The following is a 52,876-nucleotide window of genomic DNA, read 5'->3' on the forward strand; positions in this document are numbered from 1 at the left end:
AACAGGCTTCCTAGAGAGGTGGTTGATGCCCTTTGACTGTCAGTGTTGAAGAGGCATTTGGACAACGCCCTGTTAATGTTATTAACATGCTTTAAATTTTGGTCAGCACTGAAGCAGCCAGGCTGTTGGGCTAAATGGTCATTGTAGGTCCCTTCCAACTAGAACTATCTCTTCTATTCTAATTTAAAAAGGTTGGACTTGATGATCTTAAAGGTCCTTTCCAACTTTAATGATTCTGTGATTCAGTTCTGAAGTTTTTTTTGCAGTCAGCACCATAGGCCTTTATTACCATTAACTAAAACAATGTAAGTGGAAATAAAACCATTTGAATGGGTTTAAAGGAAGTATATTCTTACATAGAAACTCTTCAAAATGCAGGCATGAAGTATTTATCATACACCCTAAGCCTGTATTTGTTCTCCGGGAGTGTCCAGTAGGAGGTGCTTCAAAGCAAGAACTAAGAACCTTGGGATAATCAAACACGGGATAATGCATATCTAACACAGAACTAATTCTGAATGCCAATAGATATTGGCTTAAGTACATCTTAAATATTTCTTCTAAGTTCTTGGAACTCTCAATATTACTGATTCACCTAAATACTCATTTCTCTCTAAAATAACATTAACTCCTTGGACTCAATACTTTCCAATAGTGGTGATTCCACTGTTGAAATACACATTGTAAAAATAGGGATTCTATTATTGATTCTGAATTTTCCAACTTTTAATTTTAATATGCTCTTGTTCCGGGAGAACAGCAATTGGCATTCAGTGTCTGAATGTTGGTTGTTTTCTATACTTTTGTCACACCACCTCTGATTTTTTAGGACAAAAAGTAGAGCTGGGTGAATCTACATTAAAACACTTTTACACTTGACGTTACATATGGAAGCATTTTACTTTATTTGCTGCTTTCTTATTGTCCGGTATTTGTCTATAAAATTGTCAGGCTTGTGTCTGGTCATGATGTGTCTGTAGGAGGTCCCTTCCATCACTTTGATGGAGATGGAAGGGTCCTGATCCCTCCAGGGAATTCATCCTGCCATCACATGGCTTGCAGTATAATTGCGTTCTTGTATTTTTCTGGAAATCTATGGGATGATCTAAACCGTGTTGCCATTCAAAGCAGATAGAATCTCATTCATTAGATTGAATTCTAAGGGTGTGTTTTTTGAGGGTAGTATCCCAGTAACAGTTTATGAGCCATTATTTCCTAAGGAATTTCAAGGAAGTTTATGTTAATCTAAAAAATCTTATATGCTAGGATAATAGATCACTAAAAATATGTAATAAGATGATGAAGCATTTGCACTGTGCATTAGAAAGGAAAGCTAGACAATATACTCTGCATTTCTTTATTAATGTAGGGAGTACAGCGTGCAGCAGTTCATCCCAATGATACTTGCTGGGATCGTGTAAATAGGCTTATTCTGGTTTGCACTCTCTCCTGCTTATTTATCACAGATACTTAGAAACTATTTTAAACTTGAAGAATTATGGACTCTTGTAAGTGCCTGGGGGAACCTTTTCCCAATGCATTTCATGTTTCCTAATCCTTAGATGTGTTTTTTTTTTCTCTGTTTAAGTAAATATTCCTTATTTAATGTGATTGTAGCATTTTCCTTTTCATGAATGGGTTTTCCACCTATGACAACACCTGACATCTTACTTTCTTTGGATCTCTTTTCCTCAGGATTTCATTTTATCTATTCCATAGATTTCTCACTGTAGATTGATTCTTTCTTAAAACATTTAGTGGCATAGTTTTAATCAGGCAAGCTACTGGAGGACACAAATAACTTTAAATGTGGGCTTAATTCTGACTACTTGTGAGCTCAAAATCAGGCATATTTAATTCAGCCTGGTGAGTCAGCCCCTTAGCTGGTTATTCTCCATAGATACTTTCTAGGATTCAGAATCAAGTTTAATTTGGGGAGGATATGAGTTGCTTCTTCCCCACAATGAAGCAGAGCCACGAGATGATCCTATTCCAGTTATAACTTTGCAGCTTTTGTGATTTTAAATGCTGTTTAAAATAGTCTACATGTTCAAGGCAGGGCAAAGGGAATGTTTTCTCTGCTATTGCACTTCTGGTTACCAGGTGGCAGCATTGTTGTAAAAGTAAACTTTTTTCTAGCATTTTCTACATTTTATTTATTTATTTATTTATTTATTTATGTGGTCACTTTTAATAACAAAACTGCTATGCAAATGAAATATATGATAGCAATGGCTATACTGGCCCAAAATAGAGGTGTAGTGGACTGTGATAACTATTTACCAGTGCACCGCAACACTTGACAATTTTTTAGAAAGTGTGTGAAGTTTCATCTTATATTCAAATGAAACTGATGTACAAGCATAGTGAACACATAGCAAGTGTCTCTGGGGCTTTGCCAAAGAAAGGAATGAGAGGAAAAAGGGTGTCCTTCCTTGTCAGAGGAATTATTTTGCAAGCCTGAAATTATTGTTGTGTGCCTCAGACACTGGCTTTCATCACGTAGTTGAAAGTCAAGTTAAACAATGACAGAAATATGTGGCCTGCAGTGGCAGGCTGTGTGATGTATCTTCCTAATTTTGGATAGTTGCAGCATGGCTTATGCAGAGAAACACGAGGTTGTTTATTACTATTATTATTATCATCATCATCATCATCATTATTACTACTACTACTACTACTACTACTACTACAAATTAAACAACTACTACTGCTACTACTAATAGACAAAGTTAGCAGCACCTCCTTCTAATAAGACTATCCAACTTCCTATTAAAAGGCTATGTTTTTAGATGGTGACAACTTTGCCCACATGTAGTTATCCAGGCGGAAAACCTATATACTACTTTTCTCCTTTGGGCTTTTTTTGCTTTTAGTTTCTGCCGTGCCATTTGCTCTCTTGTCTCTACCTCTCCCTATTTGTCTCTCTGCCTCTTAGTTTTGTTTTGTGAAAATATCAGCTCCGCCGTGGCTCAGCAGTTTCCGAGGACAAGGCTGTATAGCTAAGTCTCGGTGCCGGGGGCCGCAGAGTTACGGGCGCGCGTGGCGGGGTAGCTGGACTGGCTCAGCGCGGAGCGCAGCTCCCGCAGGAGTCACTCACCAAAGGGAGTGACTTTCGCACCCCACGAAACCAGGCATCCCGTTTCCTTTGTGCTTTTGAAACATGGCGCTCTGGGGCGTAGGGTGCAAAGGCACTTGGCCTCGCTGGCAGAATTTGAGTTTACAAGGGCTTGGGAGATCTGGGTAATGCTGATCCTGCTTATTTGAGCTTCCCTCTGCACAAACATTTTGTATCCCTACACTTTACACCCCATATTTGGGATCTTTCCGGACGTTTGACAGGTAATTTTCTTTAGTTTCTGGGACGTACTTTCAACTGGCTTCATGATAACCAACCCGAGTTGCTCCATGTTCTAAACTAGAGAAAAAAATGCAGTCTACGTATGCTCAGTGAGAACTTTCTAGATTTTATCCTCTGGAGAAGTTTTGACTGTGTCAGTTAGGTCCAGTGTAGTAGTCAGCAGGATTTTCTCCGCATTTGTCTCTGGGCCACTGTGGGGCTTGGGCTGACTCCACACGCTTGAGCCAAGAGCAAATGGCATGTATGTCCCGTGTCCCAACTAGCATCTCCCTCAGGTGCATACAAAAGGGAGAGGGGAGCTGTGGGGGGCAAAGAACTGGACCTTCAGGGAGAGAAGGGAACACACCAAGTAGAGTGGGACAAGGAAATAAAAATATGTGATTTGAAGGGTACGGGTGGGGAGAAGAAAATTGAAGCTAGAGGTTGTGTGAGGGGTTTTGAAATAATATTGAATGGGGAGTGGGGTACAAGTGGGAGTGAGGGAAGAGAACTGGGAGTCAGTAGGTGATAAGACTGAAACTGTAAGAGGATGTGGGATGGGAAAACTACAAGTGGCTGAATAAATGTGTTGGAACTGAGAACCATTCGCATAAAGAGAAGCTGACTGGTGGCACATGTGAGAAACGTTGGTCTGAGAGGAAGAAATAAGACTAGCCTGGCAAAGGTTGAAACCTGACATTGAGAATAAAGCAACTGGGATCTACTAAATACAGAGGCGTCTGGTGGCTGAGTCGAGAGATGGATAAAACCTGAATGAAGAGCTGGGGCGGGCTGAGAAAGGAACAGAGTACAGAACGTTGGTGGGTGGGAAAAAGTGGAAGAGGGAATGTCTAAAGAAGAATTCTGGAATTATGTTTCTAAAAGCAAACACTCAAAACTCAGAAAATTAGTTATTTAAATCTAAAAGAAACCCACACTGATTTGTATATGCAAATGCCCAGCTCAGCACCCAAACATTCTTCATTTTGCATAAGGCAGAGGCGTCGGAGCATTCTGCACAAAGGCATCAGTGGTCAAATGACTTCTCATACAAAGAGCACTGCTGCTCTGCTGCTCTGCTGCTGGGGAGTTAAAACAAAAGCTCAGAGGGAGCCCTTAAAGCACAGAAACTGCATTCCTTCCTACCACAAAGCCGCTTCCCCAATCCTTTGCATAACCTTCGTCTCCCCAACACCTCCTCCCACCCTTCCTTCTCCTCCACCACCTCCTGCTAAACCTTATCTGCTCTACCACATCCTCATTCTCCTCCTGTCCATAGGCTGCTCTGCTCATTCTCACGTACTGCTTTGACTCCCCAATAGTAAAAAGTAACACTGTGGGGAACTGAAGGCATGAAGAAGGGGGTTGTGGCTGTATGAGTGGAGAGAACGGAAAGAAACAGAGAATGGAAAGAAAGTTGCCCTGAGAAACCCAATCTAACTGGCCTGGTTTGAGTAGGGGGTTGGATGAGGTGACCTCCAGAGGTCCAACCTAAGTTACTCTGTGACCCTGTGTAGTGATGTGAGGTGTTGTGAGAGAAATAAATGGGGCTAAGGCAGCCACAAATGAGTTATGACTGAGAAAATGAGAAAGAATATCTGCAGCCTACTGCTGTTTTCAAGTTCAATTCCCCAGCTCTTGGAATGGGACTCTGATGCCTTGGATTATGTACAGACCCCCCTAATGCCACAGGCTCAACTGAACCTACTGAATTGCAACATGCAAATTTGTTAGAGAGGAAAGGTGAAACTTGGTGAAGTTTCAACTACATTACAGTTGCTTCAAAGAGCAAAGCCCTTTGTCTACTTGACTGTAGCATGAGATTAGTGGGTTCATTACAGCAGCTTTGTAGTTTATTACAGGCTTTACATTTTTAGAGCTTTATGTATGTGGGTATGTGAAATTATGTAAATCTGGTTTGAGTATTGCTTAGAACAAAGAACGGTGGTGAGATAGCAAGTTAACACACAAAATTAATTAGAAATAAATGCAAATTCTTGGAAATGGTACCCACAGAGTGCTGTAGTCTGTGTCATATCGTAGTTTTTTCTACCAGCAATGCATACATTTTAAATACACAACAGTGGGATTCCCATGGAGAAGATACTGTTCTGGGCTTTGTCAAATAAAAAATACTTGTTGTATTGTTATCGGTGATAAAGTCTCTGCTACGAATTTACAATGTGCAGTTAGAGTATAAGCAAAATTAGAGCAATAGAGTAAATAAACTGAATTGAACTGTAATGTGATATATGTACTTGTTATGACGTTGGCACTGTAAGTTTGAATTAAGCTTGATGATTATGAAGTGACTTTAGTTGTGCAGCTATTTGAATGAGGGAGAAAAAAAATAGAAAGTAATGGAAGAAAGAAAAAGCAATTAAGGGATGCAAATATAAAAAAGAAACTGAGGCAGAAGGTTTGCTGACCAAAAAAACCCTGGCAAAGGACAGAGCACAAGGCCTGTTGTAATCGAAAATGAAGACAAATACAGATTATAAGACTCTGTCAGTGTATGGATCTCAAAATGAGGCTATGGAGATAAAATTTAATGAAGGAGGAGACAAAGAAACAGTAAATGTATTAGGATATGTATATATGTATTTTTCAGGAAGTTTTGGGGGGTTTGTGGACTGTTAGGCAAAAGCAAATGATAGCACTTTTAACTGCAGTTCTGTCTGATGTAGGTGAGTAGCAGCTCAGATATAGAAATGTCTAAAACTCTCTTTGACTGGGTAGAATTAAAAAATATATGCTACCTTTGTAAATTATTATAAACAGGTTACCCCTCCGTACAGCTAGTGCAATTTTTCTACCTTCTACACCTCTGCTGTACGGCTGGAGGGAGTCTAAAATATTGTAGAAAGTTCAGGATTTTGGATTTAGCTCAGAAACAGCTTTCTGAATAATATCTTTCAACGAGAATTGATTAGGAACCAGTCAGCAGCTAATAAAGGCCGTTGTTTTTTTTAAAGCAGGCTGTAAAGGCCATATGTAATTTGAATATCCAGCTGTAGTATGAATGCTTGCTTTGAAAGAGGATTGATGATCTCTAACAGCAGTGGGCCATGAAATGTTCCAATAAAGTTGTGGTAATCATGGGTCATCTCTCCAAATAATGACCTGACCTACCTTCTTCCAACACGTCTGCCTGTCTGGTACTTGGACGCTTTCAGAGAAAACAGAATGCTGGCTTCTCTGTAATTTTCCTGAACCAGTGATATTGTCACATTAATTTTGGTATCTTTCTCTAAAACAGCCAAAGAGCCTCTGCTTGCACGTGCAACTGAATGGCGATAATTTAGCTTGTTTAGGCAGCCTACTATCCAGACCAGTTTGACTGGGTGAGATACAAACGGTACCGTGGCGGAGAAGCATCATCGTTTGGTCTCCTTCACAGCTGCAACACATGATTATTCAGACTCTTTATGCCACAGATGAAAAACCTAACCAGAAACAGATGGGGAGTGAATATTTTTAGAAACAGTATTTCAAAGCATTAACAAGAGGAAGAGAAAAAGTTTTAAACTTTGGAGATAAAGAAAATTTTAAACCTGTTTGTTAAGGTATATTCAATAGTATCTTTAAAAAAGTTTTAATTATAAATAATACTGTCCCCAGAAATATTTTTCCTCAGATTCTTCCACTTCCATTTCCATGTTATTTGTGGCCAAAACCAGGGCAAAATGCAAATTCTTCAATGCAGGTACAGGTAGTTGCTCTAAAATAATATTTTATAGTAATGCACAGTGCTCAAATCACTCATTTAAAGGTTCTTGTTGGTTTTGTTTGAATGTTTATTTTAATTCTGTATTATTTCTCCAGCCTCTAATTATTGTCTGTGCAAGGAAAACCAGGAAAATGGAAAACTAGGTCTCTGGGATCTAAGAAGGCTTTTTGACAAGCTTGAAATGGCTTTTGTGATACCCTAAACATCTCCACAATTAGCTCACCAGTTAGCTCTTTTCAGTCATCATAGTTTTCCTGCAAGAGGAAATGATCCTTCTCCTCCAAATTATAGTGTCAGAGAATGATCAGTTCTGCTTTTCAAGCTGTGTTTGTGATAAAAGATATTTTTATGAAGAGAGGAATTAATCCTCTAGTTTTCTTGAATATCAAGTCTGCAAGTCTGATGAGGGCAAGTGTCTTTTATCTCTTTCTAGTAGCAAGTCAGTGGTGGAGAGTCCTCATCAGTACCAAGAAAAGTCCTGAGTTTCTAGTTTAGCATTGAAAAAACCCTAATTATGTCAGTGTTGAGTGTTCTCCTAGTCTTCTGAGAGCTACCTTCAGTGTCTTCAGCTTCTGTCCTACATCCATATTCTGCAATATGGATGCAGATGGAGTTTATGTGAGTCTAATTTAGTGAGTATTACATTGTGTCCTAGATGAAGTAAATTATTACAATACAATTTTAGAAATAAAATATCTTCTTAAATTGTTTTATAGCTTTGACATATCCTAACCCTAATTGAATAAAAAGTATACATGATCCTTAAAGAATAGTAACTAAAAGTTGGGTTGCAAGACTTTTGTAAGACTAAAAGATAATTTCTATTCATCGTTCTTGTCTTGGATAGAGGAAGTTCTGAAGCCCTCGCCTGCTTTTAACTCTCAGTTGATTTCTGGCATTGACTGATGTATTTATCATGTTAATGAGCTGGGAAGAAGAATTGGGAAGTACTACATTGTGATTTTTTTTAAGGAGGAGCTGTGTTCTGTTTGGCTCCAAGGACATGCTATAGCCCAGTGATGTCACCAGACTTTTCACTTCCACAGTGAGATTGTTAGTGTAGATAAAACTGGCTACATTTAGATATAATTTTGAGAACTGAGGTCTGTAAGAAGCTCATCACTTTCAGCTATTTCTGGTTTCAGTGAGCAGCAAGCTCTGCAAAACTTCAAGTTAGTTAGTTACATTACTTAGATACAACTTCCAAATTGTCATATTTGCCATGTTCTACTACATTTTAATATTGTTAAACAAAACCCAACTCTTCGTTCTAGATATATGTCATTTCACCTCATCTATTTGGAAGAGTCATGATGATATTTCCTGATTTTTGAGTGCTTGAACACAATTGGGATATGTTAAATAATGTTAAAAGTTAAAATGCTAAATTTCTTAGTGTTGGTTGACTTTGATTTTCTTTTCTGTGTTTAGATGTACTGGGTAACTTTACCATTGTATCTCAGGTGTTGAATTATCTTTTATTTTGCATTTTGAGTGTAATCTATACAATGCAGTTGTTATTAGTTACAGTAGGGATTAAAATCCACAGTTAAAAGTTTGAAAACCTTTTGTACTAGAATTCTGCAAAGACATAATTAAATGCAACTTATTTCCCAGAAAGCTTCATAAGCTAAAATCAAGATATCACCGTGGAGGTAACCAAGCAAAAGGAAAGAACAGGAGCAGGAAAATGAGTGAAACCACAGAACATGGTTAATTGTTGTGTTCTAAACCAGATGGAGCTATAAATGCCGTTCTTGGTATAAGTCAATAGAAATTATTCAACTGGCAGCACTTAGTTTGCATGGGAAAAAGTAATGGCAGATATATATAGGTTTAAAAATAGACTTCAGTACTACAGTCTCTTTCACAGTAATGTATCTCACCTATTATCTTTGTTACTTAGTTTGACAGGATTGATGATGTTTCTAAGTAAATTAAAAAGTAGTGACAGATGGGTAAGTCCCTATAACCCAGTGTGCATTTTGTTCAGGTGCCACACGTGAGCTGCATCTGCATAATTAAATGCATGTGAGATTTTTTTTTGTGAAGTAATCATTTATTATGCAAACACCAGAACTTCATTATATCAAATTTTATTAAATATATACACGTTATTACTATTTAAAAGAACGAGTATCATTCCAAGATCTGCAAACTTCTCTCTAGCTTTGAGAGCTGCGGCAGAGCCTGTATTAATGCTAGTTTGAAAGCTGTAAGCTAATGCAGTGTCACTGTGAATGACACAGCACCACCTTTGAAGGCAAAACTTCATCAGCCATATTCTTTATTACAATACAATCAAAAAAATCTTTCCTGACAATAATATATTTGTACATTGTTTAAATTTCCCAACTCTGTCCAACTTGTAGGATGGAAGCAAAGAATTCTGTCACGTTTAGGATTCTCAGATGCTGAAGAAGGGAATTCGTACCAGAAACACCTGACGGTAAAGGCCCTTTAAAGGCAGAGAAGGGGGCACAGGAAGCAAAGAGAAAGATGCGTCCGTCTCCTTTGCTGGTATCCAGCCAGGAGGTCTTAATATTTTTCTTGCTTAGGGTCCCATGGCCTCAATGAGGATAATGCTTCCTATCGGCGACCCCCCTTCCCATCACCTCTCCACTAAACTGGTAGGTCAGCTTCTTCTTGACTTTCTTGACCTCCCCTGTCTTGCCGTAGTTTCTCAAAGCCCGTGCCATCTTCTGGTAGGTCATTTTCTTGCGGTTGCCTTTCTGGATGCCCCAGCGATGCGCCAGTGCTTCTTTGTGTTTGGAGGAGAACTGGAAAGTACCTTTTTCCTTGTCCACCCACCAGATGCTGTCCTTCATGTCTCCACTGCGAAGAAGGTCCAGAAGGAACTGATACAGACGTATCTTCTTCTTGCTGCCTGTGTGAGAGTCAGAGAAGAAAGGCAGCGGAGCATTAGTTACTAACATGTAGTTCCTGCTAATATTCATAATAATTCATTGTCAGTCACAAAACTTCTTCAGTTTGCAGCATCTATAACAACAGGCAGGGTTGTACTCTGAGGACATAGTGTGGATTGATGTACCAAGAAGAAAAAACAAGAATAAGGAATCCCAAAGGCCAAACTCTTGCTTTGAAATTAATTTGCTAATTCAAAACTAACCGAAAAACTGCTGATTTGAAACTAATCTGAAACTTATAAGGTTATATGGAACTTGACTGTCAGGTACTGAGCAAACAGAGCTAAATATTTTTAAAAATCAGTTCATTGAACTTCTTTCCTTGGTTTTCCCATCTGTTAATGGAAATCGGAGTAGAGGAGGTAGAAGCCAGGAAGCCTGAATAGGCAAGGCAGAAGGAGGAGGTGGGAGTACGGGAAGAAATGAGATTTGAGATATAGGCATGGTTACGGTCATAAAAGATGCAGAGGACAGGAGAGTGCAAGGAGTCAGGGAATGTGAAGCTTTGGCAGTGGGATAAAATACCAGCGGAGCATTTCTACAGTTGTATTCATTATCATCATGGTAATGTAACAGCTGCTCAGCACACAGCTTGACGAAGTCCCTCTGTCTTCACTCACCTGTTTCTCCATGCATAATTCCAGGCCCAGGGTCCACACCATCAGTCTCACCATCCGATACCTCCAGTGGGGGGCTCTGCCTCTCTATGTCCTCCTCATCAGAACTGGGCTGCTGTGGAGAAGGGTACTGTAGGCACATCCGGGGCAAATAGGACACCTTTGGGAGAAAAGAGTAGTAGAGGGAGGAGGTCGTGATAGAGAGTGGGGCATTGAGATGAAAAAAATGGAAACGTCACAGAGAGAGTTACAGAGGAAAGGGGGGGGAGAAATTAAAAGGTATATGAGATTATTTAGGGTAATACTGAGTGACTTAGTTGTTGACATTTATAATAAATGCTATGAAACTGAGAAACACTTCCAGCTAAGAGTCAACACTTACACATGTACAAAGACGCAGCTTTACAAGAGGGAAGGAAGAATAAGGTTGCGAAAGTCAGAACTTTCTCATATGTTATATCCGAATGCAAGCGATATTGCCCCTCTTCCCCCATACCTCCCCTAAGCTAGCATTCTTCCTGATGAGTTTCTGATTCCTTTTGCCTGTCCCCCGTGTAAAACTACGTTTGAGAATAACCTTTTTTTCTAACACAGGCCTTCTGGAACTACTCTTTTAAATTTGAAAGAGCTGAACAGTTCTGCCGTGGCATGGCTGCTTGGACTGGCTTTGGCTCTGTTGTCAGAGCCAAAGTACCTTCTGACAGCACTGAATCCCTGCAGGACTGCATCCAGCTCTGGAGGTGGGGTTACACAGGTCTGTCACCTTCCTGTCCTGAATTTCCCAGTAAGGAGGGGAATAGCCTTAGCACTAAGATAAAGGATACATCATATTGGCTCGCATTCTTTTTTCCTAAGTGGCTATCTGAAAACTCCCCATCAATGGGGATTTCTCATCTGCAAAGCCAGCAAGCCAGTTTTTGTGCTAAATTCTCCTGCCCTTATACAGCGGTCTTGCCAGGAGCAGTGTGGAATATACCTCAGCTCTGTGGAAAAACAGCCTGCCTCTGCAGCCTGTTAGGGATCACGACCAGTTGCTATAAATTATTGCAGCTTCTTACTTAAGAACGAGAAACAGATCAGTCTGAGGGGCAGGGAGTAAGAACCCAATTCCCACATTAAAAAAACCCAACCAACATCCCCCAAACCCAGCAGCAGATAGAATGTGGTTTGCATGAAACGGGCCAGATCGCTAGTCCGGGAAGGTGAGCTCCTTTCGAACTGCTCTGCCTTCCCTCCACCGAAGAAGGACGTCTTGAGCCTGATTCCCTTCCCACGGGACCTTGGGCACGGCAGCGGGGAGTGGGTGCGCACTTCATGAGTCACACCACCCACCCCACACGCCGGGCTTTGCCCGGTGGTGCTTCTCAGATGAGTTTGGGACCGGCTTAGAACGTCCCGGTAAGGAGCGTGCAGAGGGCTGGCTCTGGGGTGCAGCAGCTGGCGGTTAATGAGTCGGCAGAGCGGCTGGAGCTGATCCGGCAGGAAGGCCAGGATTGGGTAAGAGCGTGTGTAAGCTTCCTGTCAGATCCCCAAGAGCGAAACTTCAGCCCTCACCACAGAGTCACCTTTAGCTTTTTACAGTTAAGCAAGCTGCGGCCTCAGGGGTAGGAAGGAAGGGAGAGACAGCGCCATGGGGGAAGGGGAGTGAGAAGGTGGGACAGCGTCTGACAGGGAAGGGGGACAGAGGTCGGTGCCCCTGCAGAGAAAAAGGTCGTGGAAACCTGGAGAGCGTCGCCGGGTGGTGCGGGAGTGAGGAACCCGCTCCTCGGGGCTGGAGCGGGAGGGTGGGAGGGTGCTGTGGAGGAGGGAGGGGGAAGGGTGTCTCACAAGCAAAGGCAGTTGCAGAGGCCAACCTGGGGCGTTGAGTAAGCTTCCCCCACACCGTCCCCCCTTTCCCTATCATCTGCTGTATTTTTGCTTACACTTACTGGGTGCCTGAAATTCAGCGTAGGTCAATACATACAGTGCCACGCGGTTGTGTTACACGGAGTCGCAGAGGACCTGCTCGTGTGTTTGGAAGAGCCAGGCTGCTAATACAGTTCTGGAGAGAGGAAGCTCAAGGCGCCGCTAGCTACCTTCCATATTCTGATGCTGTCTCAGGCTCTGTGGCACCCATTTGTGATTTTCCTCTTTCTAAAGCTCTTCACAGGTTTCCAGCCTTTTCCTTCATTCTCCCTTCAGAATGACTATTCTTTGCTTAATATATTATTCGTGGGACCACCTGCCGGCAGGCTAACAAAGCTTTTTAAAGAAACCTTGTCCAAGAACGGCTTGAGCCTCAAATTTGGTTTCGCAAAATAATGTGATCTCAACAGAAAATTAGAGAAATATCTTGGCACGTTCTTTCCTTTATTTGCAAACTGTAACTCTGATATTGCACGACAAGCATGGGTGCAGTCAGTAACTGGCAAATTCAGCACAGGATTAAAGCTTGCTTCCTGCTTCTGTTTCTTTGAAAGTGCCTGGAATATGTTGCTTAGGCCTTGTGGCTGAGACACACCAGCGCCTGAACCTCAGAGCAGGCCAAGTACCACTTGCATGACCTGCTGTAGGTTAAAGAAAAAAGCCAGAGATCCCCAGCTGGTAAGGAAGAGGAAGGCAGTGGTGAATTCTACCTGCTAATGTCTTCTGGAGCTTGGTATGGAGAGGGGCAGAGAGAGCACAGTGCTCTTTATCGAAATTAAACAAAATTAATTCTCTGCCTTTCGTCTTGAAATGAAAGACGGTAACTGAGTGGAATGAAGTGGGATAAGCAGAAGCACCCTCTCGTTTTTTGGTGGTGCTTCCAAACACATCCATAAAGAGGCTAATTTTTATTCTTTGCCTTTGGTTGGAGGTAACGGTCGGTCATTATGTATTAGCAGTTGCAGCGAGCAACTGAAACAACTTGAAGCTTCCCACAGACTGCTTGTTCCATGAAGCACATTTTATATTTGTAACTTTCTGTTCCTAATTCTTTGTTTGTATCTACATCTTATATTCTATTCCTGATTTTTTTTCTGAGTAGTAGGTGAGAAGTTTGATGGTTTGAAGTCAGTCAGTTTCCTGTTGACAATGTTAGCTTATTCACTCCGTTTTTTTTCTTTTTTTTTTTTATTAATACGGTATTTGTATACAATTTCAGTTTGCTTTGAACAAAGAAGCCCAAAATGACAATTCCATGCATGCAGTTTCTCTCACAAAACTTCAGCAATGGCACCATTATATGCAGCACTGTAATCAGCAATGACTTTTTTCTCTGACCTCAGCTCTACTCTGTCTTGTATTGAGCACATCATATGTCACTTGCCTGCCTTGGGAAAATCCTTAGCCCAAGGTCACTCAACTTTCTTATTGCTCCCAGTAATGACTTTGGGCATATTCTTGTAGGATCAAGAGTTAAAAGTGATCTCCACACCCACTTTGCTTAGTACCTTTGCAGTAGGATGGAACTCCTTATAATTTCAGCTGTAGTGAGAATTCACTGGCACTTTGGTGACTATATTTACTGCACAATGGAGTATCTTTTTTTACAGGGAGATGGCTGGCTTCATGTAAAATCTGAGCAGAGACAAGACAGTGTGTTTTGGCTCCTGGCTTATTTACTTTCAGGTAAAAACACAAATAGGTTTTCCTTAGCCTGTTTCACTGTGGTAAAATTACCAGCGACTTGTCTTTGTTAACATCTCTTGTACAGATCATGTAAAATTGTCAGGGTTGCTTGGAAATATTTAAAACTTTCCTACTACTTTGAGACTCAGAATACTTCCCAGTAGTCATGGAAACCCTTGCTATGGCAATGCATAGCTTCTCAGGTCCAGTTCCTCTGCGGAATTTCAAAACAGTTGATTTACATTCCAAATTAAACTGAATTTTGAAATTTCAAAAACCTCCACAAAATGCAATTGTCTTTTTAGGCACAGTTTGAGGAACATGCCTCCTCATTATCCAGATAAAAATAATGCTTAAACCACATTTGTCCTGAGAATGAAGAGTTTTATATGAAGTACTTGTGCCGTAAGAGCTTGTGGTAATTCATTTCAGCATTCTCTTTCCCATAAGACTATGCATTCCCTGATGCATTATTTTCCTTACCCTTAACTATCATCCTAAGTTCCGAGTAACAGTTGGTAACCATACCTGATGGTTGAGTCCAATGTGTGTGGTTGGGATTGCAGAATCCAAGACATGCATTTGTTCAATCTCCATGTGCCTGTACAGCTGCTGCAGCTGGGGAGGCTGTACACTCTGCAGTTCTGTGAAGTGATTGTCTCCAAAGGTCTCAAACTCACTGTGCATGTGGTGTGGATGATACTCCCAGTAATGATCTAAAGAAAACAAAAATAGGTTGTCATTGCAACCTTAAGAAACACGGCATCTACCTGTCTGTCTTTGGTTCCTACTCCTGTCACCGTTCTTTCCACCCTCTCCACACCATCCCTGTTGACCTGTCTGTCTCTGGTGACAATCTATGTAGATCCCTGTAAAGTTTCTTTTCCTAATCTCATAAATGCCTGTGTCTGGGAAGTAGTACTTAGGCCATTTTAACTAGGAGAATACTCTCAGATGGAGAGATGGATTTCAATGATAATTTAGCACAAGATGCAAAAGACATTAAAGCTGGCACCTTTTTCAAGAAGAGACCACAATAATCTTACATTTTCGTTCTTGAGGCAACAAATTCTACTGATTTACATATCGTCATAGTCTCATTTCACTCTTCCTCATGACATGGAAATGAGGAGATGGAGAAAATTTACAGATTATTCTGCAATTATCTTCAGTCTTTATTTTACTCTACTAGCAAAATTTCAGTAACGCTGCAGAAAAGGCACAGCACTTTGCTAGATGTTTCCTGTAATCATGTGTTGGTATGTCACATATTTTTCAGTACCAATAGTAGAGAATAAAAGGATAAACTATTGTGGCAGTCTGGTGTACCCTGTTTACTGTGAAGCTCAATTCTGATGCAGACTCTTTCTCTACCTTTTTTATCTCTTTAGTATGTTCGAAATTTCTGTGATAATTTGGATTTTTTTCAAAAACATAAAAAAAGAAACAGATAACCACTATCCTGTTTCCTGATTTATTTACTTTTGAAATTAAATGATTCCATATCATTCTCGGATTTAGATTTCTGGTTTATTTAGTTCCATATAAGCCTCCACAATTTTTAGAATTTTATACTTTCTGCACAAAATTTAAAATGTGATAGAGCACATGTGAAGCACTGCAAATTCTATCTCTCTCACATACAGTAGCTGCATGCATAATTATGCACATATTTGTGTGCACTTTTTTTTTTAAATCAAAGTCAACTTCACATCCTCTGCTCTGACTAAGCTAGGAATCGAGATCTCCCATAGTTTTACTTTTCATGCATCATTTTATGTATGGCTGAAAATGCTTTATGATATTCAGTGTAACAGTGCTAATTTATATTTTACTATTCCGAGTTTTCTTCTCTTGCATTATTAGAAATAATTTCTGTCCTACCCTTCACATGTTTTCAGGTAGCTATCATGTACCCTTAAAATCTACTCCTAATTGTCACTTAACCCAGCTGCATGTATTTAGCTCTCAGTCCTTCAGTATAAATCAGTATATTCACTCCTCTAATCATACTTGTGTACTTCTTCAAGCTCCCTCCCAGCTGTTGACATCCTTCTGATAATGCGATGGACAGAATTGAACTGAACACGTTGTTCCAAGTGTAGTTGTATTGAATTTATAAAGGAGCAATTTTCCCATCCTGCAATATGATGTCATTGTGTATGACATTGTCTGGATACTAATGTGCTATGAATTTTTTTTCTTAAATACCAGTTTCAGTCTTTCTCTCAGCTTCTATCTCCTCATCCTTCCCCACTTATGTTTCAAAGAATTAGGTCTAATCTTACTGAGGATTTGAAATCCAGGATAATGACTCTGAATGTGGCTTCCTTTAGAGGGAACTCAGTGATATGTTCATACCAAACATAGTTGTACCTGAGAAGTTGTAAGCTTTCAGCTGCCTTTACTGTTCAGGCCTGTAGAAATTTTTTTGGAGGCTCTATCAGACCATTTATCATACCAGTGCTTACTTTTTTGTCCTTCCTGAATTTCTGATTCATGGATAAACCATATCACTGCATGAGAAAGGGATGGAGAGGTGCTTGTAAAAGCACCCAGGGAGCTGCTGCATTCCTTTGTAATTTCTTTGCGTTGTTGTATAGCGCTTTCTGTGGGCTATGTATGGCCAAGGTTATAGTTACAATACACAGTAGCACTTCTTCATATTGTAGTGCTAGAGAAAAAAATTTGCTTTCTCTGGCAAAAAAAGTGGGTTTTATGGGTGCAAAGTACCCAGGTACTTTTACCTTCGCATCTGCTCCAACCCAGGAAATGGCAGAGCATGTGTGTTTGAATCCATGGGTCATCTAAGGCTGTGTACTCGTAGGAGAATTTGGGCACTTTCAATCTGAAACTTTTTGTTTATTTGGAAGACTGAGTCACACTAACTCATGCTTTTACTGGGTTAAATTACCGCAGATTTCTCTAAGTAGAGCCAACTGTTGAGGCCCCATATGCCATGGGGGGCATGTTGATGATAAAGTGTTGAGAATACATTGCAGGAGTAATCTATACTCTTGTTCCTTAGGATGATCTGGCTCTGCTCCTTGTGCAGAAAGTCCTGTCAGATGGCAATGTATATTCTCAGAGACCCCTTGCCTTTGATAATCTACTATAGCAAATGAGATCGGTGCATATTTGTGAGGATGACAAAGCAAAAGTCTCTGAAGCTCTCAATGGCGGGTCTTCAGCTGCAGAATGTCTTACTAACAGCAAGTATGGTGGTCAAGAGAGAACACAGTACATTTCCAGCATGCATGGTCCACTTTTGATTCTTCTCAAATATTTTTTTATCAGTCATGTTTTTATACTTCAAGGTACCTCTTAGTTTTTTGGAGCCTATGACAAGGTTCCTGCTGCCTCCAGAACTGTTCTTTTAAACTCTTTCTTGGCAAATAAATTAACCTGTGGAACACCATTTATGCATATTCATGTTACTCACTATGTAATATTTAGCCTAGTCATTACTGAAATCCTTTTTTATGGAATTAGGTGCTATACTATAATAGAATAGTACTAATAGCACAGGATTTAGGAACTTACAGTGACCACATAATACTAATACATTATAAAATAAATCTATGTCAGAAATTACTTCAACACAAACTTATATCCAAATATTCAAGTTGTGACAGGAGGAAAAGTCCTTATTTCTTTCTAAATTATCTGTAATTTCACAGTGATGACTAGGAAAAACAATATTGTTTTAGTTACATTAAAAGAGAAATTCTGAATTCTGTCTCCACAAGCCCCTCTGCAGTTAACCATCCTGGCTGAGTTATTGCACATGAAAATATTAAAAAATTCTAAATATCTGTGTCTGCAGTTATTAGAGTTATCATCAGCTTTTTACTTCTATGTTCTTTGTTAGCATGACATCAGTAATGCATAGCAATTCTGTTCTTTTCTCAAAAGCATAAAGGTGGAAGGAAGAAAAAAGAAAGGAGAAAAAAATTCTAGAAATGGAAAGTGTCTATTCTTTGGGTAAAGGAAAATGTCATTAAAAGCCAAGCTAGAGCTACATAATGGAGTCATTATGAGAAATTTCATGTGAAGTGAAAGAGGATGTGAAAAAAATTCTCTTAGAGACATGGAGATCGTGTTTGTTTTGGTCTTGTATGTAGTGAAAGGTTAGAGGAAGGACAATCATCAATTCTGAACTCCCTCCCATGACAGAGAGGATGTTAGGCTGTTGGGAAGCAATAGCGGACCTAAAGGCATTGTGTTAATATTCACCATGGAGGTAGATTCTCACTCTGCGAGTGAGAAAACATGACTGGACTTTCTCAGTCGTCTTCTGACCAATGTGAATTGCTTTGCTCCTGTTTTAATAGACGAATAATATCAGAACCAGCAGTTAGAATAGGAAATAGGCTTAAGGCAGGCATTTACAATAAAAGTGGAGTAACAAGCTAAATCTGCATCACACAGTGCAAAACCAGGCAGAACTTCATGAGCCAGCTCTTGCACCGGAAACGTGACAGCTCTGTCAGCACAGCGCTCTGCCCGGTCTAAGGAGACGGCTGCGTTGACATGGCTGCGCTTGTGTCTCAGAGTGGTTCTGCTCCGGGCTGTGCAGGTTTTCCGACCCGTTTTGAGCTAGGAGAAGGTTTCGCACACGGTGCCACATTGCACAGCTTAGGTGTTAGCACTGTGTTTTCGCTCACCTGAAAAAACCCACAGAGGAAACAGCAAAAATATTGAAGGGTGCTGGAAAACGAATGTCTTGGTTCCCTACAGAACTGCTCTCAGTTCACTGAACTGCTGTGCTCCTAGGCAGTACAGCAGTCTTACCTATAAAGACAGTAGGATCTCAGTAGCTCTCACTTTACAAACTTCATGATTTTCATAATCCCAAATGTTCAATAATCTATGGGTCAGGCCCCAGCAAATCATCATAATGGCTGTGAAGTGAGGGGATTTTTTAATGAAGTTTGGAGTTCTTTCTGTTTTCCATATAGAATTTAAGACTAAGGTTCACATGTTTGGACTTTCCTCCACTTCTGTGTGGGCTAAAATCCTAACAAAATCAAAGCTGAGCTTCTTAAATCATCATATTACTCCAGGAGGTGCGATGAAAATAAAATTCCAAATCACAAAATCTAGCAAGTTCCATGAGGCTAGCGACAAGGCGAACAAGGGTCAGCATTCAGCTTCATACAAAAAGTGATTTTTACTAAACCAATAATGTTAAGTAATAACTTAGAGACAAAGCTGCAGTGGAATTTTGTAATTACTAAGATTGCATTAGTGTTACAAAATATGCTGTATTACATTTACAGACTTACTAGCATACAGGCTCAGGGTAGGGTGATGGACTAATACATGATCACTTGAAGTGAAGCTTCTGTCCTGCATGACTGTGTCTCTGTGTTTATTACAGTATTTACAAAATAGTTAAACTACAGTATAAAAAATAAATGCAAACAACGCACGTTGAGATGAACATATGGATATTTTTATGGTGTGTTTTTGCTTCTTAAATTTAGTGTTCACTTATTGGCAATGATCTCCTACATATTAAATTAGAGACACACTGTTGTGTGTACTTTACTGCCTACTCATGCAAACATGCAGTAAGAGTTGCCGTCAGAATTATGTACTAGAAAAGTGACAGTAATGCATGTAGCACAGATCTACAGATGAAGATATTGCCATCCCCCTTTCACAAAATTAATTTGTTAGCAGTGAGAGAGAGGTAGTCTGACGCTTGACCAAGACCTTCTATTTCTTTAGCAACCCCTTATCAGAAAAGTCAGAAATAATATTCTGTCTTGTAGTAGCTATTTACGTTATCTAGTAGCTTTTCTTGGAGGTCCATAGCAATATTGAGTAGACCTGCAAAATTATTTTCTATGTATTGCCAGTGATCCCACTGTACCCCAAGCTGAACTCCTCCCTCATAATTCTGTCCTACTTATTTCTTCTTTTTCCTGTCTAATCATGTTCTCAGCTCTTTCACTTCACTGCTATCACTGCAGCACCTTATTTATTCTTTTTGCTGGTCATTTTTCAATCCTTGTGTTTTTATCCACATCGTTCTGAACACTTCGTACATATTTCTAAAAGTAGTTTGTGGTGTCCCTTTCCTGCTCTTCTGCACGGCTCTCCTCAAGACTCACTACTTCTGTCATGTTAACAAAATGAAAGCCAAAGTCGGGTTTGTCAATATTTATAGGGAAGAAGCAAAATGTGTTAATTAGAGTTTTTTACTTCCCTTTGTATTCTTTGGTTGTTCATTGCTCTTTTAGACTGTGAGCAATTCAGGAAATCATAGGGCATATTAGATATTTAAACACAACCAACTACACTACAGGTGCTTTCATAAATAAAAAAGTAATTGAAATGTGCAGGCTGGGATTAAGTTTCCTCTTCCATAACCACTTACTGTAGGAGTTAAACCATTAAGCAATTTTTGGGGGGGTCTTTAGGACAAGTGCAACACAAGTTTTGCAAGAGACAAATTTCTGTTCAAAGTGGGTGTTTAGGTACTGCTTAAGCCAAAACTCACACAGGTGACATTCAAATTTTTGTTGTGTTTGTTATGATGAGCAAAAATGTGTTAATGATCTGAGCAGTGTAGCTTAGGAACAGCTTTCCAACAGAAAAATGGGCAGTAAACCAGATGGGATGATAAGATTATGAAAGATAAAGCAATGTTGTTGCTTGAGATAGCCTAGATTTAATGACAGCGAAGTTATTTCCCAGTGCTTTTTCCTACATGGCATCTTTTACGTTTATTGTTTAATTGACACAATTGCCTTTTGATATAATAAATGTTATCCTCATTTTATGGGCGTGTAAACAGGTACAGGTTATACTGTAAAAACCCTGAATTTCCATGTGGAATTTGCTGGGTTTGATTAATGTGACTTGACAGATGCCATGAGCTAACTTATAAAAAATGAATTCTTTGTTTCCAGGAGTTAAGAATATCATAGGTGTTTTTTGAATACAATGTAGAGAACAAATTTAGGTAGGAATCTTTTTCAGTTAAATGCTCAGAACAATCCTATTCTGTAACTTGCTGTCCCTTAAGGTAGCTTCTGTTGCCGCAGATAAAAGAGTGCTATGGTGTGAAGTTTTTAATGTCTTAAATTAAGCAGTGATGGGTCTAGTTGCTATATCAGTGGGAGTCTTTTAGGGAAACTCCAGGATCTGAAGGGACTGCCACGAGTGATACAATAGAACGGTGCTTTTCCTTCCTGAGTCAATATTGACTCTGATATTTCCAGGGGGGTGTTGCTGGGCCATTGTATTGCACAGGAGACAAAATTCACAAAGCAAGCCTCTCCCTTCTGCATTGATTTAGAGTCCAGTGCCCAGACGACGTGAAAATATAAAGACACCAAAGCTTTGAAATCACATACATAAATGGAAGCAATAAATAATCATACAGTAATTTTATGTTGAGCTAGGTTTACGTACAAACAGCTACAAGGAACTTTTACATAGATTTAGAGAGAGGAAGGAACTTGGGTGTACTGAAGGAAGAGTGAAAGTAAAAGCTAGGTGCAGCAGCATGCAAAAGAGATCAAAAGAAAGAGAGAAATATATGGAGCTGAAAAAGGCCAAATACCAAAGAAACATAACAGAGCACCTAGGATGTAAGTCAAACAGGAATTGGAGATGGGAACACAAGAAGAGAAATACAGTATTGCAAATCGACGTCCTCAAGGAGTTCTGAAACAAGCCAAGTGCTTTTGATCTGAAAGTGAAAACACTGAGAATAATGAAGGATAGAGATCATGAGATCCCACCTTCCTGGCAATACACTGAATGTCCTGGAAGTTCCTTGCATCATTCAGTGTTTTCTAAAATTCTGTGTCAGAGAAACCATGTTGCCGTTGCTGGGTTGGAACAGTGCCATTAAGCAGAATAAAACATTGTTGGTTTCTGATTTGAAAGTATGTGCCTATACATTATAGATCACAGCAACGTGTTTGTTCTTTTCCCTGAATGTCCTAAACCTCTTTCCTGTGGTATCCCATGAGACTTTAGGCTCCAGAGAGATATTTTTTAACTTACCACCATGACTGTCTCCATCACTGTTGAGGTATTGGTAATAGTCATGGGGCTGTCGGTAGAGGTCTGACTCATAGGGTACCATATCTTCAGAGGGCTGTAAAGAGAAGAGGAATTTTTAGAACTGTAAACTTACACAAATCCCTTCAAAATTATTCATGTAGTTAGTGAAGGAGAGTTGTAAACACATTTTATATTGCCTAGGGAAAAAAGCCCTCCTGTGAACGAAAATGCATCCTCAGGTGAAGTGTGATAAAAAAAAAAAAAAAAAAAAAAAAAAAAAATCTCCTTAGACCCACTCTGTGTAGCAGAAGTCCTGTGGTATTACACAAGTATTACACAAGTTCTTGATATCCTGCCCTCCAACTTAGAGAGCTGTCTTGGACATCAGGCCCAAGCCAAGATGTGATCACACCAGGACGGCAGGGAAACCTTTTCTTTGGTAGTGACAGACATTCTTAATATTCCTCCTGTACACAAAAGAGAAAGCAGAAATTTGTCTTGCCTAAGCACGTTATTCTGAGTGTTTCTAGGAGGTCTCACTAAATGGTGTCAGTTTGTAAGATGGTAATGATGTTGACAGAGGGCATAAAAACATTTTCTTTCTCAGTTTTTATCCAAGATGAACTGTAAATGTTTGCTGGTTCAAATCAGCTGCACAGAGCTGTTACGTATGCACAGAGAAGACTTAAAAAGTCCAAATGTGGGGCAGGCATTGAGTCATGACCTACTGGATGCTTAGTTGTGGAATTAAAGTCATCTCTATCTTCTTAAAACAGGTGACATAGGGTAACTGTCCCACTTGTTTTCCTCCCCACGCCTAGTACTCCAATGTTAATACTGTTTAACGTCACACGTTTTTTCATTAGGTGGTTTGTTTATTATTAGTTACGCACAATTCGGTTGCTTGATTTAACGTTTAGTTTTGCCTTTTTCCAGATTGAAGAGCTAGAGAAGGGCACTGTCCTTCACAGAGCTTTGCTACACTTTTGTCCAATTAAGTCTGTTACAATGTTTTCTTCCAATCTGAACAAATTCCTATGGTGTCAACAGCGATGTAGAACTTCCTTTTTGTTCTGAAAGGAAATTATTTGTAGTAGGTACCAATAGAGACATCTTTGTTCTGTTAATGACTTCAGTTAATGACTAATTTTTCTTTAAAGAAAGACAAATATTTAAAGCAACATGATAACTTACATGATGGACATATTTTTTATGTTCATATGTTTATATGTTCACATGCCTGTCTGTATGTCCCAAACCCTTATCTCCCTCCATACGTCTGTCTTATTTTTGGAACACCAGCAATTTGTAAGCTCAGGCTATGGTGACAGCATGCCAGAAATGCAGGCGAGCTTCTCTTTTTCTTCCTCCTCTAGACTGCTTGAGAACCTGAAACCTAAGGCAGCAGCTGCCCTTAAAATCCAGATGGAGGTGGTAGATAAGCAGCTGGCAAAAGGAAAAGATTTTTTTTCTGGTGAAAACTACATCAAAACTACATTGCTCATTACCTCTGCTCTTTAATTCCAGTTAACTCCTTCAGTTCATTCTGTTAGAATTTGGGGATTTAAAGCTTTTCCACGGATGTGATTTTTATGATGACATTTAAGAAATTACATTGAGAAAAAGAGAGACTTATTCCCAGAGGATTAAGATGTTAGAACACAAAAAAATAGAAAATACTTTTAGAAATTGGACCTTGGTAGATCCTTAGTAGCAGCTGTGTGCAGTATTAGCATATCATATTAAAATGCACTGGTAAGATTGTCTAAAATGCCATGACTTCCAGAATACACACTAACTGGGCATCAGATCCATGGAATATTCAAAGCCTCAGGAACAAATCCATTGCCTGGTTGTCAGCTCCCAATATGATCTGTGGTGGTGGATAATTGTTTTGGGGAATATTGAGAAGATGGTAACCCACAATAAAGACAATCTAAGAGGAAGACTAAGTAAAAGGAGTAAATCATCATTTAATGGTATCCACAGCAGGGATACCAGTTGAAGGGACTCCTCGTATTTCTGGTTTCCAAAGGACACAGGTGCAGTATCCCTTTCCAAGTCAATGTAATTCCAACAGAATTGCCCTTCATCTACACAGAGATTTAATGGGTTATTTAAAAATAACTTATTTTCCAGATTTCAGAGGGGTGGTCAAAAGAGACAGCACGCATGGATTCTCTCTGATGCTTCTAGTTTTCCTCTACGAATTTTTTTTTGTGTTCTCTCTAGCCCTAACTGGTTATATGCATTCACACATCCCCATTCCTTAGACCAGTGGTGTACTCTCATCTCTGACAAGAAAAAGTAATGAGACTGTGTTTTGCTTTCTTCAGGATGAAGTTCTGAATGAAATTTCTACTTTTCATTATCTTTGCAAATGAATTCACCTGACTCCTCCATTTCCTTTCATAAATATATGCTTCCTGCTAAATCAGGAAGTCGACCTGAAGAATGTATGAAGTTTCTGCCTTCATCTTCAGAATTGTTAGTTTGTCATAACTCAAAGGAAAGCATTCATGTTCTGTGAAAGGAGACACCTCAACATCCAAATGGAAAATGCCCACCATACTAGTTGGGAGAAATGGAGGTTAAGAAAATCACATAAATGTATGTAGTTTAAAAGAAAAATCTTTGTTTCCTTTCAACTAAAATACTAGAAACAGACTGAAATGATAAAATTTTCCGTATCTAAGTGCATCAAAGTTTGTAGCTCTGATAAATATTTAGCCAAAAGTAAACAAAGTTCCAAAGAAATTAGTGTCCTGTCAATCTAGGATTAATTTGCTATGTATAAAATTTCCACAGCTACAACAAAAACTCTATCACTCATATCTTTACAGAACTATAGTGTCAGTTCAAAAAGTAGATAAACAATACATATTTTAGGCATGGGAAAGAACATTTGACTTTTCCTAGTTGTGTTTTTCCTTTGTTGTCTCTTCTTCCCTAAGATTTTCCAAACTCCCCCATTTCAGTCCAATATACTGTAACAGGCGATAGTGTCTCACAGTCTGAGAGCTGAGAATGAAGTATATCTACCATTCATACAAGTTCAGACGTGTGTTCAATGACTAGAGCTAAAGGAAGGTGTGTTAAATAGACTCTGAAAAACGTGATTCCCTTAATATTTACAGATCTGGTTTACTGCAGAGTGAGTGGCAGCTATTCAACATCTAAAAACCAGTCTGCTTTTACATAGATCACTGTCTTTTTACATACTCTGTTTTGAAAGTCTGGGACTTAAAATGTCGTTATTATGTATTGTGGGAATTTTCTTCCTTGCATTTGTTTTCTGCTCAGTGATCCATCTGATAAAATATGTATGTGTATATCCTTGTTAACTCATGCAACCTGGACCAATCCATCCCCACAAAGGACTTGAACTGGCACCACTTTCCTTCTTGATGTCTGATCTTCAAGGGTACAGTAACTAATAGGGGAAAACGTATATTAAATATTTAAAAGTTTATGTATCATAAACTTAATCAGATGGTGGCAAAGGAGACAGCACAGCATGGATTCTCTCTGATTATCTTTATGTTATGGGAAAGTGGGATATTTTCCTCTATTCATTGGAGACACTATTTCCAAGAACCTGTTTCTAATCTCACTCTGTTTTTCTTTTACGTTTTATTAAAAGCTTTTTCTCTAGGTAGAGAGAAGAGGTTTCACCATGTGCTGCTGTCGCCTCTTGTACCAATCTTTACCCACTTGCCCCATCCTTCTCTGGAACCTCCCCACCCACACACCCATTTCATCATCTTTCTTACTAATAGCACTTCCATGACACTGAACTGTTTTGTTTCTCCTGACAAAAAGCAAAGAATGGCTCATGTTACTATTTAATATTTAACTGATGTCAATGGCCATTTGTTCTATCAATTGTTTTCATGTAAAAGAGTGACAGAAAGCTTTGTTAGCAACTCATAGCTGTGGTCTGAAGTTGATATCTCCTTTCCTACATGCCATAAGTGCAGTATACTATCTAAAACCATATTCCACCCTCAAGGAAGAGGTCAACAAACAATACTTTATCTGTCACAGGTGTTGATAAATAGAGAGTTGCCTCCATCTTCCTTCTTTGCCCTGAAAATCAAGGGAAAGCCACAAAACTACCTGGAGAAAGCTTGGTTGGCATTGGTTAAGAGAGATACAGGGGACTCAACTGAACAGCAATCTGAAAATTCTTGTTATTCACCAGGACTTTGTCAGATGATTTCAGATGATTGTAAATTCACTAAATGCTGATCTTTTTTTGCTATCCTCACATAACTATTCACTGGCATGTGATTCAGAAATACTCCACACAGTTTCCAATGATGTGCTGCTGAGACAAGTCTTCAGGCCAAGATTAACCTTATTTCCTTGGAAAAAAAATTACAGTATAACTATTTTAGAAAATATGAGTAAAAATATTAACATGATCACTCATTGGGCCAGCCTCACTGGACTGTGCTGGCAATGCAGTTAGGTGGAAGAGAGTGCATCTGTGGGGCATTTTGCTCTCATATATATATAATTCCATTCAAAGCTGTGATTTCTACAGGTGGCTACTTAGGAATTCACCTACAACTGGAGCCCTCTTTAGGCAAAGGTCTTTGACTTAATAATTTTTTGCCCTGTAGCACAACTAGATTCTATCATGCACTGGAAGATACGGGCCCAGTTTGCAGAACTTTTCCATACAAAATTCCTAATCTTCAGAGAAAGATGCAGTACTCCTAAATCATTTCAGCATCGTTTTCCAAATGAAGGGTAAGAGTTTCCTAGCGTAGTCAAGAGGAAAGCAGTTACTGATCCACCCTCAACTGAAAGGGGAGGGGCAGAGGAGGGAAGTATTGCTTCACAGAAACCCCTGTCTAGAAACAGGCTTACGTCTCCCCTCTGAAAAAGTCCCAGGAGGCACAGACATTTATAACCATGTCATGTGGGGCTCTAACGGGTAGTGCTCAAAGTACATTTAAAACAATTTTGAAAGTCCAAAACACAAAATTATTAATTTTTGGACATTTTAATCACAAAAATAAAAACCAAGTTGCCCTGTCCAAGTGCTCCTGTAAAATGTAATTGTATTTTCACTACCTGTTGTGTCATTCATCTGAACAGAGTTCAGCCAGAATATTAACTACAACACAAATTAGAAAACTTAGACCAGACTCTGTTAGATTTTCACTCCATTTATTCAATGTATGCACTGGAATTCAATACTGAAAAAGGGTCCAGAAAACTTGGCTATGAGTGAATGAGTGGAGGGAAAAGTAACAATTATATATTTCTTTAAAATGGAGATGCTGATTTCTGGGGTAGCTGAGGACAAGGTTTGGGTTTCTTTTTAATTTTTTTTTAAGCCCAAGAAGTAACATATTGAGAAAACTCTGTGTACTTTTTTCATTTTCTCAGTTTCTTTTCAGATTTCTATCTGAAATGTGTCTATCCTGATGCATTTAGGGTAGATCCACTGGGCAACTCGCTGTATTTAAGAAAAAGAAAAAAGATTTTTAGTGTCTTCTCACCCTTTGGGTAGATAGGGGATTTCAGGGGCACTCCTGATGAACTGGTAGAATAAAGAGTCTCACAGAAAGAAGACATATTTTTTCAGTCAACATGGATACCAAACATGAAAGGAATTCAAAGGGCCATCTTTCTGGGTGGAAGACAAGGAAATATGTCTTTAGCCTTCATTAGATGGGACAAGACAAAAAGAAAACTTGATACAAGTTTTGTTAAAGGGACTCTTGGATCTGCATTGTCTCTTTCTGTTTTCTGAACAAATACAGTAATTACCGTAAGTCATCTGCCACATAAAAAGCCAAGTAAAACACATTATCTGACATCTCTTCAGCTTCTACATACTTAATAAAATCTAGTTAGGGCCTCTTTTACCCATTCTAGTTAGGGATTTCCCATTAAGGTTTGTTTCTGAACAACAGGCTATTGACATTACATTCTTCATAAATAATAATTCCTGAACTCACCGTGTGATAAATTATAGCAGTGTTATATGCTTCAGAGTTAAAGAAAGGATAGAAACAGTCTCATAAGCATACAGAAAAATTTGTACCTTAGAGAAAACACTGAAAGACCCAATTAAAGGCTGTGGGGTTTTTCCCCTCATTGACCAATTGCTTTTTCATAGCAAGTGAACTAAAGAGAATTCAGTTCAAGAGACGCTGCAGTTAGAAACTAAAATGCCATCCTAAAACCTGCAATACATAAAATCAGCATTCAGCAACCATTCTTTCACAGATTGGTAGACAGTTAGATACATAAACTATGTCAGAGACTCCAGATTATTAAGAATTACAACCTGAAGAAAGACTCGGCCTCATATCACAAAGCCAGCACTGAAGAAAAAAATTTACTGACTTGCTATACGCATACTGTACAAAAATGCCATACATTTAATCTGTGAAAACAAATGGAGATCAAAATCAGATACAACTTTAGGGAGGAAATGTTAATTTCCCATTCATTGCAATGTTGTCACTAGCTTTATATATCAACCTAAGACCAACTTCCTGGCATTACAAATACAGACCAAAACAAAGATATTCGCAAATAATAAAACCTGGTTTATTTTGCCTTTTGCTACTGATCCCAATGATCCATATTAGGAATAAACCCCATATACTCACAGGGGGAATGAGGGGAAATCCTTCCATTTTGCAAGCTTGCAACATTCAGCCAACTTCTGAGTGAATTTTTCTTAATTCAGTTTTCAAACATCCAGAATAACTGACTTGAAAAAATCACATGAAACAAAACAAAACAAAAAAAAAAAAAAAAAGGGGGTGGGGGGGGAAAAGTGAGATCCTCGGACTCCGTGAAGTCCCTTTGCAGTGATGGATCTCAGGATAGGAGAAGGACCCTAACAAGTTTTCATAGTTTGCCCTAATAGGTTCTGAGGTGAACTTCTTCCCGAGTTGTATGTGAAGTTCCTGATTTTATCAAATGTCTGTAGAAGGGAGATAGCCCTTGGGTCTATCAGTGCGCTGTGACATCACAGCTCTTAGCCAGTTTGCATAAATCTCATTTCAGGGAGCTGTGGCGCTGCAACAGGAAGTCTGCCCTGAGCCAGATCTGCCATGGGCAGGTGCTTACGGTATAATCAGCAACCCAAAGCCCGGGCCTGCTACCAATAAACAAATATGTGGGTGCAGAGCTCTGTGGAAGACTATGTGCTTCCCACTGCAGATGAACCGTAACGATAGTGCTGCGCTCTGCTTTAACGATGGATCACAGAGACACGGTCCTGACAACTTCTGTGAGGACAGTGCAGTGGTGTGGACCCGCTTTAATAATAATCCTGTGTTGGAATTAGGTGGCAATACGTAGCAGAAGGGAAAAAAAGAGCATGCAGTTTCAAATATACAGTCTTCGGTTTCTACAAAACACTGAAGTTAAGCCCATGAGACTTTCTTCATCAAGTTTGGAATCGAGCAAAAACGATTCAGTGGAAGTTACTTAGTCCTCTTACTTGTTTCTTGTGATTTGTTTTCTTTTACAGCTCGTTCAAGGAGGAAGCAAGTGGGGAAAAGGAGAAAGTATTCCATGTCCTGTGCAATTACTTGAGTTCTCTCAGATCCTGAGTGCCTATAACAGTGAGCAGAGAACAAGATTCGTAGGTTTGTATTTAAACAGTCAGGTGCTGAAATCTCTTGTAGAGATTTTGCTTCACACGTTCTTCTCCCCTCTCTTTATCCCACTGTGTTTACTTGCATTTGGCTCCACCGAACACATGCCCTTCGTTCTGAGGTCCTGGCAGGGGCAGGGGTGAGTCGGCCATGGGGCAGGATGTAGAGGGTGGGGCCTTGCTACAAAGGGAGAACGGCCTCATTCTGCAAAATGCCTTCTTGCTTTGCACTTAATTACTAACGTCTTGGAAAAGTGAAGTTTCTTTGTCTGGGTTGTTCCCTTTCAATCTATGCCCGTGTGCCACAGGTTCTGCTTTTGAAAGTAGCCTGTTCACCACTCACCTGGATCTATGTTGAGGGGGAATTTCAGCCACTACAGACTTCCTCCCTCGTACACTGGTAAAACCAGAGGCCACTCACAAGTTCCTCTCACTCCCCACCCGAAGGAACTCAACAAGCAAACCATATTACCAATGGGATAAGATCAAGAACGTGGTGGGAGATTAACTCTTGAAGCCCCAAACTGAATTTCACAAGCATCGGCTCATACATCATCATTTCATTCTTATTTTATTCGTACCATGAAATCTTGACTTCAACCTAGAAATAAGGAAGCTGCTAAACAGTCCACTTCTGTCTCTGAGATGGTTCTCAAGTCTCCCCTTGGGTACCGGCCTGGAAGTGATCAGAACCACCTGGGGGAAAAGGAGAGAAGCAAAGTACAGTCCCGATGACAACATTCAGTGCAAACAGAGGAGAAGGGAGCATACACAAATCTTAAAGTGGATAATTGGATAAGAGGTGATAAAAGTAACCGTGGAAATTGCGGGTCTACTAAAAAGGCTATTCAGAACAAGGAAGAGATGCCATCTGGTTCATCAAACACTGAAGGATAGCTTAAGCAGCTATTGGAAGGTTTAAAAATGTAGTGTTTTACACAAAGAGGCTTCTATTAAAGTGGAATGCAACTATGTTTCATACGCTGGAGGATATTTCTGCGCTGTCTCTTAGCACAGGAAATTACCTAATAAGGATAGATATTGTGCACCAACCTTACTGCACTCAGGGAATGCCAGATTAACAACATCAACCATATTTAGCATATGAATAATCATAAATGTGCCAAGGTTATCAATATAAATAATGAAATATATTCTCTGTATGATGAACTAGGACCAAATAATATGCCATAAAGCTTGAGGACCAGCAGAAAGTCCAGAAGTTGAATAAGCTCCCTAGGACGGAGAGTATCTCCATAAATGGAGATGCTAAAAGCAAAATAAAATGCTTGATTACACTATAATATTTGTCTAGGAACATCACTAGTAAAAATGTTACTAAGATTCAACGTAAATTACTTTCTCACAGTTGCATGTAACTGGTAGTGTAATCACAGAATCTTCTCACTCCTGAAAGGAAGGTCTACTAGAGATGGTGCTTTTGGCCCAGATCCTTGCAGTCAGTACCTTATTAGATGACACACAAAACAGATGAAGTGAAAAAACTATTGTATAGTAGAGAACTGTTTTCCAGAGGCATATGATGTGAACTCACAGAATGTAATATGACCTTCGAAAAGGCTTTTGAAGCAGGGTAGGGATCCTTCTCCATGATGGAGATTTGGAGAACTAAAGAAAAAGCTGCTGAGTTGAAAGATTAAGTTTCTGAAAGCATTTAACATTCATATTAATCTGAGAGATTTGCCCTCCAAGCATCACCTCAGTATGCAGTTTTTTGAAAGAGTTCTTCCCCTACCTCTACCCATTTATTCTTCAAGCTATTTCCAACCACAAGCTACCAAAGCAAAAGGGTTTCCACTTGCAGCCACATCACAGAGAAGTCCCGTTACCTCAAACCTTGTTTGGTGCTTGGAAGGTAATTTTTCTGCCTACTAAAACCACACACAACATCACTCATCCTGAAGTCTTTTAATCAGAAACAGGTGTTTATATAGATTCTGCGACTGAGTTTTTGCTTAACAGTAAGACAAGACCTCTAAGCAAGGGATTCCCTTGTATGTTCCATATTCTTCCCAGAGCTATGTTTTCCATTGATCTTGTTATCTAGAGGTAATATGGCTTGTGGATCTTGTATATCACCCTTTAAGACTGAATATCCATTCAGATGTCGGGGGGGGGGGCTGCCCTCTTCTCTTAAGAGAGTCTGTGGGTCTCTCTGACTGTGGAACCTGTGGCATCTGGAGCTCTAGAGAACAATCCTCTGCATTTAACTTTTTGTTACATATACTCCTACTGAGTTGAAGATCTGATTTGGAATATCTTTGTTGCCTTTTTCCTTGAGAGAGTAGGAGCCAGAAAATGGCTGCTGCAAGTTACCGGCTGAGAAGAATTTGTTACCACTTCTTCTCCTGCGGAGCTTCACCTTAGGATCCTTAAGCAGTCTGAATGTAGACTCCACTGAAATATGTGCTGCCCTTTCCGCTGTGATAGGTCATCACTCACTGACGTTCCCTTGTGATACTCACAGGTTTATTGCCATGGCTACATTTGAACAAAGACTTTTCCTTGCTATGTGGGCATCCCCTCTCAGAGTTGATGCAGTTCCTAGTGGAAATAAAAGTGCTTTTGACAGTTCAGCTTTCATGAGTTCCTGAGTTTTATGTAACAGCATGTACAAGGACTTTTGCCAGCAGGACATGTCATAAAAACGTCATTAAAATATCACAGTCTCAACTAACTTCACTATGTTGGCAAAGATTTTCAAGCATAGACTAGACTAAATCCATATCAGAATGAAGATAACCATTTTCAATGGGAGGAAGAGGAGTAATTTAAGTCAGTAGTAATCTAGAAAGCCTCATGGATTTTTTAAGAACCATTATGATATGATATGCAATCACTTAGAGAAATTAAAAGCACTTCATTTCTCATTGTGTTAGTAACTTTTAAACTGTCCATAAAGCAGAATTCAGCAAAGAAGAAGATCTCCCTTTGGCAATTTATATGGCTACAAGAACTGTTTACATCTCAGCTACATTTATTATTTACTGTATTTGGAAAAGATTGTTTTGGCTTTAAGGTGTGTTCAAATAGCTATAAGATTTGATGTCAGTTTTTCATGATCTTCTGCATTCTGCAGGCAAGAGATTTTCGATTTACACATTCCTTCTCATTTATAGTCCTCTAATCTCTCAAAACTTCTGTATCATTTCAATCAACTAACATGGAAGAATGCTGTAATACCATCCACTCAAAGTCTACATCCAGTCCACATATTACATGCAGTCAGTAGCACCAGTGAGACGCAAACAGTATTGCCTAACATCCCTTCAGAGAGCTGTGCCTATAACCTACAGTCCAAATGAGGTTCCCCCTTCAAATCAGATACTTTAATAGTCAAAATTAAACTATAAGGATGAGGTGCATCTGAGATATGACTCAATAAGAGCATATCTGTAAGAGAAAAAAGTTGTTGTTGCTGAAGGGTCAACAACCACCCTGTATTTCCTTTGAGGGTGTGTCACTTCAGACTGGCTGTAGTCTGGTGCCATGGATTGAATTCCCATTTGCAGCTGGAGTCCTGAGCCACATCTTCAGCTTCATCTGAAAAGAATCAGGTTTATGTGCTCTAATACTGCTATGTGGTACAAATTAAAGCAGAGTAAGCAGGGATGATCAGGAGATTAATTTTAGAAGTGCACTTATGATTTAAACTAAATTGCTGATCTACACCCACCATTAGAGAGGACTCTTCCCCTGTGTCCATAGTGAACCTTCGCCAAGCTGTGTCAGAAATAACTCTGCTGTATGGAGTTTGATCTGGATATTTAGGCAGCAGTTCTTTCTTGAGAGTGCAGCTGTATCTAGGAAGAAGTCTTGCTCTCCTAATGTAAATAATATTTTCCAGACTTGCATCTTATTGGGACTATATCTCTTAGTAATCTCTCAGAATTCTACAGGGAAAAACACTATTCACAAATAAACATGTCTTTAGGTATCCGGTGGGTTTACAACTGTGCTTCCTGTTCTCTGCCACGACTTTCACAAGGACTTTGTGTCTGGAATTTTGCATAAACAGAGGAACTGAAGTACTAGAAGCCAGTGGTCTTTATACATCCTCACAGTAGGCGTTTGGCTGTGTAAGAGGTGAAGCATGCATGCATGCAAGCCGCATGTCACAGCTTTATGTGTGCGGATAGGACAGGTGTGTATGACTTGTGCATGACACACCCTGTATTATATTATCTACAGAAACTTTTTTCTTATGGAATTAGTTACTGATAAAGAAAAATTGTCTTTGAATTAATTACTTTTCATTCTTTTGTAACCTTAGACCATCTTTACTATATGTCACATGCAGTTAGATTCTTTAGTCTTCATTTTTGCTTTCTTGCCTGTGGGTTTTTTCAGGTGCCTTGAAATCTGTAGGGTTTGGTAAAAAGCTGATATCTTTCACTAACCTTCTGGTAGAAAAAGTTAACAGTCTAAAGATAAGTAGCTCCATCTTAAGCTGTTCAGTTTTTTAGAAGCACAGTTTGTTTACCGCTTTGACAAATGCTACATCAGCCAGGTAAAGACTGCAGGCCTGTTGAAAGAGTTGATAATTTTTTTGTTTGGTTGCAGTTGTTTTGCTCTGTATTTTGGTACTATATTTTTGTAAAGTTGTTCTGCTAACAGTATATAGGTTGATACTTTATTTGTTCCCTCCTGTTGTTCTCACGACTGTGGTTATTGGTCTTCTAATTTCGCAGTATTTTTTTTTAATACAAGCAATTTTCTGTACTTACAGTCCAGTATTTTACTGTACTGAACTGTATTCAACTCTTCTTCGTGTGCCAGAAGTACTACATCAAACATTAAACAATTACATTTTTGTATTATATTATACGTTAAACAATCAAAGACTAGGAAGGACCAGTTGTGTGAAGGGTCTTAAAAGGACTTCAAAAATTGTTTTTGATGTGGTAATCAAGAGGAATATAGGGGAGAAATGCAAAAGAGAGCATTCAAACAGTATTTTAATCCCCCCTTACACTGGAGAAAGGAGAGAAAATGAAGAGTCTGAAGCCAGGAAGGCCAGAGAAGAGAAGACTGCCATAGTTCAGGCCATTGGTGGGTAAGAGTTTAGGCAATGAAGGTGAAAAAATTTGATCTTACAGGTGTCCTGCAAGAGGAAGCTGCACATCCTTGATAAAGCCTGTTTGTGTAAATTGGCATAGTGTCAGAGACAACACCCAAGTGATAGCGAGAATAAGAAGAATAGCTTTGCTAAAAGAAAGAGGTAGAAGGAAAACAGAAAGGCTTTGTTTTGACCATGCTAAGTAGCATTCAGTGGTAGCAGTGAAACATTTTAAAGACTGTTACAAAAAAATAAGCTAAGAGGTATATATATGTCTCAGAAAATGAGAAAAATGAAATTATCTTCCCATTTTAGGAGAAGCGACCTCCACAAATCTGACCCAATTAACAGTGTGGAGAGCCTAAGGCCTCATGACCAAGATTTCACTGCAGTGACAGAGGGGTGCAGAGGAGCGCAGAGGAGCAGTATGCTTTGGATACTAAGTGCTTGTCTATGGCTGAAAGGGAAAAAGGGGAAGAGGAACTTGGGGTATCTTAGTTTGTAGGACTGGATCAATTCACAATAATTCCCAGAAGGAGTTAAACATTTTCTGGGGTTAAAGTGAATCAGAATCTGTACACTGTGTGCTGGAAATTCCCTAAATGATTTCAGTGGTCATTCAGAAAAGGGAAATGGTTCTTTTCTGAGTGGGAGATGGTAGGAGACAAAGGAGTAGACACCAAACCAGAGCTATGGCTGAGTATTTATAACTCAGCTGACTCTGTCCCCAGATTGCAGGATTCCTGCCAGCTGAGAAGGGGCCAGACTTTCCCAACGGCTGTGTCTTTTGAGGGTGGTCTTGTTAGTAACCATTGTGACCGATGATAACACAACGGGCTGAGATAGTTGCAGTCCTATTAGGAATACTACATGCAGTTATGTACAGCATGGGAAAATATAGGCAAGGCTGCTGATAAATGTGCTCTGTTGATAAATGGAGCTTCAACTCTTCTGCAGTCACCTTATTCCCACTCCTATGCCCCTGGGCTTAATCAAGCTTTTTATCTCCTCAGTCACAGACCTCACCTACATACAAAGCCTTAACTGTTTATTTAAAATTTAATTCAAGTACTGGATTGTGTATTTTAAACAGTGTCTAAATTTAACATAGTTTACAGTTGCTGAATGTTATTACCAATGTTGTTGTTTTCATTTAATTCAATAATACAGAAATTATATTTAGTTTAACTAGTACAAGTACTACATTTAAACCTATATTTTCCAGCCATGATTTAGTGACTTTTCAGCTGCTGGTTTGCAAGCCTCCACAAGTCCATGGGGTATTTCTGAGGCATTTGAGAAAAGTAACAAAAAATAGCCCTGTTATCAGTGGGTTTAAACTGACCATGGAAATTGCATGTATGTTTGCACCTACATGCAAGCATTTTAGAGATCTGCAAGTAAAAAAGTTTTAGAACCCTGTGACCTAGAGGAACCTCCAACTTTATTTTCTTTGTATAGCTTTTCTTCTGAGTACCATTTGCCTCCAGCCAAGATCTTGCTATCATCCCCCAGTCCCTAACCAGCTGTAGGATTTCTACTGTGGTGAGAAGAAATATAACCTGTCTGTCACGAGTTAGTTTTTCCACCAAACCAATGGCAAAGTTTGCCTTTGGAGCAGCAGGCAGAGGACAAAGACTTCAGGAGTGTTGGTGCTGTTGATATCACAATCCCAACCCACAGTGTTTCCTCAGTCCCACTCCTGCTCCTCCCTGTTGTTGTTTCTGCCTACTTTCCTAATAATCTCTCCTTGATGCTATGGCTAGATGAAGCTCTTTCACTGTTTTATTTATGTAATCATATTCTTTCTGGACAGCACTCTACTGACCCGTCCAGCCTGTCTCTGGTGTTAAAGATGTCTGTAGTATTGTAGGAGATTCCTCTACAAATGAAGATCTTCCCAATATTGCTTTTCGCTTCACAGCTACTGTTCTGGTCATGATATCACTTTGCATGCTCAGTGCAGATTACTGCCAACCTAGAATAACCCAGCATTACTGACTGCCCTTCCATGGTTTAACCTTCCAGAGGCCATCACTCCCATATGCGTTGTGCAGAAGTTCTTGTCTACTTATTTATGGGAAGGCATTTCCACTTTTAGTTTATGCTACATAACTGTATACATTTAGTGCAAAATTCTGCTTTGTACTGAATATTTTTGAATATGCAGAGCTGCTTGAGTGTTTTGGAATAAAAATTATAGTAGTGGGTACAGAATTTAAAGCAAATCCGGTCTGCAATTAAACACAAACCCGCAGCAGTAGCTGCTGGACTGAGCTCACCATGTCGTTTCCAAACAAGCTGACAGCAGTAGGAATCGTGGTTTATAAAAAGCTGCCAGCAGTGCTGAGCTGGTGAAGAGAAAGAGGAAGCTACAACGGGAAAGAGAAAAAAAGCACAACCAAAGGCAACTTCACTTCTCTGCCTTTACTGTTTTTAAATAGATTTGGCTCTAAGTTGCTGTTGATGGTGCTGTGAAGAACAGCAAAAACCTCACAAACGGAGTGTCCCACAGTATTTATCCCTTTCCGAATACCACCTGCGAATCATGTCCCAGTTCTAAGGGACTTCTTTATGTTTTTGTGCATACATGTAAGAATCTGTGTGTGTATGTATGTAAATATGAATACACGCCATGTTACCAGAACTATTGCTCAATAGCATGCCAGTAAATAGAAGTTTACTAGAACAGCTTTTGCCATGTTACTCCTCCTTTGCATGATATGCTGAGCTGTTCTCCTGAGATTGTTTCCTGGTATTCCCATCCATTTCAGGCTGTGGATTTCACTTGATTATTCTTCTTGTCCCATGAAAAGTGAAAGACTGCTTCTCATCCTCAAACCACCAGCAGCAGGAAATCATCTAAGGCACTATTGACTGCATTGTCTTGCACTGGGTGTTAAGACTATGGGAAGGTGCTCTCGAAGAGCTCAGCTGGGGACTGGGGCACAGACTGACTCCTTTCACTTTGGGAAGGAATTCTAGCTAATCAGAGGTTCTCTAGCCAGAAGGCAAGCCTCTGGTGAGGTTATATCTTGGGTTTTATTACAAATGCTAAACCAGGTGATGGAAGATATGCTGCATCAAAAGGAGAGTGTAACTGGAAAGCTAAACCCAGAAAGCAGAGGAATAATGTGAGAAAGGCTGATGATTAAAGCTAGTTGGATTAGAGTCTCCTTTATTTTGTGTCATTCTGGGATCACAGCTTTGATTCTGAGTATTTTAGTTGAGCTGGGATTAACTTTTTGTAGAACTAGTCAGAAGACTTCAGGAAGAAGAAAACATTGCAGAGGGAATGACCTCAGGAGCTCTGCAGGTTAACTGCATTTTGTGTTACACTGAACTCTCTGAAAGAAGTACCTGGCAGAATCTCTCTGCATGTTCATTGCTCTGAATCTGAACACAAAGAATCAAAATGAAAACCATGCAAAGACATCATAATCTGTTTCAGTAGCTGTGCTAGTGCTAGGAAGAGGGCTGCCATTGTCATGCCCTAAAGAATTGTGCATGACTCTTGAGGATAAACTGAGGATATGTTTAATCTGCAATCAACCTATATTGTTACAGTATGGGTCACAACACTAGCCAACTCTCCTCTGTAAGTGGGAGGCAAAAGGCAGTAACAGAACACGTGAATCCCATGACTTCCCGGCAGCTAGAATGCTGAGAGTAGTTTCAAAGGATTAAGTACCCAAACTTTATAATAATGATTTCTTTCCTTTTATCATTGACTTTTTGGCACCAAACCTATTAGCACATTTGCTTGTAGTGCCTGAGATATCAGTATATACCAAGGTGTTTTCAGCTCTGGTGCCAGAGCCCTTTATATTTAGCAAAGAGCTATGAGTTGGTAGTGGGATCTGCAGTGCTCTTTTTTTTTTGTTCTTACTGAAACATAAACATCAAACCTTCAAGAGAGTCAATGCTAAAATTGCTTCCTTTCACAAGTTACCTCTTGACAATGAAAGGAAGGCCTGTTGGATATGTGTTCTTCCTCAGAATCTCCTTCAGAGAACATTCCCCATTTCTTTCCATTCTCATTTTGCATGAGGTCAGAGGAGATCAGGGTTTTCTTTATGTCCAATACGCGTAGGCTTAGAGAGAGACACTGTGTAGCTCCCTTTCCATCCAACAAATACACTTAGTTCTTTTGCAATGTGCACAAGTCTAGGATTACTCAGAATCACAGAATAACTAAGGTTGGAAAGGACCCTCAAAATCATCAAGTCCAACCATTAATCCAGCGCCACCATGTCCCCTAAACCATGTCCTGAAGCGCCACATCCACACGTTTTTTGAACACTTTCAGAGATGGCGACTCCACCGCCTCCCTGGGCAGCCTGTTCCAATGGTTGACCACCCTCTCAGTGAAGAAATTTTTCCTAATATCCAATCTAAATCTCCCCTCATGCAACTTGAGGCCATTTCCTCTCATCCTATTGCTGGTTACTTGGGAGAAGAGACCAACATCCACCTCACTACAACCTCCTTTCAGGTAGTTGTAGAGAGCGATAAGGTCTCCCCTCAGCCTCCTCTTCTCCAGACTGAACAACCCCAGCTCCCTCAGGCGCTTCCCATAAGACTTGTGCTCCAGACTCCTCACCAGCTTCGCTGCCCTTCTCTGGACACACTCCAGCACCTCAACATCCTTCTTGTAGTGAGGGGCCCAAAACTGAACACGGTATTCAAGCTGTGGCCTCACCAGTGCCGAGTACAGGGGCACAATCACTTCCCTACTCCCAACTGCCTTCCTGTTATCATGGAAATACAGTTTCCTAAATATTTTTCTGTTTATTCTCCTGATCCAATAAGTTCTTAGAAAGATCAAAACTGGATGCAGCTGTTGTACTTACTCATAAAACCATGATTTCTGAGACAAGAATAGTGAGCAGATCCTCAACACCTTCATGGTCAGTCACCACCAAATGGTCTAGACATGCTTTCAAAGAAACAGGGACAAATTTTCCACCTTGACCCCAAAGGACTGCATCTGGCTTGGTGTTGGGAACATCACTGATGAAAGGTGCTTGACTGAAATATAAAAAATAACCCAAGTCAGGAAGTCATTTTCATGCTGTAAACAATTTTTAGTGTTTTTTTCTAAGTAAAGTCTTAACCCATCCCAGAATAATTTGCAAAATCTTTATTCTTTACATTCTTGGAATAACCAAGACTTAACTTCTGAAACTAGGTATGTGAGCCTGTAGTCCTCATAAGTTTAAAAGGCATTATATTCTTCTTAACTCTGAATCATGTTTATTTTCCTATAGAGAACCACCTCCATTTTGGAAACCCAAAGATCTGATGAGTCAAATTTTGTCAAATCTGTGATAGTCTGTTTATTTACCACCTTTCCATCAAAAACTATTTATTGCTGCTGTCACTTCAGAAAAGGCAGGTTGTCTGAAAATAAGGTCTCTTGGCAGATCTTCCTTGCAGGGTGATCTTGTGAAAATAAAGCATCATAAAAGTGTAACTACAATTTAAATTGCTAATTTAAATGTCAGTGAGTTTACAGTCTCTCAGGGATTTTTCCCTAAGCTTTATTCCTATGTGTTATGATGCTAAACACACAACTTAGACATTGAGGGCCTTCTATTCTCAGAATTACGCTAAATAGTTTAGAGGGCCAAAGTAGGATTATCCACACCCCAGAGTGCAGCAGGACCTTCAAGATCCTCCAGGCAAGCTGGTATACCTACATAGTAAGACACTAAGAAGAAACATTAGCTCAGCGATGGGTCTGGCCATGCCATTGTATGTTACTTACCTCCCCCACGCATCAGTTGGAAGATCTCTACACAGTAATATATTATTCAGGGTAGACATGGTTTGTGGCAATTTATAGCACACCAAAAAAAATCTCCCCCAGAAAATTTGTCTCAATCCTAGGACAACTTTCTCACAAATCCTGTCAGCCAGCAGGATCTTCCTCTTATTTTAGCATTTTAGTACACTCCACTGTGGCTATAACTGTTTTCTCAGCCTGTCTTAGATGTATGGCATTTGCATTACCTTACCCTGTGACCTGACTGATGGATTAGATGTTAGATTTGGGGAAGACCTCTTCTAGAATCTGTAGTGAGGACTCCAGTGGCCATCTTCCTAGCATGTCATTAGGGAATCCACTTGGGATCAATATGAAAGATATATTCAAAGCAGTTTTAAACTGATTATGTACTGCTGCAGTTTCTGGTTCTTCTATTTTTGTGCACATGGATCCCCAAGCCACTTTCTTCCTTCACATTTGTTATGTGCCTTATACCAATGAGATGTTGGATTTGTTGTGGAACATGTGGCTTTTAGGACAAGGCACTACTTTATTTTTCTTCCAGCTGTGTAAGGATAAAAGGCACATATCCTGTTCAGTACCAATTACTAGACAAAAAATTTGTCCAGTAAAACACATACACGTACACCACAAGTGTGATCTACGTTCACCAGCCTTGCACAGCTGAGGAGTTTTCTTTCTTTCTTAAAACAGAGCCTCTCCTTCTCTGGATATTGATAAATCCATAGATGACTTATCTCTAGATTTTGTGTATATATTTCAGGGGAGTGCGTTTATTGTATTTGACTGGACTGGAAATGCAAGGAATTTCCACAAAGTATTTCTTTAGTAATTTTTCCCCTGGGTCCAGTTTCTTCAAATTACTGTTCGTAAACCAATCAGGTAAACATACCTTGGAACAGTTTGTTGCTGAGCTTTGCTACTCCTTTCACATTTTGCAGTGGCTTTGGTTGTATCTGTCTCCAGCGTATGCTTACGATCATATATAACAGGGAGTCAAAGAGGTTTCACCCAGGCTGGAAAGGTGTTTATTTTTTTTACTAGTTTTTTATTACAATGGTTGAGAGTATATTACTTGTTCTCCCAGTTTGATCAGGAAAGGAACCTGAAGAGCAAGAGTCAAAACAAGATGAAGAAAAGGACTTTTCTTTTTAAAAGTAGCAGTATCTTTTTATGGGCCTCTTACATAAAACAAGAAGCTCTTGTTCTTCCATATTCCGTACCATTTTATCCAAATTAAAAAACCTGTAGGTTTGATATACACACATGGTCTTGGTCCTGAGCAGAGAAAAGAGGTTACCTGGAAAATGAGAATTTGGCCCTGAATTCCTAATTACTTCTTTCTGAATTGTCATCCAACCCAGCCCTGCAACTTCTCACAAATATGTTCTTTTATGCAGTGATAGGTATTTGTTAAATTCTGGGAAATTCTGTCACCGCAACTTTTCCTCTTTAACAGACTTAAGATTTATCGAGCTGATAGCTACCAGCTCAAGCTTGTATTCAAGCCACCTGACCATCCGAAGTGAAAACACCAATGTTATGTGAAAGGACAAGACTGCATATTAGCAGCATCTGGAGTGGACTCTGCTGATGATTATCTCTATGGGAAAGAATAAGGTTCCAGATTGCCCAGCATTGCATATGCCTGATTTACCTGGAACTCCCACACCCCGCACTTTGCTAGTGCTGTCCACATTGGTGTTGATCAGTCTGTGTTTATCAAGCCTTGAAGAAGAGAGGAGTAGGATTGGGTTTAGTTAACATATTCACGGGCTTCTGCTGGAGCACGAACCATGGACACGGTGCATCATCTGTTACCATAATGCAAGTGAGCGGCTCTTTCTGCTGTTATTTCACGTATGTTCTTGCTGCTGATAATCAGTGGATAAACAAATTTCATAACACTGCAACTCCCCCCGCCCCCACCTAGCAGTCTGGCAGTTGACTTGATGGTTAGCCACGGACTTGTAGCAGTCTTGGGTAGCCAGTTTCCAGATAGCAGCCTGCCTTTCTGGTCAGTACGGCCTCTGTCACTCATGGTATGTGGTTCCAAAGGACTGGACAGGTTTATCACACAGGTCTGCGAAGGCCTTCTTCCTCATGCAGAAGTTTTGCAGCTGCTATTGTACATCGGTAACTGAAAAGTGATGTGATTTGATCCTCTGTGTTAGTTCAGTCCCAGAAAACACTGTTGGACATTTTTGGAAAGTTAGTATCATTCATCATGTCATCCAAAATGATGGTCACGGATAAATCCACAGATGACGTATCCCTAGATTTTGTCTTTTGTTACCACTATCCATGTCCATTTTACCATCCTCCACATCTTTTAAGCATTGCATTTCCTCTCAAGTTTCAAGACCTGCCTGCACCTCTCTACAGTGCTTCTCCAGTTTGTGAACATCTCAGTTGAGGTTATAAGGAATTGCTCCACAAGAACCGTGCTAGCTCCATATTGCTGCAAACTGAACTGCATGCCAGACTGTCAAAGATGTATGTGATTGGGGACTGCAGTCATTCTGACTTTAAAGCCAGGAAGGAAAAATAAGTAAGTTATCTTATAATGCACCATAGACTGATTCTCATAAGAGTTTTGTTCAGTGATATGGTAGGGAAACTGGGATGTACCCTTTCTTATTCTAGTGTTTTATATGCAAAACCTTGTGTAGATACCACTAAGCAGGCTTGATAAGATTTTCAGAAAAGAATATGAGTAAAGGAATGGACGCTCCAAGGTAGAGCCACTGAGCCAGATCAGGAAGAAATCTAACGGCATGTCTTCATTTCTTGCATCCTCCTCCAGCACCACTGTCTTCATCCTATGAACCAGGAACTCAGGAGCCCTACGCTTGAGCTCAGAGAGCTTCAGAATAGATCAGTGAGTGAAAAGAGGAGAAAGTGAAACAAATGCAGTGTGGGGAGAGGAACTCAAGCTCTTTCATATTCACTTCTCTGTGAAAACTCAGAGCAGGCCTATGACAAGAATTAAGCAAGCAAAGGGACATTCATCCATACCGAATATTTATGTAAAACACAGTCTAATATTATAGGGGACCATGCAAGAGCAGGAGGGTGTGAAGGTCCAGGAAGCAGAAAATGATGTGCAAATATTTGGGAGTCTTTTAAGCAATGTAGCATGTGGTCCAAATAGATGGTTAAAAGCAGAGGTGTTAGCATACAGGTAATGGAATAAAAAAGCATTCTCTATTATTCGTGTTAAATGCATCCAGCACAATGTAAACATTTGACAGGCAGTCAATGTAAACATTTGATAATCATTTTGAGGCATGAGACTTAAAATAAGATCAAGGAGTAGCAGAGCTATTTGGTTTAAATAGTAGTCTCTGTTCCTCGCTGGGCTGGTTCCAAATGTCAGGAGTGGCCACACATACGTCCCCAGGAGGGTCCCACCGGTCCTTCCTTTTACCACTGTTCTTTTCAACCTTAAGAGAGATTTACTCTTATTTGCTCACTGTCTCCTTTTCATTCTGTGTAGGTCTTGCTTCCAAATGTAGACCTGGGCTGCTTTTGGGCATGGCACTGAAGACAACAGCAATGAATTAAGGCTTTAATTGTGAAACTATCTCGAGCAGGCTTGGGAGCTTGGATCTGAACTGAAACAGGTTAAAAAAAAATCATGTTAGTTTGCAAAAAAGTCTAGTGCTGTGATGGATAACTCAAAGCATAGAGGAAAGCCTAATATTTAATACAGTGAGCTTAGTGCATGCTAAAATGCCCACTGCCTTGTCTATGCAAGATTTCTCAAGCATATTTATTAGCGTATGTTAGCTAACAGGTGTTAGCCTCAAATTTCTAGACAACGTAGGTGCTGATGTGAGTCTGGAGCTCAAAGTACAGTATGAATTTAACTGCTTTTTTTGGCTTTGTTTTTGGTTTGGGGGGTGGGTGGGTTTTTTTGTTCTCGCAAGCAGGTGCTTCATTTCACTTTTGAGAGTGTCCTGCTCAGGGAAGCATCTTCTCTAATTCTGATTATATTGCAGTTGTTTGTAAATAGGTATGCAGAATGTCTCATACTGATACGAAAGTTTTAATAATTATAACCGGATAAAGTTGTAACAGGATAGATTTAGTCTGCATCTTTTATCTTACACCGTAAGATTTTTTTTTGTCAATTTCTTTTCCCTTCCTTTCCTGTCTTTTACCAAAAAGTTCCCTTCTTTTACCAGTAAAGGGAATTTATTGTATCCTTGAATCCTCCAATGGTTTGAATGTTTATTTGTCAAAAGTCTGTGTAAAGGTAGTTCTGTGTTTCAGCAACCTTCCTATCCATCTGCTGTTACTGACTGGTGGTTTTATTAAAAGTCTTGTGATAACTTCATGTTTCTCATATTAAAAAAGAAACTATTTCTTGCTCTTATGGAAGAAAAGGGAATGTAACTCAAAGAATGGAAATTAAGTGAACAGAAAAACACTTTTCCAAAAGTTGTATGATTTTTGAACTACTCTCACAGTCTCTTGTGGTCTGGCTCTTGACTTTTGGCTGTTTGGCGTTCTGGGCGTTCCCTACCCTCTTCTCAATGCATGAGCAGGTAGCCCAACGCCACCAGAGTCAGAGTTCCAACTCTGGAAAGATTCGGGATTTTTCTATAAGGATGGGACGGTGATTCATTCTGAGCTCTCACAAGACTATCATGCAGCTGCCCCTGTTTCAAAATCAGCAGCCCCGCCAGCTCGTCTCCATCAGCCTTGAGAAAACAGGAAGCACAACGGCCACCACAGGAAGTGGTGCGTTCTTGCACCCACCCCAAAAACTTAGCTGCTGAGCCTATTGCAAAATGTTAACAGAACACTGCAGGGTACACAGAGAAAGAGATGAGAAATCTGCTGACCTTTGGGTGCCTGTGCAATTCCTGGCTTCAGTTTCTCAGGCCTAGAGCTTAACTCAGTCACCAACATGCCCGGTGTTTCTCAGTCATTGCAGCTTAAATCCCCTATAGCAGGATGCTCTTACCCAGAATGTGAAGACTTTTTCTTAATTGTTTCATTGGCAAAGTTTGCACAGAAATGCAGTAAGAAGCTTCTTGTCTGGAGGACTGACAGACTGAAAGATAGAAATAGAGAAGGTGGAGTGGGCCGTGTTTTGTTCATCATGATTAACTATGTACTCATTTCCTTGGCAACATGGAAGAAACGGGTGTTTTTAGGGTGGAGATTTATACGTGTATCTTGTGATTTGGATGTTTTTCATATTAAACAAGAAAATATATTTCTCACTCTCACGGTTGCGGGGGAAGGACTGCAGCGTAACATTTCAGAGATTAGAGGTGCCTTCTGCGTGTAAAAGGAGGAGCACGTTGAACTGCTCTAAGTAGGAAACACCATTCCCTGGGGCTGCTGTGGGGCACGCAATAGAAGTAGAAATGGCTGAAAGAGAAGAACATGATGTTCCACAACAGGCAAAACAGACAAAGAGAGATAAAATACGCAAAAAGATTTGAAATTTGAGAAGGCTATTTGTTGTGCTTTCGTACTAAAAACCATCTTGAAAATTTCAAAGGGGAAAAAAAAAGTTTATATGCTGGATGATGGGCAAGTAGAATTTTAGTAGGGACTTTTAAATTAAAAAAGAAGAATTTTTGCATTAGAGAAGCTGCTGCAAAAGAAGTGCAATAAGAAGGCAGGATAGGATCAGAAATGGAATATGATGTTAGCTATTGACACTAGATGTAGGCATTATTTTTCTGCTAGGTGTTTAATTTGTCCAATAAATGCAGATGTGAGAATCTGGTCCTGGAAACCAACCTATTTGTAAATACTTGTTAAATTCTCTGAATTGTTTTCGTCAACGGTTGAAACTTTTGAATGCTGGAATTTTTTTATTGTTTCAAAATTTAACAAAATTTGAAATTAAAAAGGATGTAATTTTGGTTTTAAACAAATGTTGCATTCAACTCATAATGAAATCTTGGGGGATTTCAATTTTTGTTAGAAAATTGTAAAAATTATTTGGGGTAAAAATGAATTTCCTAGCCTTCCTTTTTCTTTTTTTTTTTCTTTTTTTTTTTATTCAGCCAGTAAAAGTCAATTATTCCCACAACTCTGACCAAACTGAGAAAAATGGTCAGATTCCTGAAATCTAGTCTTTAGCATTACTGGAAGATGGAAAATATTAAGAGCTATACTGCAAGAGTGCTGAAAATCCTACACAGAAAGTAAATGTAGATTTGAAAACAATGTTGTCAGAACATTAGACAAATATCCCTAGGAAGCTGGCTTAGTTTTACTTCAGCAGCGGAGTTGTATGCAGAATCTTTAAGTGGATTACAGACAAATATCTTAGTCAGCAGAGTGGATAAATTCTTTCTCTCTTTGTCTCTCAGCACTAACTCCTAAGTGTCTTCTTTCTCTGTCACCGTTCACTTGATCTTATTCTATGGCGAATGGAAATGCAGTTCTACCAAAAAAAAAAATTTAATATTTTACCTGCTCCTGTTACTATGGGGAGTTTTCTATCCAGATTTCTGATCTCCAAATTGTTTTAGAATGGAGCTTATAACACTTTCAGCACAACTTACTTTGAAAATACTTAATCTGTGACAAGAACTTCATAATACTTCCTTTTGAAGTAACTCATTCTATGCAGATTGTTTCTGTTTTGCACAGTCATTCAGCAGGCAACTTCAGTTTGTCTTGTAACTCCCCTTATTATCTGAACTCTCTTAACAGCACACACTTTGGAATTTTTCTGAAGCTCGTAACTGTGGTTTTTTTCCTGCCATGAAATACGTTTTCATTTCAAGTGTGCACAGAGATTAGCAACATGACTAGTTCCAATATTAACACATCCATATCCTCTTTATTTTGATCTAACATCTCTCTCCCTTCTGTTGGCTATTTTCAATTTCTAAAAATATTAATAAAATAATTAAGTTTACTGGACAGAATAGTCTGTGCTGTTCATGTCTTTTCTCCTGAAAACTATGATGGAGTTATCCTTTTCTCTTGGTGGCAGGCTAGGCAAAATATATAGCTGATTCTGTTTGTTTCTAGTAAAATACCCTGGTTCACACTCTTGTCACAGATTTTCCATGGCTTAATGATTTTTTTTTTTTTAACAAATCAGCATATCCTTAAACTCCAAGATATGTCTTGCCACTCTGTATCCACACCAAAAAAATCACTAGCTCACTTAAATTTGAGGTCCGCATTTAATTCTGTCCCTTTAGGAATAGTGTGCATGTACTCAAGATTGGACTTCTCGAACTCCATCTCCCAGCCATGTAAATGTGAAAAATAGCCTGTCCTGAGCAAGGAAGAAATCCTTATCACTCCTGCTACAGTGAAAATCTGACCTGGAAACCAAATTCAGAAATAAACTTCCACCAGTTCTTCCTCATTTACTTTATTCAACTTCGACTACAACTTAGAATTTGCTTCCAGATGTTTTCCAGAGGTCTGATGATCCATGTCAACCTGCTTCTAGCTTAACATCTATTGAGAATGATTTTTTTTCCTTATAACCTAACCGAGGTGAGAATTATTAACCTCTGCGGATAAAAATTTAAGCTCTGAGAGGAAAAATCACACATTATCATTGATTTTCATTGTACTAAAACACAGAGCCAACGAAGATGATTAGGGAAATCAGGGGTTTTCAGCCCTCTTAAACTCTGTGTGCTTATTAGACTGGATCATTCTATTTGAAATTTGTACCTTATTAGTGGTCTAATATGCAGTATGAAAATAATCTAATGTGTGAGGCAAGAAATAGAAGGAAATGGGTGCATTTGATGCAAATGAACTCAGAAAGTGTTCAGGACTAGTGACTTTTAAGTGCTTAGGAAGCTGAGAGATTCTTGTAGTCAGAAAGACTTTTGCCATGCCTCTCAGCACAGAAAGCATTGATCGGTTGGATTTGACATAGCCCTTTGCAAGTTAAGGAGGTACAAAACTGCCCTTCAAGTTAGAAAATGCACCCTCTGTGAACTAAGGTATAACTTGCATTAAACCGTAGCATATGGTTGCAGATTTGAAAATGGAAAACGGAAAGCAGTCCTTGAAATGCAGACATGATCAGTGTTTTGAAGAACAAAATCTGCCCTACAGGAGGCTAAGTTAGTTACGTTTGACTACATTTCAATCAATTATCTCTTACTATTTTCTCAAAGAGAACTTTTTCAAAACGCCGAGCTGCTGGTATCTCTCTCTGCCTCTGCAGTCTCTGAGCTGGCTTCTCTGGTTTTCCTTCCAGCTGCTGTTACCCAGGTTATAGAAGGCCTCAGGTAAGGACCATAAATGTGTAGCTTAACAGGCCTTCGCTGAGAGGCCTTCCACTAAGAGGAAGCAACATTTCTCCAGTAGCCATTCTACAACACACATTTCTTACTTCAAAACCATCTGGTTTTTTCTTTAATTTGAAAATTGTTCTACACACTCTGCTCTGTCCATTCCTTTGTTCTCTTAAATTCACTGGCAAGGTAATCACCCTGGTTGTTCTGTATCTATAGTGTATTTTCAGCAGTCAACAGCTTCTTTTACTCCCTCATAACCTAATTTCGGTAAGATAGAACTCTTTAGAACTAAGTTTGTGAAATATGGTTCAGGTTTATTTGGTTATTTTGTTGTCTGATTGTTTGTATTAATTGACAAAACTGACAGACCAAAAAAGAATTGGAGCCATGGAGAAAGAGGAAAACGAAAGGAAGGCTGAAAGCTCAAACCACAGTTCCATCACTTTCAGACTAACATATATTTAGTCCATCAATTTCCCAATTCAACCTTAGGTCAAAACATATTATTTACTGCATTAATTGAAGCATCATTTTTTTAAATTCAAACTCTGACTCTGTCTACAATTTCTACAATGTGAAAGGGAAACAGTTTGTTCTCCCCTTACAACTTAAGACTTGATTTTCATAGGTCCTGAGCTCTCTTGATTTCGACTGCAGTTGCTGGAACATTTAGACTGCTAGATAAATAAATGATCTAATCCTCTTCAGAGCTGCATATGATCTACAAAGTATTTTATAGGATCAGTAGTACTTTTGAAGCTAAACCAGTGCAGAAAAATACTTTCAGCTTTTCTTGATGTAATCAGAGTTTAAGTGAAAAAACATCATTAGCTTTATTTATTGCTTAAAGCAAATGCTTTAGCTTTGCTTTAATAAAATCAGTCTCTGAAATATGCGAATTGTGGATTTTGAATGACAGAAGGTTTCTACATGCCAATTCCGTTCTGGTTCCACCAAATTTTCTTAGAGGGAGTAACTTCCTTATGTCGGGATTATGTGACAGAGCTAGAGCTATGTTCAGGATAGAGCTGACCTCAGAGAAAGAGCAGATTTTTGTTTGCCTTCTTTGTGAAATTTTTTAGCAGTTTTAGCCTTATTTAACATTATGCTTGTCCCAGGTTTCAATTATGAAGGTGCTCACAGTACTTTTTCCTTCTGAGCAGACAGCTTGAGTCTGAATCAGATGACAGAATGGTTGGATAAGGTTGTCCAAGGACAACGTTCTGCTCCGATCATTGCAAAGGGAGAGACTGTAGCTGCCATAGGCCTGCCTGGTAAATCCACACTTGCTTATTCTATAGCCCTCAGGAATGTAAGAACTTTCCTTACTGCCTACAAGTTCAGAAGATCAGGTACAAGTTTTGCCTTAAGAAGGGCTAAGGACCACAGAGGAGATCAGCTCAGGTCTTTTCTGGTTTTTCAGTGCTTCCTGTCTTATTTTTAATTATTGTTTTCCACTAAAGAGTTGAAGATTGATTTTGGTGCAGCATTTTCCAGAACCATTAGTTTCAGTCTCTAGCCTTCAAAACCATCAGTCTTGATCTCTATGAATATGCGCAATGAATCTGGGCATTTAGGATTTGCATTTCCTGGGTAGAAAAATAATTAGGGCTTGCATGAAGGGAAAGAGTTGGGGGGAAAAAAGACAAGAAAAAGAGCAACCAGAACATTTCTATTCTGAATTTTTTCTGGTTGGTGATAAGCTTGACTCTACCTCTCCCCTACCCATATGAACATCAAGCTTTGTTTCTGTAGGTTACAAATGGCATGATTTTGCATTTCTGCCTGCCTGCTAGTTTGGGTGAAGTAAAGCAGTGGGGTTTTGCAGAGTGTGACAGCTGGGTGAAATGCTTCTTGCTCTCTTGATTCTTTCTTTCTCTTTCAAAGTGAGTTGCACTCATCCTTGTGGAAAGGAAAGAGAAGATGGTGGTTTTGCACAAACATTCTCCGTGGCTGTTCTCTTCTTTGGCAATCTTGGAATTTCCCCAAAAGCTTTTGTTTCTTGCAGCTCCTCTGATATATTTTTTTCTTTGGTTTCTTTCCTAAGTCTCTGAGCCCCGATCAAAGTTGGTTGCTCTCTTTCAGCAATATAATGGAAAACTAACCTTTGGCCCATCCAGACCCTTTGGAATGCCAGGGCTGTAATAAACTACAAAAAGACATGGAGGTATGGCTGCTGCTTGCCTCTGGTAGATGGATTTTATCAGAAAAGGTAGTGATGATTTGTATCACTCGGCCACACCAAGGTTATACAAAGAGCAGCAAAGCCCCAGGAGCATAACAGTCGGTCTGCTCTTAACCTCAACTTTTATCTCTCGCAGCCAGCTTCCTTCCCACACCACAAGCACCACGTGTTATTTCACACTGAAGCAACACTCAGCAACAGAGGTCTATCTGTCCAAAGAATGGAAAGAGAAAAGGAGGATGACATGAACACAAGATGGGTGGGCGGCATGATGACTGATAATTATGGAGCAATGCTCTTACAAACCAGAACCAATCTACTGCCTGCCAGAGTACGTGAGCTTTGGAGTGGTCGGGATGGGCTTTTCATCAGTCATTTCTTTCTGTCTCAAGCTGCTGTCTTCACCTCTAGGTGATCAGAAGTGAATTTGACTAACAACTGCTGAATGAAATGAGAGAAAGCTGATGGAATCAGAGGGTGATAGCACCTGCTCCAGTCTGCTGGAAGGCACCCATGACTAAAACTGGTGCCCCCATGCCCCAAGGGGGTATATTCATTTTACCCAGAGGTTGGTGGCAGCTCCCATAATGTTCCGACACTATAAGGTCACACCACCCCACATCTGATTTGAAATTTGTTGAACCCTGTGGATAAGTAGGGAAACTGTTTGTACTCTTTCATGCGTTTCCAGTAAATTATCCCTACAGGGGGAAGAGCTGTGCTTACCGGAGTTCACAAAGAGTGAGGCCTTTTACAGCCTTTGGCAGGGGATAAATGCCTGAGCATATGAGCCTGGAGAACAAAAAGAAAACAAAGGAAAATCTAAAGCCCAAGGGTAAAAGTCTGTCTGAGTAAGAATGTGTTGGTATTTACTATTTAATTACTAACAAACAGAATGGGTATTTGGTTGTTGAGGGTTTCGTGATCAATACATTGCAGTAATCAGAATAGTATTTCTTACTCTTCGTCTCCCTTATCTGCAGCATAAAATGATAAGCCATTTATAAACATGAGATGGCGTAGGCAAAAAAAAAAACCCAGAGACAGCTGCACAGACCAGCAGCTGTGACACACACAGGAAATTTGGATGGAAAGAACCATTAGTGCATTGAGACCATCTCCTCCTCTGTTAGCAGGGCCGGCCCCCTTTTAGCAGACTTTGAAAAAGCAGCTCCTTTATGACAGATGTGGGTGACACTAAGATTTGTGCTTCTTAAATAACCGCTCAGGGAAAAAGCCTTTTCAGCTATCAGTCTCTGCCTCACCTTTTCTAATTTGATCTTGTGTCCATTCCGCAACAGACATAGGCCTATCCTCTGTATTTGAAAGACCTGTCAAGCTACAATTTTGCTCTGCATTATCCAAATAATGACTGTTTCTTTGTTGTTCTACAGCAGGTCCAATTACATGACAAAGCCAGTCCTAGGATAGGCATATGATGACTAAGAACAGCTATTTTGCAGCCAATTTGTTGAGTGATGGATGTGTGTCTTAAATGTTAGAGGAAATAAATAGCAGGCAAGACTGTACATGCCTCTTGGCCAAAATGCACATCTCGCATCAACCCTCAAATATTGTAGTCTGCTTATTCTCTCAGTCCCTTAGGAAAGAAGAGTATTAAACTGTTGATAAACAGAAGTTCAAATTTTGGAGACTTTGTGACAAGTCTGTACTTGGGTCATCCTGATTTCCTGCT

The 52,876-nt window shown here is 39.6% G+C and overlaps 1 protein-coding gene across 2 annotated transcripts; it reads right to left on the reverse strand.

The window, feature by feature from the left end:
• Positions 1-8,651: 8,651 nt before the first annotated feature.
• SPI1 (Spi-1 proto-oncogene) lies at positions 8,652-29,218 on the reverse strand. Of its 2 annotated transcripts, XM_010296758.1 has the most exons (6): positions 28,872-28,916; positions 28,603-28,605; positions 22,234-22,327; positions 14,734-14,921; positions 10,618-10,774; positions 8,652-9,957 (listed from the first exon to the last, which is right to left on the reverse strand). In XM_010296758.1, the coding sequence occupies exons 1-6, from the start codon at positions 28,914-28,916 to the stop codon at positions 9,641-9,643; spliced, it is 804 nt and encodes a 267-aa protein (XP_010295060.1). In that variant the 3' UTR covers positions 8,652-9,640. The 2 variants fall into 2 exon arrangements, with proteins under 2 accessions (XP_010295060.1, XP_010295061.1); XM_010296759.1 differs by lacking the exon at positions 28,603-28,605 and having other exon boundaries at positions 28,872-29,218.
• Between the last annotated feature and the right edge of the window lie 23,658 nt (positions 29,219-52,876).

Source organism: Phaethon lepturus, unplaced genomic scaffold, assembly GCF_000687285.1.
Source record: "Phaethon lepturus isolate BGI_N335 unplaced genomic scaffold, ASM68728v1 scaffold12851, whole genome shotgun sequence".
Classification (NCBI taxonomy): domain Eukaryota; kingdom Metazoa; phylum Chordata; class Aves; order Phaethontiformes; family Phaethontidae; genus Phaethon; species Phaethon lepturus.

Bases quoted from the DNA above. Each gene is read 5' to 3' on its own strand.
- SPI1 (XM_010296758.1), bottom strand. From the start codon at position 28,916: ATGTTGCAAGCTTGCAAAATGGAAGGATTTCCCCTCATTCCCCCT. The intron at 14,922-22,233 runs GTAAGTTAAAAA...TGTTTTCTTTAG, and splicing joins TGATGGAGACAGTCATGGTG to ATCATTACTGGGAGTATCAT. The intron at 9,958-10,617 runs GTGAGTGAAGAC...ACTCTCACACAG, and splicing joins AATTATGCATGGAGAAACAG to GCAGCAAGAAGAAGATACGT.